Below are 72,089 nucleotides of genomic sequence, written 5' to 3'. Positions count from 1 at the left end.
AGTGGTACCTGGATAATGGTTGCTCCAGACATATGACAGGTGATAAAAGTTTGTTCACCAGTTTTAAAGACATGATTTATGGTTCAGTCACATTCGGTGATGGTAGTAACTGCAAAATTGTTGGCCAAAGTATGGTTCAACTCCCTAACCTCCCTCTATTTGAGAATGTTTTATATGTAGAAGGTTTAAAACATAATTTATTAAGCATTTCTCAAATTTACGATAATAATCGCAGTGTAAAGTTTTCAAACCAAAAGTGTGAAATCTTAAATAAGAATGGTTCTATAATATTAACTGGTCATAGAACTTCTGAGAACTGATATATAGTTAGTGACTCAAGCTCATCTAAGCTATTATGTTACATGGTCCATACCAATGAGACCAAACTATGGCATAAGCGCCTAAGACATGTACACTACCGCAACTTGTATAGATTGAGCAAAAGTGAATTGGTAAGAGGTCTACCCAAAAAAAAAAAGTGGATAAGATATGTGGCGAGTGCCAGATTAGTAAACAAACCAGGAGTGTTCACAAAAAGATAAACTCCAATGCCACATCTAAACCACTCGAACTTCTCCACATGGATCTCATTGGACCAACTAAAACGGAGAGTCAAGGTGGCAAGAAGTATATTTTGGTCATTGTAGATGACTTTACCAAGTATACTTGGGTAATCTTCTTAAGAGATAAATCTAAAACTCTCGATGAAGTAAAAAAGGGTACTTAAACGTATCCAGAATGAAAAAGAGTTACAAGTCACTAAGATCCATAGCGATCATGGGTTTAAATTTGAAAATAACAGTTTTGAGAAATTTTGCAGTGACCAAAGAATATCACATGAATATTCTGCTCCCAAAACACCACAACAAAATGGGGTGGTAGAAATGAAAAATAGGGTGCTTCAAGAAATGACAAATGTAATGTTAAATAGTATGAAGCTTCCTAAAAATCTCTGAGCTAAAGCCGTAAATACTGCTTGTTATATAATTAACCGTGTTTGTATTAGAAAATCAAATAATAAAACAACTTATGAGATGTAGTTTAATAATAAGCCTTCTGTCAAATACTTTCAAGTTTTCGACAGTAAATGCTATATCTTGCGTGACCGAGAACATATGGGTAAATTTGATACCAAAAGTGATGAAGGGATATTTTTAGGGTATGCTCTGAATAGTCGAGCATATCGGGTACTTAACAAGAGGACTGGTGTAATACAAGAATCTATTAATGTGGTCATTGATGATCATTTGAATACACTTGTCTCAAGTTCAAAAGATGATGAGGTTCTTCTAATTGATAAACCAGCCTCTTCATCTAATCAAAATAACACTAAACTGCGAACAAATAAAGATCATCCTACTGATCAAATCCTTGAAAATCCCCTCACTGGTGTACACACTCGTAAATAATTAGAAGATATGTGTAACTACGTGTGCTTTACATCTCAGATGGAACAAGCTAATATAAAAGAAGCCCTTACTGATAAAAATTGGATTGTATCTATGCAAGAAGAGCTCAATCAGTTTGTGAGAAATGACGTTTGGTATTTAGTTCCAAGACCAACTGATAAACATATTATCGGAATAAAATGGATTTTCAAGAATAAGTCTGATGAACTTGGTAACATAATTAGAAATAAGGCTAGGCTGGTTGTACAAGGGTACACTCAAATTGAAGGTATTGATTATGATGAAACCTTTGCCTCAGTAGCTCGTCTTGAATCAATCAGACTGTTTATATCTATTGCGTGCTTTAAAAAATTCAAAATATATCAAATGGATGTTAAGAGTGCATTTTTAAACAGTGATTTGCATGAAGAAGTATACGTTGAACAACCAAAGAGTTTTGAAGATCCTAAGCATGCTAATCATGTTTATCACCTAAAAAGGGCACTTTATGGTTTGAAACAGGCTTCCAGGGTATGGTATGAGAAATTAACTAAATTCTTGTTAAGTCATGAGTTTGTTATTGGGAGTGTAGATAAAACATTATTTGTTAAGAAACATAATGATCATATTTTAATAGTACAAATGTATCTTAATGACGTTATTTATGGATCTACCTGTGCTAACATGACTGTTGAGTTTGCAAATCTTATGAAGTCCAAATTCGAAATGAGCATGGTTGGAAAACTAAATTATTTCCTAGGGTTGCAAGTCAAACAGCTCCTGATAGATTCTTCATCTCCCAAACTAAATATGCTCTGAACTTAGTTTAAAAGTTCGGATTTGAGAGTGAAAAAAATTTTGATACTCCAATGCGTACCACTCTGAAACTCTCTAAGGATTCAACAAGTAAGAGTGTGGATAGTAAGTTGTATCTCAGTATGATAGAAAGTTTACTTTATTTAACTGCGAGTCGACCTGATATTTCTTTTAGCGTTGGAATTTCAGTCAAATATCAATCGGACCCTAAAGAGTCCCACTTGATTGTTGTTAAGCGAATTTTGCGATATGTCGCTACTTCAGCTAATCTTGGTCTCTGGTATCCACATGATACTCGTGTGCATTAAGCTGGTTACATAGATGTTGATTGGGCTGGTAACATTGATGATCGTAAATCGACCAGCGGTGGTTGTTTCTATGTCAGGAACTGTCTAGTTTCCTGGCTAAGTAAGAAACAAAGTTTCGTATCGCTCTCCGCTACTGAGGCTGAATATATTGCTGCAGGTAATGCATGCACTCAGCTAGTATGGATGAAGAGAATGCTAACCGATTACGAAATTGTGCAAGAATCTATGATGTTATATTGTGATAACACAAGCGCAATTAATATTTTCAAAAATCCTATTCAGTATTCACGAACCAAGCACATTGACATTAGGTATTATTATATTTGTGAATTGATGGAAGAAAAGATAATTTCATTAGAATATATTCAGACTGAGAATCAACTAGCTAACATATTCACAAAATCGCTCGACAAAAATTGATTTACAAAATTGAAATTTGATCTTTGTATGTGCAATATGAACTGATGATTTGTGCTCATTTATATCATAATGTATGTATATATTATTTTATATTTTTTTAATTTAAATATATGCAAAATTGCACATTTTCAGTGTTACACGACTAGTCAAGTACACACTCGACCAATTGTGGCACGACCGGTCGAGTATGTACATGACCAGTCACAAAACTCGTGGATTGGGTTTTTATTTGGGGAAAAGTCATTTTTCTTCATTTCTTTCTTCTTCTCCATCAAGCCCAACCACGACTGAATGAACCCATCTCTCGATTACACTCTGGTTAGTGCTTCATTTTTTATTTCCTTGTGTATGTAAGTTCTTTGATCATCTTTAATCTTGATTTTGCTTCTTATTTCAAGATTTATGGTGGTTTGAAAGGGTTTTTTTTCCTTAAAATCCGATTTGCTTAGAATCCTTTCATTTCTTTTTACAATCCTTCGTTTCTTCGTTTTCTTGTTGCAATGGAAGGAAGAAATAAGAAGAGAACCGCTCGTGGTCCCTCTTCATCCCATTCCGTACCCATTACCGTGCGTCACCTTCAGCCTCCCAAAGAGGATCCCAAGAGTATGTGGGATTTCTGTCTTAGAAATGTTATTGTTGAGCGTGTTGTCATTGTTGATCATATTGAACGCTTCAACATTATCTCTCCTTCAAGCTGTAGGTTAGGAAAACATACTATCTTGGGGCAGTCTTGCATACCGATCCATTGCGCAGGGCATGTACGCTTGCATTACTGAGTTCTCTCTATATGCTTTGACATTTATTGTGTGAACTAGAGAAGGTCCAATTGAGGCAGACCGTCATTTAATTTCAGCAATCATGAATATACTTGTTGTTGATGATGGCATACCCATATCCATTTTGCAATCTAAACCTTTTTAAAATGCTAAACAATTGATTACAAGAGTTCTCTGTAACATGAACGTGGAATGGAACGACGGTACTACGCTCAGTTCCAAATATATGTTGCCCAGATACAGGGTCTTGCATCGGATTTTTATTTCGAATGTCTATCCTCGCTTAGGTAACAAGACTGAGCTGACCTCCTTTATGGCCTACATTATGCATTCAATTGTATCTAGCATCCATATCTGTCTTCCTTCTCTTATCTGTCATCATATTATTCAATTTCGTCTCCATCCTGGTCATAGTGATATTTTATTCTCTTATCTTATGACTGCCTTAACTAATCATGCTTTGATGGCTATGCCTGTTGGAGAAGGTTCTATTAATCTCCGTCCATTTAACAATTCTAATATCAACAAGATGAACCTGGACTTGGCACCTAGTCAAGTTGATGGGGATGCTGGAGGAGATGAAGAAGCTGAAGAAGTTAACGCTTTACCTCAAGAAGATGTTAATATGGATGATTTATTTGCTGAACTTGAATCAGATTCTGAGGCTGACCCTGATTATCAGCCTTCTGAATTCGATGAGAGGTTGCGTAATCTTGAGGAATAGGTGGCTCAAATTCTTATAACCCAGGATTCTCAATTTGCTTATATGCACAAATATATGAGGCGCATTAATAAGGGTTTACATCAAATTAATCCATCTATTCCTGCTCCCTCTTCAGGATATAATTAGTTTTACTTTGATTTGATGTATCTGTAAAAACTTTATTCTAACTCTTTTCCCTATGACTGCTTGGATAATTTTATTTAAACTCCTATCTATTCAGTTCAAATACTTTGTTTATTTGATAAGTAGTTATTAATTCTACATGCTCTCTTATTCTCTTCATTTATCCTTATTCGCTTCCTTTGTCATGTTGTGACAAAAAGGGGGAGATATTGTAATGAGGATATGATTTCATAAAATGTGGCTATGGATGAAATGTGGCTCTATGGCTAATATTTTTTTTTTACAGAGAGTAGTGGATTAAGGGGGAGAGTTGATTATTGTGCATGATATCCATAATATCTGTTATGGATCATATCATACATGTGTATGCATGTTAGTGCATCATGTTTATGCAATGTGCTGTTTGAATATCTATTGCATATAATAATTTTGGTTTTGTCACAAATTTGACAAAGGGGGAGATTGAAAGTGCTATGTTGATAAACCCTGAGTATTGTCAAATTTTGGTGTGACAAACCAATTCAAGTTTGTATCTTGATTTGTATCAAGCTTGTGCATCTGTTCACATTGAATCTTCGACGTTCGTGTTGTTCGTGCCGAATCTATCTTACCGATATCTATGATGAACTTACCGAGATCTTCAAACTAGAAGAAAGTGAAGACTTTCATATATTGAGTGAAGACAGAGTTTTCAAGATCAGTGCGGTTCAAGATCTAGAACCAGAAAATTTCAAGAACTCGAGACCTAGTTGAAGATTATGTTTAGTATGTCAAGTTCAAGCTTTGAAAATTGCAATAATTAAAGCTACTGAAGTGATCGATAGATTAAGTGTTCATGTATTCTATCTCACAAGTAAGGTATGATTAACCTAAATTGACCTTAGATCATGATTAGATCATTTCATACTTTCAGTCAGTCATTTTAGTCATTTTATGTGTAAATTTATGTTCTTTCAACTAGCCCTAGCACTGGCTCGACCAGTCCTAGTATTTCCTCAACCAGTCCGGGATTTGTTATGAATTTTCAAAATTTTTCTGTTGGTCTACGACCAGTCCTGGAAACTGCTCGACCAGTCGTGTGAATAATGCTCAACCATTCGTGCAGTGGTCGACTCGTTTTCCAACGAGTAATCTAGACTCACACGACCAGTCGTGTGGTGTCCACGACCAGTCGAGCAGGCCACTCGACCAGTTGTGGGACCCACAAGGCCAGTCGTACAACTGAAAAATCTTGTCGCGCCAGAATTTTTGAAAATTTGTTTGGATAAGGCCAGTTGTAGCTAATCGAAGGCCAGTCGTGCAAACCGATTTTTCACCTATAAATAGTGCTCGAATTTCAGAGTTTTCTATTCAATTCTTATCATTCTTAAGCAATCACTCTGAAATTATTTTAAGTACATTCTAAGCTATTTTGTGCATATTTAAGACTCTTTAAAGTAGCTCTTGTAATTTGATTTTGATTATCTATTCTATTCTTATATTGAAAAGGGATATTTGATTTACCCTTCCTTGAGATCAAAATCAATACAAAGCTCTTGTTGATTTAATTAAAAATCATCTAAACTTAGAACCCTATACACTTGTAAGACTAAACGTTGAACATCTACGTCGTCATCAAATTAGTTCTACCGAGCTGCTTCAGAATCGTCATACAGATAAGTTTTTGCTTTTTCTGTAATTCAATTTATTTCTGTTTTGTGAGATTGTTCCAGAAAATCTCTATTTTGGTTTTGTTTGAGGTAATCCAGAAAATCTCAGAGCGAGAGGTTTTTGAATTGTGTAAGCCCATCTAAAGACACAATTGTAAAGGCTTTAGGTGAACCTTGAAAAACTTATCTTGATTAGTAAATGCTAATATCCTGAGGAGTGGATATTAGGAGTGGAGTAGTTGTGTGGCTGTTGTTTAACAGTTGTGTACACACAAGCGAACCACTATAATTCTGTGTTTGGTGGATGTATGATTTATTTCTTAATCTTTTATGGTTTAAGATTGTGGGATGTATTTGTGGATGTGAATGTTGTAATCTTTATATTTCAGCATTGTGTGGTGAATGTTGTAATAGAGTAGTTTCTATTTCTTTCATATCCTCTTGAGTTTGAGTTTTTGATACTCACTCACGTTCTAATAAGGTTATCTCGACATAAACCATTGGTTTTTGGTGTTAGGTTGTCCTTAGAACCAAGTTTGTATCAACCTCTTAATACTTAATTTTTGAAGTTGTTATTTCCTTTTATTATTTATATTTTATTTGGCTATCTATTGCTTATATTCCACTTATTAATTTTTATTTGGCATAGTCATATTCACCCCTCCCCTGTAAGACATATACCTCAGTCTTTTCAGAATATACGTTAAAGAAGCAATAGTATGAGTGACTAGCTAGTCTTTCTAAGATTTGATCAATGAAGGGCAAAGGGAAGTAGTCCTTCCTCGTGACGGTATTCAACTTCCTGTAGTCAATGCACATTCTCCAACCAATAGTAACTCTAGTTGGCAAGAGTTCATTATTGGCATTGGTTATGATGGTGATTCTGGACTTCTTAGGAACCACTCGAGTTGGACTCACCCATTGGCTATCAGATATAGGGTATATGATACCCACATCCAACAGCTTAAGAACCTCGGCATTAACCACTTCCTTCATGTTTGGATTTAGTCTACATTGTGGTTGCCGAGATGTCTTCACGTTATCCTCAAGATAAATACGATGAGTACAAACCGAAGGGTCAATTCCCTTGAGGTCCACAATCACCCATCCAAGGGCTCCCTTATGCTCAATAAGAGTAGATATGACCATACTCTCAAGGTGGGATGAAATCACCACCGGATATGTCTCATCTTAACCTTAATAGACGTATTTCAAATATGAGGGCAATGGTTTTAGGTTAAGCTTCGACGCCTTGAGGCTAGACGGTAGAGGCACTACTTCGGTTTGGGGCAATTCCTCAAATTATGGCCTCTACCAGTTAACTTCAGGTACCAATGCAGTATCAAGCATGACACCTGTCTCCCTAATTATATCATCATCTAAATCATGGAAGTGGGCCAAGCACGTTTCTAGAGGGTCAGAGGAATAGGTTAAAAGTGTTCTATCTTCCACAAAAGAGTCAGTCATGTTAATGTCGCAGAAATCGTCATCATCTTCTAACCGTTTGCCCATGTTGAAAAAGATATTCAACTCCAATGTCATATCCCGAAAGACATACTCATGACTCCATTCCTGCAATTAATGATTGCGTTTGAAGTAGCAAGGAATGGGCGACCAAGAATGACGAGAATCTGAGTACACATGTTACTGATGGGTTCCGTATCCAGGACGATAAAATCTACCGGGTAGTAGAATCTATCAACCTAGACCAACACATCCTCAATTATCCCTTTCGGTACACGAACTGAGCGATCAGCAAGTTGTAATATGGTTAGGGTGGGTTTCAGTTCATCCAAACCTAACTGTTTGTAGACCGAGTAGGGAATCAGATTTACACTTGCTCCTAAGTCAAGAAGTGCATGCTCAATTCAGTAGTTCCCAATTACACAAGGTATGGTTGGGCTACTGGGATCTTTGAATTTCTGTGGCACATCTTGCTTTAGGATGACACTCACTTTCTTAGTTCATAAGATTTTCTTTTGAATATTTTGCCATCTTTTAGTCGTACACAAATCTTTTAGAGATTTAGCATATGAATGTATTTGTTTAACCACATCCAGTAGAGGAATATTGACCTTCACTTATTTCAACACCTCTAGAATGTCCTGAGAATTAGAGAGAGGTTTTAGTGTAACCAACCGTTGGGGGAATGGGCCAAGCGGCTTGCCTTGAAGTTCCGGTTCCAATTCTTGTACAGCAGTGATAGGTCTATCATCATTATCCTCTTTCGGGTCCTTAGGCTTTTCAGCCCTAACCGGAATAGATTTGTCAATGGTCTTCCCACTCCTGAGAGTGGTGATAGATTTAGCCTGCTCCATCTGATTTGAAGAGCTTGGGTCGCTAATTTCATATCATGGTTTTGGATTAGGAAGAGGTTGAGCTGGAAGGCTCCCATTATTCCCACTTGTATAGCTTTTGTAAGGTCTTGGAAAGCTTGTAGCATCCCCTAATTGAAAAGCTCTTGATTTTGAATATGTTTTAGAATCGGGTCCTCTTGAGGTTTCCCTTAATTTGGAATTTGGTTGAAGAAACCTTGAGGAGTAGCAGTTTGTCCATTCAGTTTGGAGGAATTCTCCAACTGAAGTTTGGATGATTTTTCCGACTAGGGTTGTATGTATTGGAGATAGGTCCATTGAAAGGTCTTTGATAATTGTTTACGGCATTAGATTGCTCATTCAACACCTCTTAAAAGGCAAGTATTGTCGGACAATTTTCAGTTGTGTGAACGTTGCAAGCACAAATACCGCAAACAATTTCATTAACCTTATCCTACTTTAATTCCATTGCCTCAACTTTTCTTATGGGATTAGACACTTTAGCATTAATATCATCCTCCTCTTTCATAAGGTATAATCCGCCCCTTTCCTTTGATTGAGTGGGCCTAGAAGTGGTGCTTGATTTTGGGTAAGTGTCCCATGATTGTGTGTTTTCAGTAAGTCTATCTAAATAATCCCACACATCATCGACGTTTTTATTCATGAATTCCCCATTGCACATTGTCTCGACCAATTGACGCATGGAAGATGTCAGTCCATCATAGAATGAGTGTGTAACGCGCAATGTCTCAAAACCGTGTTGTATGCATGAACTAACAAGATCCTTAAACCGCTCCCAACATTGGAAGGATATGTGGGGGTTGTTATTGTGATGACTAAAGTCTATGAGGTGGGAACCCCTCATATTAGTTGCTACAATTATATGATTGGGATTGGTTGAGGACCATGTATAGTCAAGAAAGTGATGAAATAGGGCGACGAAGGAACAGATTGGGTTCCGGTGTGGAGTGTAGGTGAGGAGAGAGCCATGACAGATGGGTGTGTGGTTGGTGGTGATAATGACGGAATCATCGATGGGGCTTAATTTTATGGAATTACCAATAGCCATGTTGATGTGCCGCTAAGGAAGAAGAGAAGAAGAAGATGATGGTGCTGGTGTGGAAGAAGAGAAGAAGAAGATTATGGTTGTTTTGGAAAATGCAAGTACCAAATCTTGTTCTTCTTCTTCTTCTTTGTTGCCTATCTGCTCGTTTGTTGCATTTTCCCCACCTTTTTATCTCCTTTATTCCTAGTCTTGATTCTTGAATTGGGACAAGTTATTTCATACTTGGCAGATTATTAGTATCCATACACATGCACATAAACAATGTTCGCTTGGCATGTATTTAAGTTGATCCAAGCTGTCCAAATCATTGGTCCTATTGTAGCTGTATCAAATAATAAAATTATTAATTATTGAATGATCATAACCTCTGATTTATGGGATTTTTTTTTTTTTTGAAACTGGGACCATTGATTTTTCCTCCATTTTGAGTCCTTGAGATTATCTAAAATTATTAATGTATATGTTTTATTCATATCATTTATTGGGCCCACCGAGATGTGGGTCACAAATCCAGCCCATCCATTGTGTGTGTTCCACTTGGATGAGGGATTAGACTAAGTTTCAGCCACATCCAGAATTCAGGTGGGCCCCACCAAGTGGTTTTATACGATTTAGGCACCTCTTCACAGGGTATTAGATGGTATAGCCAACCTGATTTCTATATACGGTTGATTTTTGGGATATCCCAAAACCTAAATTGGACCCATAATAACCTCAAGGGGATGACCCATCAAATGCACGGTGTTAATGTTCGACACACATCACGGTGGGGCCCACACAGCTCGACCTCATGGGAAGTTCCCGTGAGGCGACCTTCTAGTACCATTTTCCCACACACACATATCACTGTTGGGAGAGAACTCATTAATTTTAGGCAAGTCTGTGAAGAAGTCCTTGTTTAGGGCCAGTCGAGTTAATTGTCTAGGCCTTGGGTTGACAAGGAGAAACCTGCGACACGAGCATTGTGGCATCTTTATTTTGCAATGCGACTCTAGGTGGTGTTAACAGAAGTGCTTTGGCCACATAATGTTGGACCTTTGTAGCTGGGAATGTTCACCCAAATAACTATCTTATTAAATGTTTTTCATCAACTGTAAATTACATAATTACGGTATTATGTTTGTAAGAAATTACACTAACTGTAAATGTTTTTTAGCCATGATCAGGGTACCTAGCCTCGAGGAATTATAGAGTTTGGAACCTGAGCAAATGTACATCCCATGGCCTACCTCAGTGTTGAAACGAGGCTATCTTCACTCAGTCTACCACCTTTAAAATTTAAAAAAAAAAAAAAAAAAAAAAAAAAAAAAAAAAAAAAAAAAAAAAGAAACTTTCTATTGCAAGAGGAGACATATACAGCAGGGTAATTTCGGGCAGGCCCGCTGACAAAATGAAACAGGTCCACCTATCCTAAAGCTAGGAAGAAAGTTGAAAGCAAAATGAGTTAGGCTTCCCCAAGGTTGCCCAGGACCACTCTGTCCAGGAACAGCGGGCTGCGAATGGAGGAGGGGAGATCTCCCAAGGAATTGAAGATCCGGTCTTGTTGCTGATTGCTCCCTAAACGGGCTAGGCCATCCGCAATGCAGTCTACCACCTTGATCGGTAGCTTATTGTTGGGGTACCAAAATTGATTATAGAGAGGAAGTTGGAGAGAGGCATGAAAAGAGAGAGAGAGAGAGAGAGAGAGAGAGAGAGAGAGTAGTACGAGTTGCACGGGACGCAAGTTGCACGGGACCCAAGTTGCGCGGATCCGCGCAACTCACCCGAGTTGTGCCCGGTCGCACAAGTCTGGCCAGAAAGTGAGGAGTTGTTGGTGCGAAGCGGGGTCCATGGCACAGGAATTGAGGGCTCACGTGTACAGATGCCTATAAATACCCCCTCACCCCCCTCATTTGGAGAGAAAGATGTTCAAGAGGTCAGTCTCTTTGACAGGTATTGAAGACAGAGAGAAAGGAGGGTCGCGCTACTCATAGCAAGTTGCGCGGGCCCGCGCAACTCCTATATGAGTTGCGCAGATAATCTTTAAGAGCAATCATTATGCCAAAATTTCTAATAGACGATCAAGCTATTTCAGATATTTCCAAGGGATCCTAGCATGGGAAACCCGCACAACTCGTCTCCCCTGGAGATTTGATGAAAACGCGCCGAAATGTTGCCAAAATTTACATTTTGATTATATTTGACTTGTGTATTTTTCTCTTTACTAAGAGATTCTACCCTGAAATCAAAGGATCAAGAGGATGTTAATGAACTCAGAATAAATGAAATTGATTAATATTCTCTTTGTTCTATCTTCATCAATGTTAAATAAGAAATCCTACCAAATCAAATGCTTTTTGTTTCTGGTCGAAACAAAATGGCGACTCTATTGGGGATACTTATTTAATATTGATTTAAGAATGACTTAGAGGATTTTATCATATAAGACGCCAAAATGACGACTCTCAGTGGAAACATACTCCCTTTCATCTCCAAGATATAATTTATCTACAGATAAACATTAGCTAATATTGCACATGACATGTGATAGGATTCAAATTCTAGGATATTAGGAGATATGGCGCTCTTAGCAAGAAAGACAACCTTCTACTTCATACCGACAGGATTCGTAGTTGAGTATGTATCTGATCAACATCACACTCAGCAAAAGTAACCTACGCAGAATAAGAAAAATAAACTTGAAGTCACTGTTGGGATCGTAACAGTCTCCCCAATAGCAAAAGAAAATGAGAATGATTAGATAGTAGTGACGCGCCGGAGATCGAAGGCCGCAGTCAGGATAAGCTCGTCGATACCAAGAACTGGAGGACCCATTACACGGAACGCAGTAAACAAAAACCCTAAACTCGCTCCCTCAACAATATATCTAGAAAAGGCTTCATTTTCATCATCACTCCAAGAGTTTCCGACCCTACTCGTAGTGAGAGTTCAATAGACTAAAAAACAAAAGGGTAAATCATGTATGGAGGATTCGCCAATCTACGCATCACCTCGAAGTCTTTCACCGCAATCAGTTGAACTTGACGAAAGCACAAAAGGGTCGAGCAGAACTCCCTCTTCGGTAAGTCCTTTCACACTGTCCTATTCTTGCTCTATCCCAGTAACAGTTTCACCAGGAAACAGAGAAGCCGCAGTATGTATGGCTGGGATAAGTAAAGATCCCCTGCCCACCACTGAGGATAGGTTAGTTGAAATGGCTCAAGCACAGAAGGCATTGATGGACGAATGTAAGAATCTTCGGGAAGCTTTGGCTACTCTTGCACACAATGTAGCCCAAATAACATCACCTCTGAGGATGGCTACTACGAATGAATGGGAACAACAACATACAGGCTCCCAACTGCCTCGAGTAGGGTCTCATGGATCCATTCCCACGACAAGAATTATAACACAAGAAGAAGTGCGACAATTGGTTGCGGAAGCTGTAAGAGAGCATGATAGTACAGAAAGGATCCGGTATCGAACGCCATATCCAAAAGAAGTAGAGGATGTGCTCTTTCCTGCTAATTTTAAACATCCCGAGTTTTAGAAATTTAACGGGGATGGATTGCCTGATGAACACCTGATGCATTTCATCACATCTATGGGAAATTTCGCTGTTGTTCCCCAATAGTGCCTATGCCTATTCAGGTCTTCCTTGACAGGCAAAGCATTCTGCTGGTATTCAAGTATAGCCCCGGAGTCAATACAAACGTGGGAAGAAATATAAGATGTGTTTGTGTCAAATTTCTTTTCGTCAGATCACGATGTTAGCATAGCAGAATTAGCATCTATAAGACAAAGGGAAAATGAATCAGTGGAGAAATTCATCGACGGATGGAAAACTTTAGGAGCAACATGCCCTCAATTGCCTGAAGAGAATGAACAGGTAAAAATGTGTTTAAGCTCCATGGGTACAGGGATTGCATTTGGACTTACCAGTGCCAATATAAAGACTTTTCGAGATTTGGCCACCAAAGCACATGGTTGAAGCTGATGATTAAAAAGATATCAGCATTCCAAGCTAGAACTGAAAGAAGAGGGCCGAATAGGGTAGTGGTAAATACTGTCGATCAGGAGAAAAGGAAAATTACATTCCGCGATAAAAAGGAAATGAAAGGAAGAGAAGGATCGGACCGGTGAAGAGATTATAAGAACAATAAACGACCACAGCCGTACGATTCGCATGAAGAGTATGCATTTGAAAAAGAGGATGTATTGCTAATGATGGAACAATTATTGGCCGCTGGAACTATCAAACTACCCTCACCAAGATACCCAAAGGAAGCTGCGATGACAAAGGAGAGGAATTACTGCCATTATCATCGCTATTTGAGACATCAAACAGAAGACTGCTTCACACTAAAACATATACTGGAAAGAATGATAAGACGAGGAAAGATCGTCCTGAGAAAGGACAACGAAAGGCGACAACAAATCTAACAACTGTAAAAAGATCGTCAGTGATACCGGTTAGAGAGGCTGATTCAGGAAATTTGTTTTCTATCAGCGGCCAAAATAATGAACCAATGATGCAGTTTATTGATCAGAAGAAAATCTAAGGGGTATCTATACTCGGAATGCCTGATAATGGAAAGTCGGAGTGTATATCCCGATCAAAAGGAGCAAGGAGAAAGGTGTGGAGTATTTTCCGCAAAAATACCTATGTCTGATTTGTCAATAACAAGCCAGCCTGTATAGTGACAATGATTTTGGTTACAAAAGGTATTAATGACATACCTTTCAAACCCAAAAGGGGGCAGGATAGGTAGTAACAAATAATAATAAATAGAATGTAGATGAATGGAATGCAGCTCGCCAATGATTATGCCAATGATTACGCCATTGATTACACCAATGATTATCGCCAATGGTTGCGCCGATGATTATTGCCAATGATTATCACGCCAATGATTATTACGCCGATGATTACGCCAGTGATTATTACGCTGATGATTATCACTGTCATCATTAATCACTCGTACAAACTTATCTTATCAAAATTGCTATCGTCGCCAAGCTGTTATATTATCTGAAAAATATAATATTAATATTGGCAAAACATTATTAGCGATGGCAAATATCAATTATTGATTCACCATTTTTGGCAGTGGAATAAGATTATATGACCAACCACATATAAAGTCGATGACAGCAATGGCGGCTTATCATCTAAGGCAACTTAGCCAAGTCTTATACGGCCAACTAAGCATAAGACCTATCATCATTGGCGACATATATATATATATATATATATATATATATTATTCGGGCAGCAGTGGAGTCTGTGGCTCTAAAAAGCCCATAGAGAGCTTCATATGCACCCATGCGGGCAATCAATGAAACAGTTATGTAAGGCCCATGCCGTCTGTATAGTTTCAGGCAGCGTCATGAGGACGGCCAGACAGCGCCCCTCATGAATGGGTCTGACTTTGCAGGTAAAGGAAAAGTGAGTTTCCGAAGCAGGATGACTCCCCAGATCCCTGGTTTAATTTCAATAGTAACTCATGAGGGCAAGTCTCTGAAGCAGGAGACCCTCCATTGATGGATTGGCGGCCTTGAATTTGGTACCCCGACAGTAGCCTTGCACGCCCCGTGAACTCTAAAGAGTTACTGTGGCCAACCCTGTATGTAAATCCTATCGAGTTCACGACCCTGGTCCCCAGCCGCGATAAGCCCCGTGAACTCTAGAGTTACAGCGGCCATTCGCATAAGACTAACTCCAACTACTTATGAATCTAAACTATGGTTGCTCCAACTACTTATGAGCTTGAACTATGTGTGCTACTAACTAAAACCAGAACTTAGCATCGCCCATACGAAATAACACCATATAGACAACACCATATGATTAATAATAAAGATGCAACATAAAAGTAACTTATGAACCAAAAAAAAAAAAAAAAAAAGGGAAAAATTAACTGATCAAGCATGATATTTAGCCATTATGTTCAAGCATGATATTTATTTATGATAAGCATGCATGACTCATCAAAGTTTGTCTATAATGTCAAAAGAAGAGATAGCAAATGCGAAAGCAAGCTATGATAAAAAATAAAAAAAGAAAGAAACAAAAAGAAAGTTCATATGTCATCTGAGATTCCTAGAGCAAGCATGAACGACGTAGGTCATCTCTCAGTTGAACTTCGGTGGTTGCACTTTCAACTTCAGCCTCAATGATAAGCCTGGCCTGATTTGGAGCATCGATCAGCTCCCGCTCTAAGGAATTTATCGCATCCTCCCCTTTTGAAACTTCCAGTCGCTCCAGATCGGCTATCCGCCTATTGACTTCAATATCAGCCACGAGCTGGCTCGCCTTTAAATTTATCTCGCATTGCTGAGCCTCCAAATCTAGGATTTGTTGCTTGAGGTTTGTAATTTTCTCTATTATTGTCAACAAAGAATGCTTGGCAGCCTTTACTTGCTCCTCCAAAGAGTGAAACTCCTTATCGTAAATAGAAACTGTTGCCGCTGCTTTTGAAATTCTCTTTAAGCTACAATAATTCATGTTGTCGAGCAAAAATTTCAGGTGCGATAGTCATATTGCGGACATCCACCGATTTGCGGAAGGTCTCACAATAATGGGATAGAGACTCGCACAGAGGAGAAATATTGAGCCTAGTAATTTGCGCGGCATTTTCCAGAGAAGATAGCACTATCTCTAAATCAGACCATTGAGATGGATCCTTAAAGATGTAAACGGCTGCTGATATGGAGTTTCGTAATAGAGATAACGCTCGACGAGAAATCTTTTTCAAAGATATGATATTTGATACAGTGGCGACAAAATTTGAGCTTGTAGAGCCACTAGAGACAGCACAAACTGTGAAATACAAGTAAAATGCATAAATTAAGGGATATATATATTACAAGAAAGTTAATATGAAGCAGGGAAATAAAGTAAAGCATACCAACGACTGTCGAAGGAGATGGAGCTAGAGTCGCCGCTTCTACAGACTATCTTTCCTCCAAGGGAGGTTCGGGTAAGTCTAAAGCCATTTTGGTAAAAAAAATGGAGCTATGAGTTCAGTACTGAACGTCACAGTAGTTGGGGTCGTAACAGTAGCAGGTTCTGTTTGGAAAGTTATACCACGAATTGCTCTGCTGGTCTTGATGGGAAGTTTGGGAGGTTCTCTCTTCTTTTTAGTAGAATGCTTATTGGAGCCAGAGGTAGGAAGAGTAACTCGAGCTGTATCCACGGGAGTCGGGAGAATCTCTGGAGATGCCACAATATTAGTCGGAGGATTTGAAAGCGCTACATGCGGGAGGGGAGAATAATTGCTGCTAAAAGATATAGTTAAGTCAGCTCCGGCTATATCCTCATAGTCCTCATAATCCAGGAGTTCTTCTCCCTCACTAGCATCTCCGGTGATGACCTGAGGAATGTCTGCTTGGGGAAGCTCTTCATCAATTCCAGTAGTTGCTCCGACTCTGTCGTCCTCGCCAATATCCACTTCCCCTTCTTTCTTTTCTTCTATGACCTCGACTTCTTCTGCGTCGGCATCCAATTCACCTTCTTCTCCTAAACCACTGGAAGAGGATGCCTAACTAGTAGAAGTAGAGCTGCAAGAGACAAACTCTTCGTCTTCTTCCTCAGAAGATGATGAAGACGATGATGATCCCAAAGGAGATTCTTCAGTAATCGCTTGTTTTCCCTTCCTTATAGATTCCCTCCTTTCGGCAAAGGCTGGGTTTTCTGTAACAATAGTTAAGGGGGAGATAGAAGATCTTACTCGCGTTTGTGACCGGGTCACAGGCGATAAGGATTCTCTACGAGGAGCTGGCGATGGGGCAGGCGAAGATACTTTTTGGGGCTCTGAAGGCCCAACAGCTTTTGGGGCGGGAATAGGATCTGTAGAAGCCAAAATATGAGGTGCTTCGGTGACGTCGGCAGGGGCACTTTCTTCGTCGACGTCAGTGGGGGCATTTTCTTTAGTCATAGGCTATTTCTGAGATTTGAAATATGTCAACGGAAACCCATGAGCAATCCAGCATTCAAGAGTGTTAACTGGTTTAGTTTCACGAATGTGTTCTCCTATGAAAATCTTTATGCAAATATTGTCAGGAGCAGGGGCATGATCATGTTCGACAGTATAGCCTATCTCATCTCTTCTGTCACGTTTCCTGAGCCAAGGGGTGGGGATCCATATCAGTGAATTTATTGGTAAGCATCGGCGAATGAGGAATGATCGATGTGCCCACCACCATGTCCACGGATAAGTCGTGCAAACAAAACAACCAAAACCTAGTATAATGAACTTTGAGTTGATGTGGGCTGCGAGAAGTTGTCTCCATATTAAGCCCCAATTGAACGGCCCTGTACCGTAATAGCACATGTTGCGAGTTACTTCTTCTGAATGGTTAAGAATGGTCTGATCATATCCAAATTGTCGCGCGAATTGGTTGGGGTAATACGGTTCTCTCTAAAACTCACTACCTTCTCGTAAGGCAAGTTGTTAGACCATATTGATATGAAAAATGCTCGCTCGGCCAGAGGGAGCATGATATCATCGATGGCTTCGTGATCCACAATATATTGGGCAAATGAGAACTCGTAAAAATCAATAGTATTCATTGACTCAATAGCATCAATGACCCATTCATACATTCGTTTTGACATAATCCTCCTCTGATAATGGCATAAGGGGAGTCGGGAGGGATGAATATAAGTTTTTTCTGAGTCATCATATGTTCATGGGAAATATATACCCAGCTATCCAGAAAAGTAGTGCCACAGGGTGAATGTTGAACTGGCCCCGACAGACGAGTTTTAGCAATGTGTAGCAACATCTCCGAAGGCTCGGTACAATGAGCAAAGTACAGGGGGCGCTAATGAATATTTCCGTCCTTCTGCCAATCCGCCTGCAACGACAAATACAGATGGTCTGATAGCGTCTGCCCATTTAAAACTTGGAAGCATTACCGTACTCAACCAGTATGCTAAGAAAGCCACTAATTCACCCTTGGATGAAAATTCTAACAGGTTTCGTATTTTATGACGCGCGTTTTCCAGTTCATCCGAATTGTTGTTCTTAAACCTGCCAAAGGAAGGGAGATCGTGAGTAAAAATGACGATTAACGAATGTATGAAGATCACAATGAAAAGAAGAAGAATATACTGTAGCTCTTGGGAGAAATGAGCCAGCCAAAGGAAATGAGAAATTTTGCCGGTGTCGGGAAATTTGGACATCTCCCTGAAAAGTTCGACAGCAGCATCTAATACTAGCACTTGTCTTTTGAAGAAGAAGAATGCGAGAATTCTTCATTGGTAGGAACGTATTCATCATAGAAATGACCTATCACAGGTAAACCTGCCATCTTGTGAAGATCCCACAGAGTGATGCTGACTTCACCCAAAGGAAGATGAAAAGAGTTTGTGGTGGGACACCAATAGCTCAGAAAACCCTTATAAATAATGTGATCCTTGTAAAAGTATTCAGAAGTTGCTTCAATAGCACCATAGAGGCCAACATGCATCAGTGTTGCGGAATGTTTGGTAAGGATAGCCTTGGCCTAGTCGGTGTAATATTTACGAGACGTCAGGAAGCCTCACATGCGAAATTCTTCAGATCCCTAAAGCGATCTCTCTCTCTGAAATGCTGGCGTATCATCTCTTAAAAAACTATACAAAAGCGTGCATGGGGGTTGTAATATGGAACCAGGAATCACATCGAGTGCACTTTGCCAATTTGTTGTTTTGATCCTCTCTCTAAAAGAATACCCTCTAGCATTCGAGGCTCTCGAATCGACCAGTTTGGAGTATACATCATACAGCTTTGCAAGGTTCGATCCGTTGGCTCACTTTTAAAAATGGACTGATGTCGTTAAATGTTCAAGGGAATTGTCACCAGTTCGTTCCTGAGGGGGCTGTTGAATTTTATGAAGCCATCATGAACCTTTACCGTGTCCCAGGAATTCGGAAGTTTCCTCTTTTTGTGTTCCTGGATCTTTTCTTGGAGTATCTGTTGCTTTGACTTCTTCCGCTTCTTATGAGAAAGAGTGGGTGGTGGTGTGTCTTCTCTTATTAGCGATTGAACAATGTCTGTGCGTAGATTGGTTGTTGATTCTGGCCAAGTCTCCCACTCGACTTCTCGACCTTGTTTTGGAGGTGATGCTATGGCTCCAGAGATGATTGCCTGACATATTGGCCAAGATGGTAACTTGACTCTATCGGAGAAGTCAAGGACAGGTAGGATCGGCTCCTTTATATATGTTGGTCGTTTCTTGGTCACCTTAACTCGCTTACGTGGTGGACTTTCGTGAGCTGGGGAAGGAGTAGCTGCTTGAGCTAGGGAAGAAGGGACCACTTGAGTTGCAGGAGTTGGTGAAGGATCAGAAGTTGGAGGAGAGTTTAGGAGGCTAGCATGAGAGGGACGATCTGTGGGTGGTTCAATTACACGAAAATTTCTCTTAGTGCGAGCCATAGTTGGGAAATTCGAAAAATGGTTAAGTCTGGAAAAGTTAGAAATTTCGACAAAGTTTCGGGGCAAGAATTTACCGCACTAAGTGCGGATGAGTTGCGCGGGAGTGTAGAGCGAAAAAAGGAATCGCTGGAAGATAAAGAGACTGGAAGAACGAAATCAATAGAAGTTGATATTTACAGGCTCGAGACGCTGCCAGAGAGTTGCACAGGTTAGCGATTCTCCATGGCAAGTTTGATCCTTCAAATTGATTCAGGAAAATCAAATTTTGGATCAAGGGAGCATCTGTTGGGGTACCAAAATTGATTATAAAGAGGAAGTTGGAGAGAGGCATGAAAAGAGAGGGAAAGTAGTACAAGTTGCGCGAGACGCAAGTTGCGTGGATCCGCGCAACTCACTCGAGTTGCGCCCAGTCGCGCAAGTCTGGCTAGAAAGGGAGGAGTTGTTGGTGCGAAGTGGGGTCCATGGCATAGGAATCGAGGGCTCACGCGTGCGGATGCCTATAAATACCCCCTCACCCCCTCATTTGGAGAGAGAGATGTTCAGGAGGTTAGTCTCTTTGACAGGTATTGTGAGACCCGACTCGAGTTCGCATGTGTGCATGTGTGTGTGTGAATATGTATTTCGTTCATCTTGGTCCCACGGTCCTACTGGTCGAATCCCGGCGACCCGCGACCATCGGATAGTATTTGCAGTCATCCTTAAGTCCGGTCACGTAGACCCGACTCGAATTGAGCCGAAACCTATGCCATCTTGTTCGTATCATCGTTGCGGTTCCGATGCTGCGTCTTGTGTATCCATCCGGTGTTTAGATCATAAGATGTAGGCAATTCAATTCTAGCCTTTGATCATGATCATGTGGCCCACCTAGTGAGGAGAGCACATTTTTCAAGGTGGCCCACTCCCTTTTTGGTGCAATTTCCAACAAACACTACACACACTACCTAGAGTTCCATCTCACACACCACCTACCCTTAAACACCACCCACAAGCCTAATAACCTACTAAACCTACAACTTTGGTTGTACCTCCCGACTTGCAATCATCTCCCCTCTCTAATCAAGGTAAAAAAGCAATCATTACCTAGCTTAAAAGATATTTCTCTCTCATTCTCTCTACTCCTCTCTCTTCTCCCGTTCATTTACTTCTTCCAAGCAATAGAGGGGTGGAACGTCCACCCCATTCCAACCCCAATCCCCCTCTTTTCCACCAAATCTAACCTTCCAAATCCCACCTCATCCCTTGATCCATCACCCTTGGTGCACTAGGAGCAAGGAGGTCCAAGATTGGAGCAATCTAAGGTGGGTGTGTTCCTAGGATTTAGAACTCTCATCTTTACATTCTTAGATCTCTTTTCTTTCATATGGGAAGTGTAGGACCCACCAATCAATGGTGGAGATCCTACACCATCCCTTAGTTATGGCCAAATGGCCTCTTTGGTGCATGCATGCCCATGCATGGGGTTTTCCCCTCTATGGGCCCCATCATGGAGGATTATTTATATTTCATCACATGATAGGTCATGTAGACCTTAGAATCATGGTTGGGATGGCATCCCAACCATTGATCTTGAATCTAGGACATGCATGTGGTGAATCTTTGTTGTAACATATGAACAAATGGAATGTATGGTGTGATTGATGAAGGGGAGGGCCTCAATGTGGCAGAGCCCCTCCTCTTGTGGCCGATTCTTCATTTTTCCTTTATGATAGAATTCTGATCTTGCATGTGTGGCCCACCTTGTGGGTCAACAAAAATCCAAAACATTCATGAAGCTTGGACGCCCATAGCGGTCCATCCTTCTTAAACATGTGGCCTTAAAATTCTTCTTAATGGAGCACATGCAAAGGGTATTTGATGATGGGAAAGGTCTGGACATTTGTGGGGCCCACTAGGGTGGTCCACAACATAAATTCCTGGGGTTAAATCTCATAGCAAATGATGTTTATATTTTATTTCCTTCAATTACTTATTGCTGTCCCAATATGTCTGGACAGATTTTTGGGCCAACTTAAGGCTAGGATTTGGGGCTTTTGGTGGGGAATTTTATACCAAGTGAAATATGATTTTTGAAGGTACCTATCCCACCTAAAAGCATGCCAAATTCCAGCCTCAACTGACCCCATTTGGGTCCCCAAAAGGGTGGGCCAATATGGGTACCTTGCTGATTTTCTACAGTAATTCCAGCTACGTTGAAATTTGGAAACTCAAAATTTTAAAATAGTTTCTGATCAGGTGAGCCACCTTGGTGGACCCTATCTTTTACTACATATATATGGGAAGGTTGAAATCCAATTTTCCCAATTTTTGGACACCCTGTGCCTACCCATTGGGTGCTCAATCATGGTCTATCCAAAATTCTGCACTTAGCACAATTTCTGGACAGATTGTATTTCTAAATTAAATTAAAATACTTCTGATCATCCTAAAATCGTGAAATTTTGTAGAGCCGTGTCCTACCCATGGAAGGACCATCTTGCAAATTTTCAGGGCCATCGGGCCCCTGTACCATCCGTGGTGCGGCCTGGAGTGGCCCGCCAAGCTAGGACGCCTAGGCTGGGGTGTCCAGCCTTGGCTGACCGTCCAGGCCACCTTGTGGCCCACCTTGATGTATTTTGTGTCCTACCGTTCATCCAAGTGGGGTCCATAGGGAGCATGATCATTTTCCCCTTCAATAGTATCCATTTGGATGAGTTTTAGGCCAATTACCCAGGCCCATAGGACTGCTTACCCTTGGGACGTCCAGGCCCATTAGACCACTGCTGGACTTTCAGTCCAGCAACATGGTCCACCTATTTAATGTGTTTAAATCAGTCCCTTCATCTGGTGGGACGCATAGAGACATGTGTGGGCCACCAGGGGACTTATACTTATCCCTTTATGATTTTTGTTGGGCCCCAACAGGCCCAGAATATGGGTGGGCTAAAAGTTCGGCAAAAGGCACAAACTGGCCACCCCTAATGGTTTGTTTTGAGGCAGCATGGCCCACCAGATTAAGGGTGGATTATGCACTTGAGATTACCTTCTTCTAAGATGTCCTTGGGCCTCATTTATGTATGCTTGGAGGCCCACCTCCATTGAACTTTATTTGGACCTATATGCAATGTGTTGATTAGCCTTGGTAGGCCCACTCATCTTGGACCTTCTAAGTTAGGCCCCATTGGACCTCTGGGCCTATACTTACCATGGTATTGTGATGGGCTTAGGGGCCAAAATACACAAGTGGTTGGGCCCTTGGTTACCCACTAAATTAGCCACATGCTTGGGCCAAGATGTAAGGCACAATTCACTTGTTTTAAACATAAGAAATTGCCCATAAGGTTGGGTTACCGGGCTGCCCATTAGGCCCACCACAATATCTGGGACTGTGACTTTTATGGTTGGGCCCAAACCTCGCTTGAGGGCCCACCATATTGCCTATGTATCGGGCCATATTATTGCCCACTGGGCCCTTGAATTGTTTAAGGCCTTGGGCCTTGATTCGCTCGAGTAATAGCGAGCTACCTTTTAGGACCCAGTTGAGGTTGGATGTCCTCCTTGGTGGCCCTAAGGTAGGCCCATAGGGTGGATGTAGGTGATTGAAGGCCCACCTGGACCCTTATTATGTCTGCTTCTTCCTTTGGACTTTTATATGGCCCTTCCCAGCTCGTGGGCTACCCCAAAGTATTGGGCCCCCACTAGAGATGATCTCATAGTAAATTGTCTAAGTACCTAGGCTTGTTTCACTCCTTGGGAACGAGTATGTTCCAAGTCTTCATCGCTATACAGCACACCCTCATGACCCATATGCATCATTTACGTGATTGGATTGCATTTGTGTGTGGTCATTGGGTTGATATGATAGAGGGATGGAGTTTCTCCCCTTGTGCACATCGAGTGCTTGGAGCTAGTGCATGATCTGTATGCGTGACTCATGCATTGGCATCGCATTTCATGATAGCATCGCCCTTGCTTCGACAGGGCCTTACCTCCATAGGGACATTCGTGGATGGTCGTATGTATGGCCACCAAAAATGTATTACTTGAGCATATAGGGTGCATACGATACCCATAGGTGAAATTTTCAAAACTTCTATGGTACTAAGGATCTGTTTCAGCGCCATGACCGGGTGGAAAATATGAGCGCATGAGGGCCTTACACCTTTAGGTGTGACTCTCACTGTCGTGTAGTCAGTTGGAATGGGGTGTGGCCTTACCCACCTGTGAAAGAGGGCATTACTAGGCTGAGTCCAACCAGCTCGTGAATGGGTCCACTACCGTCAGGCCTTACTGGTGATTGGTTTTCAACAGGCAGGTAGTGAGACCTCTTATGCTCGTTTGATTGCGCGGGTCTAAAGAGCAGTAGTTATCCAGCAGTGTACTTAACCCCGGTGATTTCCTTATGATGGAAATGTACTTGATATGTGGATTGGATATGAGCACTGGCATTACTTTGCATTGCATTGGTATTGGCTCTATAAGCCTTATATTGCATCGCCTCAGCATGGCGCCCAGTACTCGTTGCATTGTATAACCTTGGTACGGCTTCCTGCATTTATAGTTTAGCCTCGGTATGGCCTCTTGCGTTCATGGCAGCCTTGGTAAGGCTAGTGCTATTGGCATTGATCATATTTCCCTTTTGTATCTCCTATCATTCTTCTGTGTACCATTGTCACACACTTTCACCACCCTCTAAGCTTTCTATAAACTTATGCACGATTGATGTGTGCAGGAGATCCTAAGTCAGCGCCGCAGCAACGGAGCTTGGATAGGAGTTGAGCCATGGACCTCGGTGTTGCAGATTTTCTTCCTTCTTTTTTTATCATCAGATGTATTTCCTGTTAGAATTGTATTAAAGCTCAAATTTATAGTAGATTTTGTGATGTGTGCCTTTGTTATTTTTCAGATATACTTCTTGTGATCTTGGGTATGCTCTTATTGGAATGGATATATGACTTATGAAAATCTTCCTTGTAGGATCACAGGATCGGAACCTGCTTCAGGAGCCGAGAATGGGATACTACGGAGGCTGTTGTAGCCAAAATCGGCCATTAGGTTCCTTATGAGTCTGGGGCGTGATAGGTATTGAAGATAGAGAGAAGGAAGGAGGGCCGTGCAACTCGTCGGCCACGCAACTCCTATATGAGTTGCGCGGATAATCTTTAAGAGCAGTCATTATGCTGAAATTTCTGACAGATGATCAGGCTATTTCATATATTTCTAAGGGATCCTAGCATGGGAAACCCGCACAACCTATCTCCCCTAGAGATTTGATGAAAACACACCGGAATGCTGCCAAAATTTACATTTTGATTATATTTGACTTGTGTATTTTTCTTTTTATTAAGAGATTATATCCTGGAATCAAAGGATCAAGAGGATGTTAATGAACTCAAAATAAATGAAATTGATGAATATTCTCTTTGTTCTATCTTCATCAATGTTAAATAAGAAATCCTCTCAAATCAAATGCTTTTCGTTTCTGGTCGAAACACCTATTAATGTAGAGTTGGGATGTAAAAATATAGCAAAGGTTCACATTGGCAATAGGTCAGAATTGTCAGGATGTTCATGCCTACTCATTGGTTGAAGCATGCATATAAATCTCAAATATGCTGGACCAAGACTCAACCTCGATTGTGACCCTCTAAGTAACTATGTGGGTAATGGTTGGTGCTCTGTGGACCCCACCATGATGTATGTATTTTATTCACTCCATCCATCCATTTTTCCATATCATTTTAGGACTTGAATGGAAAAATGACACAAATCTAAATCTCATGTGAAGCACACATTTGGAAAAAGTGGTGATCAAATGTCAACCACTAAAATCTTACTAAGGCCCACTGCAATGTTTATTTTCCATCCAACCTATTCATTAGGTCATATGTCGTGCATGAAGGGAAAACAAAAATATCAGCTTAATCCAAAAGTTTTGTGGCTCCCAAAAAGTTTTTAACAATGAGTAATCAACACCATTTCTTAGATTTACATCTGCCTCATTTTTGTTCTCATTCCTTAAAATAAGCTGGAAAATTAGTTGTTCTCATTCCTTAAAATGAGCTGGAAAAATAGATGGACTGCCTAATAAAATGCATACATCATGGTGGAGCACATATAGCTTTTCAGCCACTGACCAGTACTCACCTGGGCACTGGAGTGTTAACAACCCATCCAAATCTTAATCTGCCAGCCTTATTAGGTAATTCCTCGTTTATGAAGCCATCATGGTTGACCTCGCATTGGACCCCTAGTTGCCCCGAAATCACATTTCTCTAGGTTGAGGCGGAGCTTGAATTTTTTAAAATGGTCAAAGAGATTTTCGGGATCTCTAAAATGTCCCTCAATGCTCTGTGACTTAATGATCATGTCATCCACATAGACTTTGAGTCCTTTGTTCATCATATGATGGAATAGTATCATGAGGGCTCGCTAGTATGTAGCTCCAGCATTTTTCAACCTGAATGACATAACTTGGTAGAAGGTCCCACACAGCATGATGGATGATGTTTTTTCATAGTCGTCAATAACAATTTGGATTTGACTTTATCTAGAGAAGTCATCCACGAAAGAGAAGATTTTATGCACTATCATATTGTCGACCAGCATATTGATGTGGCGTAGCGTGAAGTCATCTTTGGGACTGGCTTTGTCGAGATCGCAGAAGTTGATACACATTCGAACCTTGCCATCTTTCTCAGAAATCGGACGATGTTGGCAAGCCATTCTGAATAGTTGGACACTACCAAGAAGCTCGCATTGTATTGCTTAATCACTTCTTCCCATATCTTTAGGATCCATTCTGATCTCATTCTTCTCAACTTCTACTTCACTGATTTAATTTCAGGCATCTTGGGCAGATGATGTATAAGCAGGCCTTCATCGAGCCCAAGCGTATTCTTGTATGAGAAGGCAAAATTTGTTAACTATGGTTGTAAGAACTCGATCATCCTCTACCTATCATCATGAGAGATGTTTTTTTTCCAATACGTACTTCCTAAGGAATCTCAGGAGTTTTGAGATTGATGTATGCTACTTATTATGTAGTGATTATATAGGTTTGTTTCAACTATTGATCAAGTGTTTGTGTATTAATTCCAATTAACTCATCATGATGTTGTGTTAGACTAATATGTACCAATGATTATGTATATGGTTTCACCATACTAAATCTTAATATCATGATTCCACTCGAAAATTGTTACTTTGGGCATATGATATCATAGGAGCTTTGCACATCTTATAGACTTACTTATCATGTTCTGATTTACGTTGTAAGGCGAAGGGATAATCAACAAGGTTTACCTATAGGGTTAAGAAGATCTAGAGGTTCAATGGTTATTTTGGGTCAAGGTTAAGGTAACCAAGGCACCTGTTGGGGCACAAAAATAAAGCAATCGCGAAAAGATGGTACTGTAGCAAGGTTGCGCAACAGAGGTGAGTTGCATGGCCGCATAATGAAGAATGATGCTGGGAATGGATGACATTGGGCAAATTTCCCACACTTAATAGAAGCCATGTTGCACGCCCGCGCAATAAGGGTATATTACGCGACCACGCAATGAAGACTTGTCACGCTGATTTGGCGGTTCACACATACGGAGGCCTATAAACACCCCCACTCCCATGTCACTTGGATCATCAAAAATGTCCGATAAGCATTTGGGAGATCTTAGAATTGAGAGTTACAACATTCAGGTATTCTGTGGGAGGTAGCACAAGAGAAAGAAATGAAGGAAGTTCAAGCATTATAGGATGCTGGCTTGTTGCGCGACCACACAACAAGGCCCCCAATGGCCCATATGTTATGCAATTTTGCATATTCATCCGTGATTCATCCTTCTATGCACATATTCTTCATATATCATAGTGAAGCAAGGGTTTCGAACCGGCACAACTCTTCTGTCATTGCGACGGATGCCATATAAGCCGAAATGTTGTCGAAATTATTATTAAACTATTCTTAATTACAAAAAATAAATGTACTTTGTTTTAGAATCAAGGGCAGTGCAAGGGATGTAATACGAATTCAGATTAATAAAATAAAATGATGATGTTTGTTAATTGATTTTACTTTGTTATTATTTAATGTGGATATTCCAATCTCTGATATTTGTTTCTCGTTGAAATAAAATGGCGACTCTGCTAGGGATCAAACAAAGAATCTCTGGTTGCAATATCTATGTTTAATACTAGTAAAAGAACACTTGTCATCAAACGACACCAAAATAGCGACTCTCAACAGGAGCATCACCCCCTTCATCTCTAAAACAAAGTATAATTCAACTTAATTGGAATAACTAATAGTTTGTTTTGGACTTCAGGTACATCGTTCGTACATTATCTCGATGGCCTCCCTTCTGATCAACGTGATTATCTATTTCACACCCAATGGATTCGCTGTAGATTATATTGGCAATGTGCGATCACCGTCTAAAAAGGTAGCAGGGAAAGTTGAGTCAGTTGCGACTAGAAATAGACGACAACAGGTGATGTCTAGGATGATCTTCGTCTTACTGACAATGCAAAAGGGCAACGAAGAATGGAAAATGGTAACATCCAGAAGACGGAAGACCAAATCCCCTTCCATGAAAAGCATGGTCCCTTCAAGCATGAGAAGATGACCAATCGCGCGAAATACCGCAAAGAACAATCCCACCTTAGCTTCATATTCGTTCTACTCAAGAAGGATTGAAATGCCTTTCACCTCATAAGGTTTACTTACACTTCCAATTATGACGGTAAAGACGCCCACAGTAGATTCATTAAGAGTCCAGACAGATAAGGGGAAAGCCATCATGACAAGCGAACCTTTGCCCATATTACTCCTTGTGATGGATTTAGTGCAAGCTTCTACATCGAGAACAACGTGTTCTGAGTCAGCTATTTCCTTGAGATAGCGATGCTCTAGTTTTAGGTCGAGCAGTAGTTCGTTTTCCTCAATGTCATCAATGATGGTGTATTCATCTACTCCTCCAGTATCAGACCAACCGAGAAGTAAAGAAGCAAAGGTCTTTATGGTGGGCACTAGTCAAATTGATCCGCTTTTGCCAGATAAGCACTAAGCTAAGATGGCACGCAAGCAAACCCTCTTGATAGAAGAACGTAGGAACGTTCAAGAAGCATTAACGGCATTAACCCGTAATGCGACTCAAGTCTATGCTCCATCAATGACAGTTGTCATGAACAATGAGTAGAAGGGTCATAACCACGAAGGGTTGGATCTCACAGGTTAGCATCTACTATTACTCAAACTGTAACATAGCAAAAAAAAATCCAACAAGTGGTCACTAAAGCCATTCGCCTGAAAAGGGAACGAGATTAGAGGAGAAAGTTCCGATATTAGATTGTATCCCGTGAAATAGAGGAGATGTCGTCTCCTGCTAATTCCAAATACCTGAATTTTCAAAAGTTTAATGGAAATGGCTCACCAAAGGAGCATCTGATGCACTTTATGACAATTATGGAAAATTTCTCCACGGTTCCTCAATGTTTCTTACGACTATTTGGGTCATCCTTGACGAGAAATGCCTTTATGTGATATTCGGCTTTGGCTTCGGAATCTATTTTTATTTGGGAACAAATGCTAGATGCCTTTATGGTAAACTTTTTCTCTTCTGACAGGGAAGTTAGCTTGAGTGAATTGGCTTCCATCCACCAAAGAGGGGATGAACCTGTTGAAAAATTCATTGACTAGTGAAAAACCCTAGGGGCATCGTGTCGATAACTTCCAGGAGAGTCAGAGCAGGTTAAACTATGTTTGAGTTGTATGGAACCAGAGGTGGTGTTTGGTCTAATTAGTGTTGATACACGAACTTTTCATGATCTCTCTACAAAGGCTCATACACTTAAAATGATTGCTAAGAAAGTATTCACTTCTCGTACGAAGCCACTATGTTAGATTTTTAATGGAACATCAGCCAACATCGCTGACAAATGAGAGAAAAGGGAAGACTTCCGAAGTAAACAAAGAAACAACAATGGAGAAAGTATGAATAGTTATACGATTGGAGCAACGGATAAAAGATCCAGACGGTATAAAGACCATAAGAGGTATGCATTTGCAAATGAGGACATACTTTGCATGATGAACCAATTATTGGCTATGGGAAGGATCAAGTTACCTCAACCAAAACGCCCTGGAGAAATGGAGAAGACAAAAGAAAAGAATTGTTGCCATTATCATTGAATGCTAAGACATTAGACTGAAAGTTGTTATGCTATTAAAAATATACTCCAAAAGATTATCGATAAAGGCGAAGTTTTATGAAAAACTATGACGAAGGGAAGAAAGCAGCAACAAACGCAATTTTCATTAAAAAAAAACGTGGTATGAAAATGGTATCACTTGGCCCCATACTAGAACCACTACCTCTCATATTCTCTTCAGGAATTCTTAATTTGGAGGTTGAGAGCAGTTGAGGGAGCAAAGAGCCAAAGGAAAAAACCATGAATGGCTCGTGAAGAAAGTTATGCTAAGTATAACTACTGTTTAACGCCAAACGCCGATCCTTCAAGAAAATAGACATGGTTCTAATGCTTGCACGGCCCATCATGCTTATACAGAAGATTGAGAGTAGATTTGACCCAAAATGAGATGGTTCTTTTCGTCCCTTGAAGAAAACAATGACAGAAATTTTGATGGCAAAGATTATTTAGGAAAACTCTATCCAATCAAAAGGGGGGGCAGTTCGGCCATGTAAAAGCACAATGAGATGAGCAATCTTGTAATAGCGTGATCTCCAATCATGTATCTTCATGAACGTTCCTTCTATGATGAAGCAAGGATGAAGAATTATTAATATAAAAAAATTCAAAGAGAGATTTGATCTCTAAATATTCTGTTAAACATAGTCCTTCAAGCAGTAGGATAGGATTGTTGATCCATTGATCCCAAAAGAGGATAATTGTCAATCTTCTGAAACAATGATTGTCAATAATAATCTTGCAGAATGACACCTGGGCCAAAATTATCACCGTGGCTGAATTAACACAGTACTCACAATACTCAATTGAATACCCTGAAAGAATATGAAAATGGGAAGAAAATAAATGAAATAAAGATTTCACAAAGTCTAACAAGCTACTAGTCTTTAAGATACCTGTTTCCAAATAGCAAAGTTCCAATTCATCATATTCACGTAGAGCATCCTCATGCAGATGAGCCATCTCAAACATGAAAGCTAAGCTCTCCTGAAAACAAAGGAAGAAAATGTCAAATCTGAGCAAAATTTTCCAAAATGAAAATGCTCCATTTGAATTCATCATCGCAAATAACAGTAATAACAATGTAAATTTGATAAACAGGCAATCTCATTTTCTTGGCAAATTCAAAGGTACTAACATGTTAGTTATGAGGATGGACCTTCAACAGTGGCAATCTCATTCCACATTGGCATGAAGTGTTGTTCACTTAGCTTGCGAATCTCGTCCTCATAGAATTGAACACGTCTATCCAAGGTATTCCCAATGGATTCCACCATGGTTATCTGCTAGTGGTGAATTTGGAATTTTGAATTCTTGAATATATTTTGGGGGATTCAGTTTACAAGAAAGCTTCTATTAGGAGTCAACCAAAGCAGCAAATTTACAAAAGTGCCAGATAAATGCTGATTATCCAATAGATCAGTGGCAAAGTACGTCTCCATTTGTAGGAACCTCAAAAAACTTACTAATTGGGAGGATTGAAAACAATAAAAGATGTAGTTCTCAGGAGAAGAATCAAGCAACTCTCAGTTGCAAAGTTTGTTGAACTATAGGGAGAAAATCAAGTTGAAGTTTTAGCTCTTACAAGAGAACCATGTTCAATGGTGGCAACATTGAAGGAAGAACGCTCAAGGATGTGTTGGACATCATAAGAATAAATATCAAGACCCAATTGCAGCTTTCATGGCCATCCATATTAAGCACACAGTGACCTTTTCTTTGATTTTACAGTCCTACACATGAATGGTGATCATTGCATATATAGATCCATTTTTTCTACAACCATTATCACCATACAGGAAGAAAAAGGAATAATATCACCACTATATCTGTGCAATGTTTCCATTTTCAGTGTGCTTCTATCTGTCTTCAAAGATGGTTTCTGTTGTGTGCAACTTGATTAGATACAATCTATGTTTTTCACTCTACTGGCTTGTCAGGAGAGAAGATATCTTGCCTTAGGTGTGAGTAGAGTAAAAGAGAGAGGTAACTTGATTAACTTGTTTCTTGCAACTCAACCGGCCTCTATGTTTCTTTTCACCTCTGCAACTCTCATATTTGTTGCAGTTGCTAGTTCACCATCAGTATCTCCTTACCCAAATCTTTCTGCAGTGCCGGAAGTTACAAGAAGGACTGATTAGTCTTTTCCATGTTTTGAAAAAAAAAAATCTTTATTTTTGGAGGCAAAACACGAACTCTGCGCAATATGTTTGGAATGCATCCAAAGTCACACAAGAAAAAGATGTTGAAAACAATACAAATTTGTGACATGTTATCATCATCGTCATCATCTAAGCCTTACCCCAACTACTTGGGGTCAGCGACACAAATCCTGTTCTGCCATTCCACTTTGTCGGGGACCATAACCTCAGTTAAGTTTGTGACATCTTACGACGTTAAAATTTTAGAATCACACATTGGCTATTATGTTAAGATGGGTTGCACGAATCTCTCCAAGAAAACAATGGAAGAAAAGAAAATTAAAAGTAGCAAGCCTTCAGAAGCATTGAGACCTTAAATATTCCGTTTGATTCCACTTGGCTATCAGTTTTGAGTATCTAACTCTTATCAGATCCAGTGAAACAGATCACAACCTGTTAATGTTTCCTCATCTAAGTGACAAGGAAAGACAGAAAGGCTCACCTTCATTGGTTGCATCAGCTTGAATAGCCATGCATGTTCAGAAGAAGGAAGAACTGGTGGTATCTTCATCTTCTTCCAATCCAAGCTAAGTCAGTCGCAACAGAATACTCCCTAACAAGCTTATTGACATCATAACCCTTTTCACCATCTCCTCTCCTGAGATTCAAACTGGCAGCCCTACCCTACATGATGCAGGTATGCTAATTGCAGGGTCCAGATCACCACTCATATGGACAGCTAGGCTGTGCAGAAGACCAGTCAGAAAATCATGGTTGTACACTCATCAGGTGGATGCCACACATGGAATGAGCTGTGATTGGACATTGAAATGAGCTGCAATTGGCCATGGGAATGAGCTGCAATAAGCTATTCAAACTAGCCACATGCACAAATCACAATAAAACATAAAAACAACACTACCCATTTACAGTTGATCAGCTCAAGTTCAACAGTAACGACAACAATACCAAAACCATAATCTCAAAAACAAACCTCAGAACTTGCTTATTGGACAGGAGAATCAATTCCACGTGTGTTTCAGTTCAAGTTTCAACTACCCATATTCCCAAATCATAATAAAACATAAAAAGCACACTATCCACATTTCTTAATGGTGTTGACTCATCCACCATAAAAAGCACTTAATGCCTGAAAAGGAAAAGGCACTCATTGTTTTATGAAGAAAAGTGTAAGGAAGCATCAAACACATGCTAGTGTAAGGCTCAGACACCCATATTTCAAGGGTAATGAAGCGGAAAAACCATGCTTGATTCACAGATTGTACTTTTCCAGCTTAGACTGCAAGGCTCAAACACCCATATTTCAAGTCCATACAAGCCTGAGGAACAGCTTTATCAGATCATTTTTGCATCTTACTTCAGGTAGGTAGCAATAATCTCTCTACTGACTTTTGGAGTTTAAAATTCGGATCTCGGAGCACAGCCCAAACAACATCCTAACCCAACCCAATCTAAAATTCTGAATAAATAGATTGTAAGATTTCAGGTTTCCCAAAATTTGTGATATCGTTCACTCTAGTTTGAATGATAACTAGTACTTCACCATAGAAATAAATAGTCAAGTGAAAGGTAACAATGGAGGCATTTCACAAGTCAATCAGATCAACCAATATCTTACTTTAAAAGGGAGTCACGCCAGGATTTTTCCAAATGAAATACATATGACAAATCAAGATATTTCAATGTGGTACACTCGTCAATTTTACACTTGTTTGTAGATCTTCCTTGAGATGATCCTTTTAAATGCCACACCAACAAAATCTGGTTGAGGTTCATTTTCAGTTTACATATTCCAACTCAACAAATGCAACTGCAGCTACAAGATGTTAATTTCATAAATGAAAATAGAAAGACCCGGTTGACAACCGATTCCATACCCTTGTACAAGGCCAACTACAAACATTTTTTTGGAAAGATGATGATAGGTAGCATGCAGGTTTTTGACGTCATTAACTGTATCTTGCCCAATAGAAGAATATTGATGACTTGGAAAGAAGAAACACTGTGGAGCTCCACAATGAGTTCCCCAGTTATTAAACTTTCAAATCCAAAAGCAGCATATGCATGAAGTTGGCAATTATCATTAGTATAGTTTCCAGGAAGCTTTGTCAAAGAAATGTACTTACCAAAGATCTTTTTTCTTTTCTTTTTTTTCTTTTTTTTTTCTTTTTTTTTTTTTTGAGAGTACTTCAACTATTCTACCAGGCAGAGATTGTTTAATTGAGAAAGAAGCAATATTTGTGCTGATCATTCTATAATTAAAAAACAGACATCCCACATCAGCCATCTATTATGGATGACAAACAAACATCCCACATCGCCATTATAAAAAAATAAAAATAAAAATAAAAAAATGCTCTCAGTTGATTGGAGACACTGAACCTTGGTGTTATATGAAAAGTCCATGGAATAATCCAACACATCATGCTTTTGATCCCAATCTCCAAATTAGGGAACTGATAGCCACTCATTTTTCTGAAAAGCACAAAGAAATATGTGACAATCAAGAGCCTTTTTTGTAATTAAAACAAAAGAACTTTACTGATGTATCAAGTAATACTAACTTATAAGATCCAAGAACGCCAAAGCAAAAGGCAGGAAAATTAAGTGAAAAGACCAATGTAGACAACAAGCACTCTCCAAAGGGATGCCCATACATATAAGAACCATCAATCGAATAAACACAAATTCAATCATAGAAAACTGTGAAACAGTTTATACATCAATTATGCCACTGAGATCTACAAAAGCACATGCTTATGAACTAATAATTATAGGACAGGCAGTAAACCACAACATTCTCTAAAGAGAACTATTTATAAAATTAACATAAAATAACTCCTAGACCAGGAGAACAAGGGAAAGTAATGTTACGTAAGAGCCAAACCTTTTGCATCAAAGAGAAAAGCTTCAAGTTGCTTCTTGGAACACCATACGCCAGTATGCCTGAAATAAATCCAGATATCAGAATGTTGAATTTGATGATCACTCATTACCTTTTCTTTTTCCATTTTGCTTCTCTGATGAGGTGTATCTTTATACTTCATAGTCAGTTTCTTTGGCAATCCACATAAATAGGAACAAAATTGAGAAACATATATGCATGATCAGAGCATTTTATAAGAATGTAGTCTTGAACATCATCAAAAACAAGCTAGCTGCACTTGATAAAGACAGATGCAGAACAAACATGTAATCATCTTATTTCATTCTATAAATATTTTCTACTTATTTCCTTACTTGGACTGATGTAAAATCTCATTTACCTAATCTCTCAAAATAATTAGAAAGAAAGAACGAAAAAAAGAAAAATCTCATTTTCCTAATCCAAATTAAAATCAGAGATAGTGCCACTCCACTTTTGTTGGTAGTTGATGTCAAAGGAAATTAACTATGGCAGTTCCCCAAAACTACTCCATATCAGCAAAAAAGCTACAAAAAGACATGTATCCAAAAGCTAAATTCTCACAATACTAAATTAAGCCGGTAAATAGCAAAACTATGGCAATTCCACAAAACTAATCTATGCAGTAGTATTGTGGAATGCATATAACAAATAATTGAAAAACAAAATCAGAGATGATGCAGAAGCAGACCTCTTAAAATAAAAAGCACTAAAACCAGTCCCAATACTTTACAGATTGAGGTTTTGACAGGGATGGTTTTGAGGTTTCTGAAGGAGATGGGAGGGGGGTTGGGTGGGAGGCTGCCGGACAGGGGCTGCAATGGGTTTCGATCTATAGGGGTTTTGTGTTTTGAAAGGGGCTAGGTGCGGACATTGACGGGGGTTTTGACAGGGATAAGTTTGAGGTTTCGGAAGGAGATGGGGATTTTGACAGGGGTTGGGTGGGAGAAGTGCTTGGCGAGTTCTCTCGGGATGACGGGACGAATGGACGGCCGGATCTCCCTCGACGTAATGGTGGGTTTCTGTTCACAACCCCGAGTCGCGATGTAGTAATAACCTCGGTGAGACCGAGGTCGAATTCACGGTGACTAATCTGATATGTTTCTAAAAGTAATTAGAATTAAAGCCAGAAGAAGATCAAAATTATAAATCTGAAATAAAGGGAGTAATTGTAAATATTGTATATTGAAACTTGTGAATTTAAAGGTGGGACCTAAGGTGCCAAGGATCCACTTGCTACCTTACTTAATTCAAGATATTCAACTGGAATCAGAGTCTTATCTTATCCAATTGAAAATGAAGATGATCAAATTTCTGAATTTCTCATTGATCTAACATCAATAGAAGAAAATTATAAAGATTAGAAGGGATTCAATCACCCAACCATGCCCAAAATACTATATCAAACAATAGGATTTACCAATCCAATAATCTCAAATAAGAAAAGAAGATATTTAAAGCTATCGCAACGTCTATTATAATTTGAGTCACAACAAACCATAGAAAACTGAAAATCTTTCTTAAAATCAACTAGAAATCAATGAAGTTTAATACAAACATTAATCAAAGCAAAGTAAACATCTCAATCACGCTACAAGCTTCACCTCTTAGCCCTAACTAAGAAATTTAGCCAGCCGTAGACATGATTGAACTAAGAACTCTTAAATAAAACATAAAAACAACTAAGGAAAAATAAGAAAGACCTTTGGTGGCGGCTTTCCACCCTTTGGCTCCACTCCTCAAACCTTAGATGACACCTAGAAACGCCCTAAGGAATCCTATGTATAGTTGTGAAGCTCACACACCAACTCGGAATTTCCGCAATCCGATTGCGAAAGCATCTTAATTTACGCAGCCGCGTTATGCATCGGTCGGATCAAAGTTGAATCCGAAGTCAAGTCCGAATTTGGAAAGGATTCCTTTTCAGCAGTTGCCCGATTTCGGTCGGACTTAGCTGAGTTCGATCGGACCGAATTAATCTTCAGTCAAATTGAATTAACTCTTCTCAGTGCTAGAGCTTTTTGTGTACTTTTAGTCACACCGAATCCTCCCTTCGATCGGACAGAGCTGGGGTTCGGTCGAACCGAATTGTCCATTGGTCAAACCGAATTAGCTTCTGAAATCCATCGTTTATCGCTGGACTGTTTTGTGCAGGTTTGGTCAGACCAAACATGGGTTCGGTCGAACCGAACCTGTCTGTTTTCTGATGTGGATTCTGAAGTCTTTCAAGTCCTTTTTTTCAGCTTTTGTACTTAGTTTCCTTGAATCTTTAGTATGTGAATTCTTCATTATAGGTCTCTTAAGATCCATCATTTGCCTAGGTGACTCTTGAGCATTAAATCCATGCTTTTAGCATTCTAGCCTCTCAAATTCACCTTGCAACACAAACATGTATAAAATATACCTTTAAGTATTATCATGTTCATAAAACCAAAATATAAATAGGGGAGAATATGCAATATTTGACACTCAACGGTTTCTTGTTGTAGCGGGCCAGCCTCGACGATTCCTAGGCTAGCTTCTTGAAGATGTCATTGATGAAGCTGTTCATGATCCCCATGAGCTTGCTGGAGATCCCAATGTCAGGATGGACCTGCTTCAATACCTTGAAGATGTAGATCTTGTAAGTTTCAGTGTTCTTCTTCGATCTCTTCTTCTTCTTCTTCTTGTCTCTGGTCGATCATCCTTCCTTTGGAAGCCTCCTCTCTTCTTTTGGCTTCTTTTCTGCAGGAGCTTTCTTCGCCTTCTTCTCTTCCGCCGGCTTCTCTGCGGCGGGCTTCTTCTTTGTTGGCTTCTTGGCAAGATCGTGAATTTGAAGAAGGGTTTGGGAGAGTAGAGGAGAGCGATTGTTAATTAGTAGAAAAACGAGAGAAAATATGGTGCGCAGATAATTTTAGGACCGCTTGGGAGTGGTTTCAAACCATTTTTAATTAGGAACGGCCCTAATTTGTTTCTAAACCAAATATGTAGCTGTTCCTGGACCAAGGTTTTGGTGGTGTCACCACCAACTACACACCCATCCATCGTAGCTTTCTCATCACCTACACTCCACAGCTGAACCAAATATGTTCCTTCATCGCCCCATTCCATCACTTCTTGATTGCAAATGGTCCTCAACCAATCCCAATCATATCATTGTAGAAACTAATGAGGGAGGCTCCTGCCTCATAGACCTTAATCAAGACGATAACAACCCTCGCAAATCCTTCTTGACAAACAACGACAGTCATACATTATCCGTCGACTGGCATACAAACGGCGAATCCTTCCTTTCAGCCTATTCTGATGGGATCGTCAACCAATGGTTCATTGATCAACCAAACCCCAAATACACCTTCAGACACCCTACGCTTGTGACATGTGTCACTTGGAATCCCCAAGATCCGAACTGTTATGCCTCCACATGTCATGATGGCAACCTCTGCATCAGGGACATTCGTAATGGGAATGATGGGATTACCATCAAAGCTGATGACTCACGTCTCCTCTCTTGTGACTGGAACTGGCATGGGAAAAGCTGCATTGCTATTGCAACGTCAGACAGGAACCACATCAAGGTGTGAGACATCACACAGACCAACATACCCATTAAAATCTTGGAAATGATCCATACAGCTGGGTCTGCAGGGTGAAGTTCTTGTCTCACAGGGAGTACCAGTTCGCATCATCCTCAAATGATCATACAGTGGTACTGTGGGATTATGGGCTAGAGGATGAAGACATACGATTCACAAGGTACGAACCTCATAGGGCAGAAGTGATAGGTTTGGCTATGAGCAAGCTAGTCGAGGGTCAGTTGGCTAGCTATGGTGAAGATGGTTTAGTTTATGTGTGTCAATATGCACTGCCTGAGGTATGAAGGACTAAAATTCAAGATCTAGTTCTCGTTTCAGCAACAGCTGCTACATTTTCTCCTACTTGCACTACAAGAAAAAGATGCAGAGCCGTCGGTTAGGGTTACCCTTTACCGGCTGCCGGTAAAGGGACCGATAAAAAGAAAAAAAGGGGCGCCCTAATTCATTTGGCTCACCCGATCGACTCTCTCTCTTTTCTCCGGAGATGCAATCCTCGTCCCTTCTCGCTCTTACCATCTCTTTCTCTCTCGCAACCCCATGACCAGCGGCTCTCTCTCTCTCTCTCTCTCTCTCTCTCTCTCTCTCTGTAGCAACAGTGGTATTCTCCTCTTTCTCTTTTGTCCTCTTCTTCTTCTTTTTCTAATAGGCGTTCCAAATTAAAAATCTCTAATTGGGGGTTTTTTGAAATTTCAATTTCCTAATGGGGCTTTTTGAAATTTTAATCCCTAATTGGTATTTCTGATTTTGTAATCCCTTATTTTTGGACGAGCTCAATCCCAGCTTGGGATTTTGTATGGTTGATTATCATTTACTATGTCTGGAGGTGAGGAACTCGAAATTAAAAATCTGTAATTAGGGTTTTTTGGTTCTTATCATGGATAATGGATTGCTTATGATTCTAACAAATCACTTTCAACGGATGATCCTAACTATCCATCCATGGCATACAACTTAGATAAAAGATGGTCATAAAAAAACAGACGGCTAGCTTTCAAGTGGATAGGATCATCTAACCAGTATGATTCTTTCATGGTGTCCCCTAGGTTGTAAGTTTGAAACTATGGACAGTCTAGATTCATTCCTTGAAGACGGTTGCCTAAGCAGAAATTGTTGATGGCATTGTATGATGGCTGATGGATGGATTTTTATGATAGTGGTTGGTTTAGTTAGTTGATTTTGTCATAAGAAGTCAGATTTTCTATAGTTTAATTTTAGTTGTGAGAATTCGAATGCAATTTGTATATGTGTAGCTTTGACCCCACCTCAAAATGACCCAATCCAGAACCTGACTTGACCTGAATTCGAACATGAGGAAGGGGTGAGCCCTAGTATGATTAGTTGTGTAAAAGGGGTGAACCTGACTCGTAGGGCTGAACATTTCATTTTCCCTGGTGGATCTTGACGCTAACTATTCAGTGGCCTCTTTAGCTTTTGTGGGGATCTCACACCCTTTCTCTTTGTTTTGGAAACTCTATTTCCCTCTTTTAATTTAATAAATTAAGTTAGAAAACAAAAGATTATACATAATATAGTTATAAATGAAATTTGAAGTTGAATTTTATATATGAAATGATGAATCTTGTTACAAATCCTTGCGTGCATTGTATGCATTATGAATGATTTATGGAATGGTTTGAATGCCTTTTCTTTTGGAAACCTATTTGTTAATTTTTATATGTTTTGAATGAAGAAGTAAAGGTTTACCTTTTATAGTGTTGGATGGTTGGTGTAAGACTCGTAACCTAGCCTGTACCATTCCATAAACTTCTACGGTTCCCTCTAGTCGAGTTTCGGCGACTCGGGACGAGTAGATAGCATTGACGCATGCTCTTAAGTCACATCCTGTAAACCCGAGCCGACTCAAAATGAGACCTATGTCATTTTGACCGTGCCGTCGCCGCGGTTCCGACGATGCGTCTTGTGCGTCAATACGATGCTCAGATTATAAGATCCGGCCCGTGCATTATCTAGGCCGTTGATCGCTTGATTGTGGGACCCACCTATTCCTATTGTTGTACTTCCCTAGAAACATTAATTACTATGATGTCACCCTAGGGGTGACATCACCCTACCATACCACCTTACCTTCTCTTTTCCCCATAAGTCAAACTCATTAATTCCCATTACCTCACCATCCCTCTCTCCCATCACTCCCTTACATCATTTCTCTCTTTCACTTCTCTCCATTCCAAGCAATCCCTCCATGGAGCAACCCACGTCCATGGCTCCCATGAGAGAGCTAGTGTGGCCCACCTCCTTATCTCCCATCTCCACCATCCAATGATCATCTCCACCATTGAAATTGTTTCTTTGGGGCTCTATCATGCATTGGCGGAAGAAGGAAGAAGAGATCTCGAGGTGGGTGCTTCTTTCTCTCTCTTTTTCTCTCATTAATTTGGTATGATAATGTGGCCGTGTGGCCCATCTGGATGTACCCCACCTTGATGTATGTGATGTCCAAGCCATCCACCAAATGGACCCTACGGCCGTCCAAGCCATGTGGGCCCCACTTAACGGCAATTGGAAAACATAAATATAAGATTGACCCAAATCAAGTGGGCCATGTCCATGTGGACCCCACACGTGGGACCCACCTTCAACAATTAGTGCACACGGTCCGTCCAGCGTCGGACGTTTTTCACAAGTAGGAGCAATGCACTGTCTGCCAAAAAAAAAAAAAAGGAGAGGGGGGAGAACTTTTGGGGCAGGCTACTTATGTAGGCCCCACCTTGATGTAAAAATCGAATCCACACCATCCATTTCATTTCCAAGCCAATTTTACGCGTTGAGCCAAAGAATGAATCCAATCCGATTTTCTGGCGGGCCCTGGCGGGGGAAACAACTTTTTTTACCTTTAAGATCCATTAGGACCCACCTTGATGTCCCTACCCGCCAAAAACATACTGCATAGCGGACTCGTTTGATCCGTCTTAGGCCATGGAATCTAATGGACGGAGTGGATTCTCAAGACACGGGCCCCACATATGAAAAACCTCGAGAACAATAAAAAATAAAAATAAAAAAATAAAAAAACCACAAGGACACGCTGCTGTCAGCAGCAGCGTGCGTGGGTGCTGCTGGCGGACAAACGGGCTGGCCTCACGGCCTTAGTTGTGGGCCCCACTGTGATGCTTTTCGAACATCAACGCCATGCATTTGATGGGTCCCCTCGGACCAGGTGGTCTCCCCAAAAATCAGCCGTATACGGAACTCAGATGGGCCACACCATATAAAATCATGTGAAGATATGCCTAAAACATATAAAATCACTTGGTGGGGCCTACCTGAAATTTGGATGCAGATGAAACTTGTTTTGGACCCCTAATTTTGTGTGACACATACAATGGACGGAGTAGATCTGATTAATGTGGGTCCCACCTAGGATAAATAAATAAATATATGTATGTGGCATGCATTTGCTACTTGACGTCCAGAGGAGTCTGGACGTCTAACGTTAAACAGGGAGGCCCCCCTTGGCCCCAGTTGTGGACACTACCATGATGTATGTTCTACATCCATGCCGTTCATTTAATAGGTCCCCTTTTATGATGCGTTGGTTCCAAAAATCAGTCATAAAAAGTTCTCGAATGGCCCACACCATCACCTTTCATGCGGTGGTATGCCAAGCCACATGGAATCAACTGCTGGGGTCCACATGCAGCTTGGATCCACCTGAAACTCGGTTTGGACCCTTAAATTGGTGGGACACACATAATGAATGGGTTGGATTTGTGAACTACATCATGGTGGACCCCCAGGACCACATAACCATACCCAAAAAAAAGAATAAATTTGGTGGACAAATAAATATTACAGTGGGCCAAAGGCCCACGTGACCTTATGAACTGGTTGTATGGTAAGTAAACATTGCAGTGGGCCCCTGGCCCATGCGACTTTATCAACAGATTGGATGCAAGTAAACATTTCAGTGGGTCCCATGATCATGTGACCCTATCACAAGGTTGAAAAAATAATAATAATAATAATAATAATAAATAAATAAATACTGTAGTGGGCCCCAGGTCTGTATGACCTTATCAACAGGTTTGAATGGAAATAAACATTTTGGTGGGCCCCAGGTCTATAAGACCTTATCAACAGGTTGGATGCAAATAGATGTTATAGTGGCCCAAGTTGGATGATAAATAAATATTACAGTGGGCCCTAGGCCCATGTGACCCTATGACTAGTTTGGATGGAAGATAAACATCATGTTGGCCTCATTTTGGATGGACAGTATGTTGGGCCCTAGGTTGGGTGGAAAATAAACATTTTGGTGGGTCTTACTTAAGACTTATTTATGTATGTGTTGTGTCCACAACTGTGGACCTCCATCATGGAACATGTGACTTATCTATTCCTTCCATCCCTATGGGACCCACTATGATGCATGTGTTTCATCCAACCGTCCAACCATTTTTGGAAAATGATCCTTTTTTTTTTGGTTTGGGACGAAAATAAGTCAGATTTACTTATCAAGTGGACCATAGTGCACGGTGAGGATTGAACGGCTATCTTTGAAATCTTGAGACCCTATGATTAGATTAGATGGGAAATAAATGTTATGGCGGACCTTGAAAATTTTAGTAGTGGAAATCATTATCACCACTTATATTGAGTGTGACCCATTTAACATACATGGGGCCCATTGATGTGGCCAATTTGATGTATGTATGACCATGTTATGAGGCCTACTTTGATGTATGTTGTGGCCCATTTGTCAGGCCCACTTTGATGTATCTTTATCCATGCCATCCAGGGCAGGCACCCCATTATGATATATATATATCAGGGCCCATGGGTCGAGGCCCATTAGTGCTGCCTATTTGATACAACCCACTTGATGTGTACGAGGCCCATTAGGGCGGCCCATTGATGCAAGGCCTATTGTGACATGTATTAGGCCCATGACACGTGACCCATTTGATGTGTATAAGACCCATGGGTAGGGTCCACATATTATGTATTTGAAGCCCATGAGCAGAGCCCACCTGAGGTTTATATATGGGCCCCATTAATGTGGCCCACTTGTATTTGAGGCCCACGGGTTGCGGCCCATGGGTCGTGGCCCATTGTGATATATACTCGGCCCATACGTCGTGGCCCATTGAGATGTGTTTCCGACCCATTTAGTGAGGCCATTGTGAAATATTCCTACTCTTGTGATGAGGCCCATTGAGATGTATTTTTGGCTCATTGATGCGGCCCACTTGTTGAATTGAGGCCCATTGGTGTGGCGTGCGGCCCAATGTATCGACCCACCGTGATGTGTAGGTCCACGTGCTGTATGTGTAAGGCCCACCTGTGATGACTATTTGAGGCCCACTTGTTGGATATTTGGGCCCATCTTATGTTTGACTCTATGTGGACCACTCCTTGGGAGTAATGTTGGTTAAATGTCCACATTGCTGGGCAGTGATGGTTGGATGTCCACATTGTGACCCTTCCTTAGGCCTTATCAGGCCCATTCTCATCATTCTCTTAGTGGGTTAACCTAAATAAGTGGGCCCCATTTACCATGGACGGATGGCTCCATGCTACCAGATTTGATATAACCATGGTCGAGGGCTGATCTTTATATTATGATTGATCAGATGTTCATCTATGGACCCAGTCTTGTCTATGTGACCGGTCGTCGGTGTTGATTATCAAAGCTGATTGTCGGTGCTAATTATCGATGTAGATTATCGGTGTCGATTTGTCGAGGTCGATTGTATTGGCCGGTTCCGATTGTCGAGGCCGATTCTGAGTATCAAATTCGATTGCCATGGCCGATTGTCGAGACCTGCATGATGTATATGTGACCCGTAGTTGAGGGCCATTGTGATATGTATTAAGCCTATGATGCATGGTCCATTTAATGAATTCAAGACCCATGTGTAGGGCCCACATGTCCTGTGTTTGAGGCCTATGGGCAAGGCCCATTGTGATGTATTCATGGCCTATGGGCAAGGCCCATTGTGATATGTATTAGACCCATGAGCAGGGTCCACCTGTTGTGTATATGTGGCCTTTGAGTAAGACCCATTGTGTTGTATATTAGGCCCTTGTGTGAGGCCGTGGGCCCATTATATGTTTGACTCTATGTAGGCCATTCCTTGGGGGCAATGTTGGTTAAGTGTCCACATGGTCGAGGTCGATTATCGATGCTGGTTGTGGATACCGATTATGAGTATGTGACAGGATAGCATCATGATACATGCCCATACGCATCATCTGCATGTTTGTTATGAGAGGTGGTTGATCATTGCATATGTCATTGCGCATGTTGTTATGAGACTCACGATAGGTGGAGGTTATCTCACATGAGCACACGGTATGTGCAGGATCGATGCATGACGGATTGTATGACTCATGCATCTCGCATTATGATTATTATACGCCCTAGCGACATCAGTGTCGTAGCCTCCACGGACATATCGTGGATGGCCAAATAGGACACCGAAATGTTTGGTTCTAGCATACGGCGCCATAGATGTCCCCGGGTGAAAATTCCTAAACCTCCGTGGCCGGAGACGCCCAACGTCGAGACCGAGTGGATACATGAGCGCCCGAGTGCCAAATACCGGAGGCCGCGTCTCCCACCGTGTCGTGGTCGGTTGGGAGGGGGTGTGGCCTTACTCGCCCGAGGGTAGGGGGCAATACTAGGCCGAGTTTGACCAGCTCGTGAATGGGTCCGCTATCGACGTGCTTGGTAGTATTGGCGGACTATTGGCAAGGCGGATAGTGAGGTTTCTTATGCTCACTTGGGCTGCGGCCGGGAGAGCGGCAGTGCCATTTGGAGTGTACTAAACCCGGTGATGATCCCGAGATGTACGTACTGATATGTGGATTTAGTGAGCAGGAGTTGCATACTCATTCATACATTCATTCATTCACTATCTACTCGGGTTGGTGGTAAGCAACTAGTTGATACGTGTGCCTTCGTAATGGCCAGGATTTCGGTTGGGGCGCGCGACTAACCTGAGATCAGGAGTCTACCACATTGAGTCTGACTATCCAAATTTAGGTATGGGACTGGTTTGGATAGAAGTCTCTTGTGATGGACCCCATAGCCTGCGATACTACGTACTACCATCCCGACTTCACACTCCAGTATGGTCATTCCATCCGCACCGCATATTGCATTACATCCGCGGCATACGACATCTTGGGTTACTGTGTTTCTACATTTATATGGTTTAGATATGGCTGACGTGTTTGTGAACACATAAGGAATTATATACCCAATTGCATTTATATGGTTATATGGTCTAAGTACGACTGATGCTATTTGTGTTACTCATCAGAAATGTATATTGTATTGCATCCTCTACATTTGATATTTGGCTCTTTATGACTCCTCGTTTGCGTAGCTGTTATATATTGCGTATATATCGATTGGCTCATGGACTTGTTCATATTTCCACTTACTCTGTTATCGTATGATCTATGATCTTGTGAGTATTTCTGTTTACTCAGATAATTCATGATCTTGCTAGTATCTTTGCTTATTCCGATATTGTACGGTTTATGGATTACCAGTACTTCCAGTTTGTATGATAATGGCATTGTATCGAATACTTGGCACTTACCTTGTGCACACACTTACACCACCCTCTAAGCTTTCTATAAGCTTATGCACGATAGATGCGTGCAGGTGTTTTTAGGTTGCAGCAGCGTTGAGCTTGGAGCGTGCAGTTGTATTCTGGAGCTTTGATTTCGATTTATGTATTTCCCTTTCAGCATTGTATTCAAATGATTATATTAGTGGATATGTGATGATGATGTTGCCTTTATGATTTGGGTATACTTGTGGTTATGCTTATTACGAGATAAATGTACATTGGCAAAAAAAAAAAAAATCCTCCTTGTAGGATCCCAGGATCGGAATCTGGCTTGTGAACGCTAGGATCCGAGAATGGGGTACTACGGAGGCTGTCAGCACCAGATTCGGCAATCGGGATTTCTATGAATCCGATTTCCGGGTTTGGGGTGTGACAGTTGGCTTAATGTATTTTTATCACCATTAAATTTGGTTTTTCTTATTTGCATACTAACACAATTTAAATTGTCAAAATTGAGGTCAATTCATGACATAGATGATAATACATTGGAGCATCAAGCAGTTTCTCAATTAGGTCGAAGGTTAGACTTTGATATTGAAATGAATGATCAAGAAGAAAGAAGTAGACGATGAAGAAGCAAAACAAGATGTACTGGTTAATATGGATGAGATGTTAGGTGAAGAACCAAAACTTAGAATGGAGTTTACTTCTGACGATAGTGCATATGAGTTTTGCAATAGGTATTTTGCAAAAATAGGGTTTAGTGTTCGAAAGTCATGGGTGAAAAAAATCAGATAAGGGTGTCCTATTGTAATACCCCATACTTTTTCGTACTTGGGTGCTACCGAGTAACACAACTTAGTATAAGTACAAACCTAGCTTAAACGAATATTCATGTGCATATATTCCAATTTAAATCCGACCATTGAAAATAGTCCCCATCCATATATCAAGCTATCCATCTGTTATTCTTTAAGATGGACCATCAAGTCATTAGAAAAACCCATTCTTAGGATTTTAATTTAATTGATAAACAAATCTAACCGACCGTCGTAGTTTTAAAGTTATGGATTACGAGATCCACCATTCATCATGTCCATAACACCCTATTGATCAATTCATTATTTGATCATGTAGTTTGACCACCTAATTATGAAGACTACCCTTAAGAATCCATCTAAACTAGATTGGAAACCTTGATAACCTTTGAGGGTTAGATTTGGGTGCAATGTGGCCATCAGATCGACGATAATCCATAACTAAACACCCATATCTAAAAGAATGGCCCACAACCCTCAATCTACCAGTTCACCACTTAACCATCACCATTGAATCATCTAGCCATTGAGATTATTGTCCATTCCCACCCAAGCAAGTCCAAAGGACCCGTTGGATTGGAATAGATTAAAATTAGAGGAAACACCGCTGTTAGTTCGTTAGACAACGGTCGTTTCATCATAGAAATTGAGTCATGGGGCCCACCTAAACCTTGGATCTGCCTCATCTTCAATCCCATATCCTAAAGAGGTCTTGAAAAAATGAACCAATGGACTGGATTCATCAAAGACATCACAATGGGCCTCACATCTAGGGTGCGTGTACAAAGTCTGTGCACAGCCGCGGAGCACCAAACCAAAAGGCATGTTCAAACCATGTTTGACCCGTGCCTAATGAGGAAGTTCCTCTCCCTCCTTTCTCGCCCAACAACAGCTCGAACAGACGACGTCCGTTGGGATGCTCGGACCACCATCATCCCACATCAGGATGATCCGAACTGTCCATCTGATAGAGCATCCCCGGAAGAGCAAAGCCACGTCGTTCGTGCGGGTTCATGCACACGGGTGTTGTGGAATTGCGTGCGGTCGAGAGTTTCCGAAAACGGAAACTTCCGTGCGACAGGCTGGCGATCCATGAGGGGTGTCTGTCGTGATCTGAATCGTCCAAACAGGTCCATCTTAACCATCAGTAGCTTCACGCGGATTAGGGCTCCCATGGAAAACCAACACCAAAAATATCTCGGCTGCTTGTTTCTAGAAGCCAGACAACTGTCGAAATCCAGTCCGTTCCTTCTCATCCAACGGTGCTGAGAAAGTCTAAGACGCAATAAAAGGGCAACGAAGATCAAACACCAGTGCCGCTTCTCCTCTTATTGCAACAACCCTAGAGACCCGCCGTTTTCTTCTCCTTCCGAATCCACTGACTAAAGCTTCATCGAGCTTTGATCTGACATGTCCCGAAGCTCCCTATAGCTGAACCAGACCGCACACAAGCAGTGGAATGAAGATCAATCTATCGAGTCTCGATTCGCCATTGGAGCCGCACCATCTTCCCCGCTGCACTAAACCGATTCAGACTCAGTACGAGTGCGTATTGTTCGGACTCTCTTTGTCTGAAGGTGCCCCTGGTGTTGGAGGAAGGGAGAAGAAAGAGGAGGAGGAGGAGGAGGAGGAGGAGAGAGAGAGAGAGAGAGAGAGAGCAGGTCGTTGCTGCACTCCCATCAACTGCGAGAGCATTGTTGCTGCCACACTGAGCTGGGCCGACTCAGTAGCTGAGATCTGGCCCGACAGAGTTACTAGAACGAGTCCAGCCACAGTTTGGTCCAGCTAGAGAGTGAGAGTAAGAAAGAAAAGGAAGAGAGGAAGAAGAGAGAGAGTGGGTGCCTTACTGCACCAGCTCGAACCGAGCCGAGTCGCTGGGTCGAGTTGTGTGAGTCAGGGCTGCTGTCCGTCTGAGTTGGGCGTGGGTTTGGTCCAGTCCATACTTTTGGGAAGTCTAGGGAGAGAAGAGAAGCAGGAAGAAAAGAGGAAGAAGATGAAGAGAAGTACGTGGAGGGAGAGTCACTGAGTCGACTAGGTTTGAGACTGTTTTAAACTGTCAACTCGTTGCTGACTCACTGCGCATGAATCGGGGCAAGTTGTTGGGTGAGTTTTGGGCCTGGTAACCTCGTTGGACATGCCGGAGGTGAAGAGAGAGAGAGAGAGAGAGAGAGAGAGAGAGAGAGAGAGAGAGAACATAAGGAGGTGAAGAAAAAGAGAGAAAATAGAGAGAAAGAGAGAAAGGGAGCTTGGGTCATGGGCAGTTGTCGGGTCAGAAAGACTGGACACATCCAATCTGAGTTGTGTTTGGGTTGCCAGTTGGGTGGTTGGACGAGTAAAGAAGAAGTAGGGGGGGGGGGGGGGGGTGTGAGCAAGGAAAAGAAGGAGAGAAGAGGAGCGGAGTTGATACTTGTTGCCAAGTCGACTTGGCTGAAACTCGCTGAGTTGAGCTGCTCAAGTTGGGAAAAAATCAAGCTCGTGGGTCGAACAAAGTCGATGTAGGTGAGTCAACATTTTCTTCCCAAGGTAGACTTGTTTTGATATATTCATAATTATTACCACACTTATTATTGGGATTGCTAATACTATATATGATTAGACATTAGTAGATTATTTATGCTATAACTAGCTATTATAAACAAAATTGTAATTATCAAATAGTAGTATTTTATTTAACTCTCTTAAATAGTATCCTTAGCAGTAGATCATAGTATTTATTATCATCATAATGATTATTATTACTATGTTAGCTAATACTATTTATAACACTAAAGTTAGTACTTATTTTTTAATTATTAAATTAACATTGTAATTTATTGTACACCAACTACAATTAAAATCCTAGAATCTAAGTCTAGGACTAAACTTTAGGATGAAAACCTAGTTCTACATCAAAATCCTAAAAATAAGTAATCCAAGCCCTCGGTCATATTAATCTTGACCATAGATACTTTGTAGAACATTGATCTCACGTACAGCTTCACAATTCATGGTAGGATTCGATTCTAAGGGTGCACGTGCTTCCTAACAACATTAGTTGGTGATTTGACTCATGAGGTGATGATTTCTTCCCCTTAAGCTTTCCACTTTCCTATTAGTTTAAGTGATAGTTTCTGTTTTAATTACAGTTGATAATTAATATCTCTATTACTTGCGCTAGTTGTCGAATTTGATCTCTAACTTATATGCTCAACGTTTATCCTATATAAACATATATATGTTGCACTTGTATACCTTCTCATGCTTATGGATTACTTGTGGATTGCTTATGGAACTTAAAATGGTAGCTTTATTAGTGGGAAACCCTACTTGTATATGTACATCCATACTTGGGATATAACTTGACTGATTGTGATTATAATGGGCCCCCGACCTAGTGGCCATTTTACTTAAGTTGTTGTAGACTTACCATCTTGCGAATCCCTGTGCCCTTTGTGGCTTGATATGATATCTGTTCTTTGTGCATTTGATATGATATCTGCCCTTTGCGTCTTTGATGTGATAATTACCCTTTGTGGCTTTGATGTGATATCCGCCCTTAGCGCATTTGATATGATATTTGTCCTTTGCGCCTTTGATGTGATAATTACTCTTTGCGGCTTTGATATAATATTTGTCATTTACGACTTCGATATGATATTTGTCCTATGTGGCTTTCATTTGATATTTGCCCTAAGTGGCTTGATGAATTATTCCTGTATATGTATGCGATGGTAAGATCCACTTGTGGCACTATATTGGCTACTAGTTGATGAAGTTACCATTACACATCCTAATGTTGGAGTCTCATGAGTCGGGGATGGTGGGAATAGGACACTATGCCCAAGCTGTCGGCCTATGCTAGGTGACAAACCCCCCGTAATGACCTATGAGCTTTCTTAAATTAGCTGGTTATAATCGGAATAATAATGGATTGGCTAATCATGCATTCATAGCATACGAGCAATGACGGGTGGCTAATTCTGGATGCTATAGCACATGCCCGTAGATCTAAGAGTAGTATTGTTTCGTTAGCTCTCAAACCATCGACTATCGACCCATGTACGTGATGTACGATGACTTGGTCATTATGCTTGTACGTGAAGTGCTACGCTGGTGACCAGCCATATGCATGGGTGACGAGCCCAAGTCCAACTGCATGAGCATCCCCAGGTCGATGTGCATTCACGCATTAATACATTTAAACAAGATTACATCATGTATTGTTTTTGATGCCTTATTTCTTTAAACTATGCTTGACTAATGCGGCAGTGTGTAATCTTGAGAAAAATTCACACTGAGATAGTCATTCATTCATCGAATATATAACCGTACAGGTAGTACATGTGGTTTAAATGATATTCATGTTTGAATTGATGAGGAGCATGGTACAATTGTCAATGATGGATGGTTATAATTGTCAAGAGAAGTTGCGCCATGTTGCGGCTTGAGTTTATATGCATTTTATTATTTCTCATGTGTTAAATCTTGTAATTCATGTAGTTGTTAACATAGATATATTGGTTCGTATAAATCATTTTGGGTAGCCGCTCTTACATTTTGAATGTATATACAATTTCTTTTATGCTCGATTTGTTTCTATTCCGCCTAAATGCTCACTCTGAAAAAGAAAAAGAAAATATATATGGAATTTGGTTATCTTTAAAAGTTAACACTCGGATTTTTGAAAAACGAGTCATATACTCAGGTTCTGAAAACCCAGGGCGTTACACCTACTTAAGAGGAATTTTTTTTGCTCTAAAGAAGGTTTAAGAAAAAACGATTATTATTAATAGTTATTAAAAGCTTGGATTTGAGATGGAAACCAACCAACTCAAAACTAGCAACCATGATAAGTCAATTAGGTTGTCCAATGACTCAGTCAAGCCAAAACTAAATTTCCCTGACCCAGTCAATGATTAAGCTAATGAGTTTAGAAATACTGAATTTAGAAGTACAGATTGTTGTCATTTTTCCTCACTGACTGTTTTCTTTTACTACATTCACAGTGGAATTGGCAGACAATCCCCATAGGATCAGTCTTCTTGGTTTTCCTACTAGTTGCCAAATACAATGTAAGTTTTTTCTATTTGCTTCATATTCCTTGGACTCCATGCTTGTGGAAGGTTTCCTTCTTACATGACTCAAAAGTGTTACAGGGGAAGAAGAAGAAGAGCCTTTTCTGGGTGCCCGCGATCGCCCCTTTGATCTTTGTTATTCTCTTGACCTTTTTCGTGTATATTACACATGCAGAAAAGCATGGTGTTAAAATTGTAAGTTTCCGAACTTTGTAGAGTTAACATCTCTACTTTATCTAATATTAGTCAAGTACTAATAGTGCTGCAAATGTCTAAAAGGTGAAAGACATACAAAAGGGTATAAATCCGTCATCCTTGGACCAAATTCATTTCAGTGGTGAATTTGCTGCGAAGGGTTTCAGAATTGGTGTAGTGGCTGGTATGATAGCATTAACGGTATGCCTACTCCACTCACTTAAAGAATCCTAATTTTTAAGACATGCTGCCCGCAAACATCCATCTGCAAATGCAAGACAAGCACTCACACGCATGTGAGATTCGGGCCCTTCATAAGGTAGGCCCCAAGGTGAATGTCCCCTATTCCAAAAATCAGGGCGCCAGTCCATCCACAGGGTGGCTGCGCATGTATATTGAATGAGGAACATTTGATTTTCTAACCATCCATTGTTTCATACATGTGTGGGCCACCAAGTGAGTGGACTGGACTGACTTTGGGCTTGGGAATATTCACCATTGAGCCCACTGGATGAATGGTCTGGATCTCACACTGGAGTTCTCAGATTGGTTCATATAAATGCACAGCCACACCCACTTGTTACTATTTATAGGGAGATTGAAATTGCTTGTATTTGATATAAATTTCCATTTTCAATATTGTTATCCATATGGTTGTTAATGAGTTGGGCTTGGGTTGCCTTTGGCGTGGATTTTGAACTGATTGGATGTCCCTATCTGGCTGGCCCTATTCAAAATTTCGATTTTGCTAAGCCCAAGCTTTGCCCATTGACAGTTGTAGTTATCCAACTGTGTACGTTTCATTTATCTGTTTTTTTCTTTTTGCTGATTATGGACCAGAACAAGCTGAAGGTCCTATTGTCCTTGTCTTAGCACCTACCAGGAAATTTTTGAGTTTCGAATCCCTAATTAGGGATTTGAGTGTCGATTCCCTAATTGAAATCATTGAAAACATTAATTGATCTTTTATTGAAAAGTAACTTTTAGTGTAAGCAGTTTTCTCACTATGATTTTCGGCCTATAGTCTATCCACATGTGGATGGGCAAGCTTCCATATATGAGTGGGAGCAGCAAACTGCTATTTTAGATCTATTTCTTATGACATTAATTTGTTTTGTTTCATCTATATATTGATAGTTAGCTTATCATGTGAGTAGGAGTAGCAAACCTTTATATTAAAAAACATTCGAATTTGTTTGAAGTTGGCCTATCCTTTGAAGCTGATATTGGATTAAAATAGTAACTTCGTATCTCAAGCTTAAAAGTTGGTTTATGCTAGTAATATTTCAACCAAATCTAAATGGGAGTTCCTCACCATCCAATATTTACACCATTATTTTCATAGAAAATTTATGTATTTTTTCCTAACGGTCATTTGTAGGACATTGATTAGTGGATTAGGATCTGTAGTAGACTTGATCAAATATTATTCTGCATCTCCAAACTACACCCCCACTTGCATGGAATGCTCACAGAAGGATGCTTCAATCAAATGGACAGGAACTTATAAATCCTCCTATTTTATCCTCATCTAATTTTAAAGTAAGTAGATGCTTCAATTGATTTTATAGTTTTTAAGCAAACAAATTCTAGCATGTAAATTACAGTTTTTTTTCCTCACAGGAGAGGCTGTGATGACCCACACTTGCGAAGTGACATTAAGGATGTGGAGAATAGTAGCATGGGAGTCCATTTTTAACAGTTTCTTTTATCACGATCCTTTTTTCCTCAATGATGGTAAGATGTTTTGATGACGTAATTTTCAAATTGCAGCACGAGGACATATATAGCTTTTGCTACCTATCTTTTGACATGCTATAATGTGCTATTATTCATTATTATACCAACTTAAACAATTTAAGTAATATCTGATTTATTTTCCTGTGTGTATGTCGGCATGTAATATGCTTGTTTAAAGCTAAAACAAGAAACAATTTCTTTACAGTGTAGGCCTAGCAAGGCTCCTTCCAGTCTTTTCCTTTTTTAGGTGTCAGACATTGTATGACTGAGAGTTTTTGACATTGAGCTCGGATTTTCATCTACACATTCGGTGCCCATGGTACAAAAATGTGGTTGGTACGACATTCCTAGTGTTGATGGAAAATACTCCAACAGTCACATTGTGACCATTCTTCTTGTGGGCCTTTCAAATGCTCTAGTAGTCACATTGTGACCATTCTTCTTATGGCCTTTTCTCCACTGAAAGTGTAGACTGTCGGCATTGGGGAGTTCACTTGGGTGCATGATCAAAGCTGTCAATTAGATGCAAGCCACAATCTAGCTTCTACTGCACAAAATTCAGCTAAGTCTAACTTTGATCATTTGATAGGCTATAAAAGTAGATTAAATGCCTAAGGTGCAAGAACAAAGCTTTCCATTAGAGGTGGGCATCGAGCCGAGTCGAGTCGATGTGGGCCAAGCTCGGCTCAACTTGTCCATGCTATATTCGAGTTCAAGCTCGAGCTCGAGCTCGGCCTCGAGCTCAACATTGAAGCTTGGCTTGTTTGCCAAAGCTGTCGAGTCGAGCTAGTGGTTCGAGTCGAGTCGAGTCAAGTTTATCTCGAGTCGAGCTCAAGCTTGTTGGGTGAGAGAGTAATGGATTCTTTTCTTGATCCTCCTCCATTGATGAAAAATTCAAAAATCTTAGGAGAAACAAAGCAAAACCCAATGAAAAAACCAAATAAAGCTTCGAATCGGATGAGGAAACCTATAAGTACCGATCTGTTCTTGATCTTCTTGCACCAGCAAAAATCCAGGTACTAAAAAAGAAACAGAGCAGAACATAGATCAGAAATCCAAGTAAAGAGCTCTAGCCAATCAAATCATTGGATTTCCTTAAAGCTCTAACAAATCTAAGAAGAACCCGTCTCAGATTTCTTAGGTTTCTCGCCCAAGAAGTAGCTTTCAAGAGATTAAAATCATACTATTGTGGAGTTGAAATCAAAAGAAGAAATTAAAAAATTCCACCAGATGGGTTATAAGAAAAGTAAGGTAGAGACTCTCTCTCTTGAAAATAATATACTTATTAATTGAGTCGAGTTGAGCTCGAGTTCGAGCTTCGAGTTGAGTCGAGTTGAAATGCCCCATGGTTGAACTTGGCCCGAACTCAACTCGAGCTACAAAAAATTAGCTTGACTCAGCCTGAGTCGGCCATTCAAGCCGAGTCAATCCGAGCTGACTTGAGCCGAGTCAAGCGAGTTATTCGAGCTAGCTCAACTCGTGAACAGCCCTACTTTCCATAAAGTAACCTACGTTGCCTAAAACTTCTGGCGAAAAAGTGAAGTTGTTTCACACCTTAAGCGGACCTGTTTCAAAACAAATGTATATCTATAAATTTGTATTATCCTATTGTGCCCCATTGAGGAATGAAACTTGTGTTTTGCTTAAGAAGATATAATCACTATTGCCCTCCTCTGTTCGTAGTGGGAAGGTTAATGCTCTGCCTACATCTATGGGCCATCAAATTGCATTTAAATCACATTACCAAAACCAATACACTTCCTTAAATTGCTCTACTTGGCACTTTTTTTTTAGTTCTGTTCATCCCTGAAGACGAAGGAAGGCTTGAAAATGAGTAATAGAAGTTTGCTTAGGATTTAATATCTAAACGATTTTCCTGAAGAAAAGTTACCAAGTGAGACAGGTGAACTAAATCACCTGAGAAGGATATCCACAACTCAACCAGATAAGTAACCTCAAGACTATAAGATGTGTAAGGGCTGGCAATTAGACTTACGGTTGCCTAGCAAATCTAACATATCTAAGAAAATTAGGAATAAATTTAAGAGTCAGAAGCATATTTTGAGGTGTTGTATGAATCAGTTACCAAATTGGACTGCGTCTAGTCTTTGTCTGTGTTGTTGTATCGGCTGATAAAGAATTCCTCTGTCAGTGACTTTTTCACATCTTCTGAAGTTATGTAAGTTGTATTTGCATGGAAAGTTAGAGAAGCTAACTGAGTGTTGTGAATTTCCAACAAACCTCTCCAAGCCTACCCTGGAATGATCCCATTTGGAATTCGGCCCATCACTTTTCAGGTTGTAGTGTGAACGGTAGCACATCACTTTTCAGGTTTCAATAGAGAAGCTATGTTGGCACCTATGAGGTAACTTGATATATATAATAGTTGATTTGTATTAATGTATCGATGTTTGGATGTAATATACCTTTTCAAAGTAGAATCAATTTTCCCAAGTCCAAACTCAGGATCGACCAGTGCTTGACGAGAGAGTTTCTATACATGGCAATGATCAAAGTTTCTCTCAGGTACAGCTTGGAGTACCCTGGCTCAAAGAACAGGCTACTCTGATAATGTGATGGACCATCCATGAACATTGAATGTGGGCCATCAATTTCGATTGTTTATGTCTAAGACATCTGATATGCACTCAGCCTGATTCCTGAACCAAGGTATAATAAGTTTTAGGTGAGCTTACCAGCTTCCCTAGACAATTGATGTATATTTTTAACCCTCTATTTGTAGGATATTGATTGAGGGATTAGGAGCTTCAAGCTGTAAGAATTTTGGAGCATCTTCCATCCGAGGGAGGGCCTATAAGACCAATAGTTTGGATCTTCCAACTGTGGCCCCAGCTGCACGGACTGCAACACTTGGACACTTATAACCAACCGTTTTATTCTTATATTGTTAAATAAGTATATGCTTCAAATTTATTTCATCTGTGGAGGTCTATTTAATTCACTTATAGATAGGTGCAGATGTTGCATGATTAAAATCATGTTCCTTTTTCTCTCTTAGGGAGGAGGATGGTGCAACAATGTTACAACTTGCCTCTCATGAAAAGAAAACCATTTGGGTTCATCCAAGAAGACTGGGTTTGATGTCTACTTCTCCATGGCTAGGGGGAATGCCACTTTGCCTGCTATGGAAATGACCAAGTGCTTTGACATCAACTAGTAAGCCATTGTTATTAAGGTGTCTCTTGCTTGATTTTATACATTAAGGATAAGTCATCATATTCAATTTGTAATATGCTCCAAGTGTACGAGTGTACATGGATCCTGGCCATTTAAGTCCACAAGAATAGGATACCATTAGTGCCATTGTTAAGGCTAGGTATTTATTGGAAGCCATGCTATGGGATTTTTGCAGTTTGGATCTTCTGAACATTTTTAATTTTAAGTATTTTTGCAGTAACTACCCCTTATCAATCGTTCTGGTTGGCGTTGGTGATGGACCTTGGTGATAACCTCTCCAACCAGCAAAGAGACAAAACCCTGCTCCAAGACTGAAGGAAAGCACACAATCCCATAGCTAGAGGTTGCCACCAAGCCTACATTAAACATAAGAGCAACACAAGAAGCTCCCAGCAGGCATTGACTTGGATGCAGACCAAATTAAAAGAAAAGATCCCCCTGCAGCTTGAATTCCGAAAGCGCTGAGCCAACACTATAGATACCTACCCGTGCACCATCACTCCTGCAAAACATGGCCACAAACAAGCCACAGCGGGAAATCCTAGGATTTTCTGAATCTGACCACTCCAGCCCAGAAGATAAGATTATCTGCTGCATTGAGGGCCTGAACCTACAGAAAGACTCCGAAATACTAGTTTTGATGCCTTCTACTGCTACACAGCTCACCAAAGATCGACAGAAGAAACCAGTCCCTTGGAAACAATGGCAATCATTGGCAACATAGAGATCATTGACATTAACCAAGGTACGTTAGCTACATAGACTGGTGTAAATAATTTTTTTTAAAAAAATAAGAAATAAACTAGGATACATGAGGGTCACCTTCTTTTTTTTTTTTACTTGTTGATAAGAAAGATTTGCTCTATGGCTACGAAATATCGGTAGCCATGACTTCTATGGCTACGAATTTAATCCGTAGAATGGCATTAAAAACTATGACACCAATAGCTATGGTCGCGTTGTGGACTATAACCGTAGTCCTATCTTTAGCTATGGATTTTATCCATAGCCTCTAACCATTTTTTTGGTATTGCAGCAAAAACTTATGATTTAGAGGCATCTAGCAAAACCGTCGGTAAAGGTCCTTGACCGCCAATAACACCTTTACCGACACTTACCTGACTGTCGGTAAAGCCTTTACCGGTGGTTTTCTGGGCCTTTACCGGCTTTGTTTTCTTGTAGTGTCGTCCTCCTCATTCTTATTCTTGTTCTTGTTTTTCTTCTCCTTCTTGATGTTCTTGTTCTTGGATCTTCTCCTTCTTGATGTTCTTGAATTAATTCTTATTCATTCCTTTTCCATCAAACACGCTAGTGTAATGAATTAGACATTTGGTTTCGAACTGGACAATGAATGTGTAGGTTCGGCAGAACTTCAAGTTATCCAGACCATTAATCCGGTTTGACCCATGTTGGTGATGAATCTTCAAGATCCCACCCACCATTCATATGATGGTTCATGCACTTTTTTTTTTCACAAAAGAAGGGCCATGCCCCTATATCTTTGTTAAGAGGAACAAACAATGTACAAGCAAGATTTCGGGTGGGCTCCACACCAAAAATAATTGGGCCTCACCTATCATTTTGGAAAAACAGAAAAACAGAAAAACAGAAAAACAGAAAAAAAAAAAAAAAACAGAGGAGAAAAATCATTAAACATCAAAACTAGCCCTATCCTCATGGAAGGAAAATCTCCAAAACCGAAAGCTTCCCTACTAGTAGGACTTGGACTTCCCCATTTCTATGAAGAATGCACCTCACCAAAGCTGCTTGAAGTCCCTAGACTGAGCTGAGCACACTGCCTGAACAAAAGTGGGGAATGAAAGTCCTATGTTGATAAACCCCAAGTATTATCAAATTTTGGTGTGACAAACTAATTTAAGTTTGTATCTTGATTTGTATAAAGCTTGTGCATCTGTTCACATTGAATCTTCGACGTTTGTTCTGTTTGTGTTGAATCTATCTTGCCGATATCTACGAAGAACTTACTGAAATCTTCAAACTTGAATAAAGTGAAGACTTTCATATATTGAGTGAAGATTTAGTTTTCAGGAACATTGCGGTTCAAGATCTGGAACTAGAAAAGTCCAAGAACTCAAGACCTAGTTGAAGATTATGTTTGGTATGTCGAGTTCAAGATTTGAAGATCACAAGAATTAAAACTATTGAAGTGATCAATAGATTAAGTGTTCACATGTTCTATCTCACAAGTAAGGTATGATTGACCTAGATTGACCTTAGATCATGATTAAATCATTTCATACTTTCGGTCAGTCATTTTGGTCATTTTATAAGTATAAAATTCTATTCTTTCGACTAGCCCTAGCATTGGCCTGACCAGTCCTGGAATTTCCTCGACCAATCCTGGAAACTGCTCGACCAGTCATGTGAATAGTGCTCGACCAGTCGTGCAGTGTTCGACTCATTTTTCAGGGTGTAATCTGGACTCACACGACCAGTCGTGTGGTGTCCACGACTAGTCAAGCAGGCCACTCGACCAGTCGTGGGACCCACAAGGCCAGTCGTGCAACTAAAAAATCTTATCGTGCCAGAATTTTTGAAAATCTGTTTGGATAAGACCAATCGTAGCTAACCAAAGGCCAGTCGTGCGAACCAATTTTTCACCTATAAATAGTGCTCGCATTTCAGAGTTTTTTATTCAATTCTTATAATTCTTAAGCAATCACTCTAAGATTATTTTGAGTACATTCTAAGCTATTTTGTGCATATTCAAGATTCTTTAAAGTAGCTCTTGTAATTTGATCTTGATTCTTTATTCCATTCTTATATTGAAAAGGGATATTCGATTTACCCTTTTGTGAGATAAAAATTAATACAACGCCCTTGCCGATTTAATTAAAAATCATCTAGACTTAGAACCTTATACACATGTGAGACTGAACGTTGAACATCTATGTCGTCATCAAGTTAGTTCTATCGGGCTGCTTCAAAATCTTCATACTGATAAGTTTTTACTTTTTCTTTAATTCAATTCCTTTTTTGGTTTGTGAGATTGTTCCAGAAAATCTTCATTTTTGGTTTGTTTGAGGTGATCTAGAAAACTCAAAGTGTGGGGTTTTTGAATTGTGTAAGCCCACTTGAAAGACACAATTATGAAGTTTTAGGTGAACCTTTAAAAACCTATTTTGGATTAATGAACGCTAATATCCCAAGGGAGTCGATATTAAGAGTCGAGTAGTGGTGTGGCTGTTGTTTAACAGTTGGTGTATACACAAGCAAACCATTATAATTCTTTGTATTTGGTGGATGTGTGGTTTATTTCTTTATCTTTTATGGTTTAAGATTGTGGGATGTATTTGTGGATGTGAATGTTGTAATCTTTACATTGCAGCATTGTGTGGTGAATGTTATAATAGATTAGATTCTGTTTCTTGCATATCCTCTTGAGTTTGAGTTTTTAATACTCACCCACATTCTAGTAAGGTTGTCTTGCCATAAACCATTGGTTTTTGGTGTTAGGTTGTCCTTAGAACTAAGTTTGTATCAACCTCTCAATACTTGATTTTTGAGGTTGTTATTTCCTTGGGTTATTTGCATTTTATTTGGCTATCTTGTTGTTTATATTCCGCTTATTAATTTTTATTTAGCATAGTCTTATTCACCCCCCCCCCCTCCCCCCCCTCCCCCCCCCTCTAGGACATATAACTCGGCCTTTTCAAGTGGTATTAAAGCCTAATAGATTGTTTATTTGGATTTAATTCCTGAGCTAACCGATCTGAGCTTTTATGATGTTAAATTTTGTTAGCCTTTCTATCACTAGGCCTCCACCTTTTGATGGCTCTAATTATGCTTATTGGAAAGCCAGAATGAGAATATTCTTGAGGTCTATTGATGAGAATGTGTGGCAAGCCATAGTAACTAAATGGACTCCATCTACTATTGAAGTTCTAGGCCTTAATGGAACTAAATCTCTATGGGTTGCTCCCTATAGCACTTGGACCACTCTTCAGAGAACTGAGAGTAGTGCCAATGCCAAGGCTTTAAATGCAATCACTTGCAGACTATCACCAGACGAATTTAAAAGAATTATATCTTATGATACTGCGAAACAAGTCTGGGATATCTTAGAAATGACACACGAGGGTACGACTACTATCAAGAAATCTAAACTACAAATCCTCACCACTAGGTTTGAGGAAATACGTATGGAAGAAGTGAAACATTCATAGACTTCTATACTAAGTTGAATGACATAGTCAACTCTATGTGGGGTCTTGGAGATAGCATCCCAGAAAGCAAAGTCTGTGTAAAGATACTACACTCACTACCTGAAAGGTTCAATTCAAAAGTCATAGCCATTCAGGAACTTCGTGATACAGATCATATACAGTTGAAGAACTGGTTGGTTCTTTACAAACCTACGAGTTAAACTTTAAAGCTACAAAAGGTAAACCTATCGTCCTTAAGTCTTATAAGAGCATGTCTTATGAAAATAACAATTTTAATTTAGAAAATTCTGAAGATGATATGGCCCTTTTAGCTAAAAAGTTTTACAAGATTTTCAAAAGTAAAAAAATGGTTGATGTTCAAAAACTTATTGAAAAGAAAAGATCAAGATCTAAAAATTGAAAATCTTTAAAAGACAGCCAATGCTACAACTTCTATGAACATGGGCATCTAGGAAACAAATGTCCTAAAAAAGACAAACCTAAAAAGAAAGGTATGTTGGCTAGATGGGATGATCTTCCTACTCTGAAACCTCTTCTGAGTCAGAAGATTCTGAAACTGAGTCGGGTAATGATGTTAAAGCCCTAAGGACTCTAGCTAAGTTCACTTTCTCAGATAATGATACAACCAGTGAAGAAAATTTGGGAAATGATCATGAGAATGAAGAAGATCTCCAAGATGCTTATGATGCCATATACAGGGAAGGTTGTAAAATAGCTGTTAAATTAAAACTATAGAAAGAAAAGTTTTTAAAATTGAAAGAGAATTTTGATAATCTGGTTTTGAAAAAATCACACCTTTCAGATTGCTTTGAAAAAACTAAGTGTGACTAAGATTTCAAAACGTTCCAAGTTGAAAACTTAAAATCTGAAAATGAAAACCTAAAACTAGAAGTCTCTTCACTTTTGAGTTTGAAGGATACATGGAGGTATGCCCAAGCTAACCCTAAATTTAAAAAAACTCCTATCCGGATCTAGAAAATGTGGTGATCGATCTAGATTGGGCTACAATAAAAATATTCCTCCCAAATATAAGAATACTCCTCCTAAATTTGTTAAAGGAGAGTCTTCTGACTCAAAAGGGAAAAGTCTAAATCAAAATATTTCTAAAACGACTCAAACTTTTTAGTCCTTAAATCCTAAAAAGAACCATATCAACTATAAAAATTAGAACCGTAATCCTTTAGCTGAGAAAATTGTAGACTTGCTTAAGGAGCTCTTAAAATCTAACTCAGTGGGTAGGAAATATAACAATTATAAACAGAAGAAGATCAACTATGTTCTTAAACCTAAAACTGTAATGAAATGGGTCCCTAAGGTTACTTGTTTGGTTGCCCACACAACATTCAAAGCCACGAGCCATTCAAAGTGGTACCTGGATAGTGGTTGCTCCAGACATATGACAGGTGACAAAAGTCTATTTACCAGTCTTAAAGACATTACTGATGGTTCAGTCATATTCGGTGATGGTAGCAACTGCAAAATTGTTGGCTAAGGTATGGTTCAACTCCCTAACCTCCCTCTATTTGAGAATGTTTTATATGTAGAGAGTTTTACTAAGCATTTCTCAAATTTGCGATAATAATCACAGTGTAAAATTTTCAAATCAAAAGTGTGAAATCTTAAATAAGAATGGTTCTGTAATATTAACTGGTCACAGAACTTCTGAGAACTGCTATATAGTTAATGACTTAAGCTCATCTAAGCCATCGTGTTACATGGTCTATACTGATGAGATTGAGCTATGGCATAAGCGCCTAGGATATGTACACTATTGTAACTTGTATAGATTGAGCAAAAGTGAATTGGTAAGAGGTCCGCCCAAAATAAAGAAAGTGGATAAGATATGTGGCGAGTGCCAGATTGGTAAACAAACCAGGAGTGTTCACAAAAAGATAAACTCCCATGCAATATCTAAACCACTCGAACTTCTCCACATGGATCTCATTGGACCAACTAGAACGAAGAGTCAAGGTAACAAGAAGTGTATTCTAGTCATGGTAGATGACTTTACCAGGTATACTTGGGTAGTTTTCTTAAGAGAGTAATCTGAAACTCTCGATCAAGTAAAAATGGTACTTAAACGTATCCAAAATGAAAAAGAGTTATACGTCACTAAGATCCATAGTGATCATGGTTCTGAGTTTGAAAATAACAGTTTTGAGAAATTTTGTAGTGACCAAGGAATATCATATGCATATTCTACTCCCAAAACATCACAACAAAATGGGATAGTGGAAAGGAAAAATAGGATGCTTCAAGAAATGGCTAATGTAATGTTAAATAGTATGAAGCTTCCTAAAAATCTTTGGGCTGAAGCCATAAGTACTACTTGTTATATAATTAACTGTGTTTATATTAGAAAATTTAATAATAAAACAGCTTATGAGATATAGTTTGATAAGAAGCCTTCTGTCAAATACCTTCGAGTTTTCAGCAGTAAATGCTATATCTTGCGTGACTGAGAACATTTGGGTAAATTTGACACCAAAAGTGATGAAGGGATATTTTTAGGGTATGCTTTGAATAGTCGAGCATATCGGGTACTTAACAAGAGGACCGGTGTAATACAAGAATCTATTAATGTGGTCATTGATGATCATTTGAATACACCTGTCTCAAGTTTAGAAGATGATGAGGTTCTTGTAATTGATAAACCAGACTCTTCATCTGTAATGACCCTGAAAATTTTGTGCCAAGACCCGAGTACTACCTCTATTTTTTTCTTAGTAGTTGTTTTTGGGGTAATTAGCGCTATGCTCGATTGCTTGTGAAATTTGCATCAATCACTTTAAATTGTATCTGCATGACTTAAAACCTGTAGAATAGTTAGCGCTATGTTACTCTGAAATTTGGGATCCATCGCTAAATTCAGTTGTTCTTGGAAATTTTTGGAAGATTTGGATCGGACCTGGACCGCGCGTTGAAAGTCCGATAGCGATGATCTTAGGCTGTTGCGGTCACCATGTTGGACTTGACCATCACCTCAAAAATCAAGTCCAGATGATGTTCTGGGTCGATTTGATTGAGTCCGGAGTGAAGAGTATGAGAACGGTTGGAAATTTAATAAGATTTTATGAAATCTGAGTCGTGTCGCTTGCGCGATGATTTTAAGCTATTTGACTGTTGGATTCTGACCCAATTTCACCCTCCGATGATTTTAATACAGACAACATACATCCATCATTAAATATGTTGCATAAGTCATGTTTTGGAACTCGGGAGCTGAGTTATGCTCGACTCCCGAATTTCAGGGCGTTACAAGTTGGTATCAGAGCATGTTTTGGATTAAACCGGACCTAGGTTATGGTCACACACCGCACGCTGTCGCCACTTTAGTGTATTTAGGTGCGAGTTTATCGTAGATTGTGTGTTTGTGTTCCGTAACTTCTATCGGTGAACGTTTACTGAAATCGATCGTCGAGATCAAGTCTGTGCTCTCTCCTGATCACACACAGTGACCCGAAACCTTTCCTAGACCATCTATTAATGATTCTAGATGGTAGACCATCTATTAATGAGTCTAGATGGTCTATCTTCCCATTTTAACCCTTCATTTGTCAAGAAATCTCTGTTTGTATCAGATTTCTGCCTGAATGGCCTGATAGGCGTCGAACCAAGCAAAGGGGCCAATCGGGGCATTTCCAGTGGGGCCCAGGGGGGACCCACATTATTTTGAGCATGGGGGATTAGGAGGACCTCGCCCAAATGATGAGGCATCGCTGGATGGTCCAGACACCGGCGATGCCATCGCCGGCTCGGCGAGGCCTCGCCGATCAGCGGGCTAGGCCGGGCGGGCCGGCTCGGGCCGACATTTGTATGGCCTAGTGTGGCCCACCCTTCCATGGTTCATTGGTTTAAACACCTTCTAAGCCCTACTTCCTTCACAAACTTCCCTCCCAAGCTCTCTTTTCCTTCAAGTTCTTCTCCAAACTCTTTCAAATCTTCTCCAAATCTTCTTCTTCTTCCATTTTCGTGCAAACCCTATCCACCCATCTCAAAACCCTCACCCCCATTGCTATTTATCCTTTCTTTCCTTCTCATTTAGGCTCTCACATTCTCTTTTGGGATCTCAAGTGTGTGGAAGCTTCTCATTCTTCCTATTTCTCTCTTTCTCTCATTTCTCATGGCCCTCTTTGAGTTTATCACGGCCATCTTTTCCATTTTCTCGCTTCTTTCTTTGATGAGGAAGAAGAGAGCGCCCGTGGATGAAGACGGGCCTAGCCGCCCAACCCGTGCATGGAGGCCGAGAGGTGCCGCCGCGAGCACGTCTGCCACTCGTGAATTCTAGACCAAGCGGGACCTCGATCCTCGAGCTCCCATTGATAGAACCTTGTTGGCGGAGTTGTCGCATAGAGTATATGAAGGCCGTAGAGTCCTTTTTGCGGCCGTTTGGCGAGTTTCTGTTGTTGGAGCGCCTGGAAGGGGCTGGTTGGAGTCCCTTGTTTGAGGGAGAGTATCGCACGAATGCAAGTACTGTTCGAGCTTTTTATGCCAATATTTGTGATCCTTCGCTGGAGCCTCTGCAGTTCAAGATTCCTTGTGGTAGTAGTTAGGAAGCTATGGTCAACGTCGCTTTGATATCCCAACTCCTGAATGTGCCACTTGGTGAGGTGCATGCCAGTGAGAAGAATTTGAACAGTATGCGCGAGAGGGACTATCGCACCCGGTTCTTGTGTGGTCGTTTGGTCGAGTGGCAGCCTAATAGGAGTCTTCTGGCTACCAACATGACGGACGACTTCCGTTTGCTTCACCACATGTGTACGTTCAATGTATATCTAAGGTGGAGCAATCGCAGCGAGTGTACACGCCTGATGGTAGATTTTCTATATCAGGTGGGGCAAGAAGTGAAGTTGTGTGTGCCGACGTACATCTTGCGTCAGATTATTCTCATCGCTCGTTCGACTAGGAGGACCGAATCGCTTCCTTTTGGCCGACTCATCTGTAAGCTTGCACATGAGTTTGGCTATAGGCTTGGAGCAGAGAAGCCGGTTCTTGTTCGTTATCTTAACCTGACGACCCTTAAGCAGATGGAGATTGGTTCTGGTCGACAAGCCTCAGAGAGTGAGGATGAGTTAGAAAGTGATGAGGATAAGAGTTATGCTGAAGGTGGTGCTGAGATTGAGGAAGAAACAGAGCAAGACGAGGAGGAGGTAGAGGCACAGGATACGAGTGAGAGCTCTCCTCCTGTGGCACCAGAGTGGAGCGCAGATCAGGCTGCCAGGAATGCCCGTATTGTTCGGCTTGAAGAAGGGCAGGTTGTTCTACGCCAGGATATCATGGATCTTCGAGGCCTTGTGAAGCATAAGTTTAAGAAGGTGACTCGAACTCTGAAGTCTATCCTGTGTTACTTGCAGGATAAGGGTGCCCCACCTCCATCTCCTGATTTCGACGAGTAGTTATCATTGTGGTCGTCCTTTGCTTTGTTTGAAGTTTCTTTCTGTGTGTAGCCGTTATTGGCTTTGTAGTTGGAGTTGTTTGTAGTTGTTATGGTTATTTGAAGTGTTAGATGTTGTAGTTCACATGCTTTCCTAGTCGTGATTCATGTAATGCTGCACTACTGTATTGCAACAATTTTATTTAATGGAATGTATGTTGTTTATCTTTGGAGTTGTGCTGTGAATGCTGTGTGGATGGATTATGTAGACGTAGAATCTTACAGGTTGCATCCTCTGTTGAATGTAGGGTATGCCTCCTAAGGGTTCGAAGACTTCGGCCCGTCTCTCCTTGGTTGAGTCGCTTGCTGGGGTTCCTCCCTTGAGCGATAGCCAGACGGATCCACAGGCGGGCCCATCTCATGCCGGTGTTGGGCCGACACCTATGGCTCTTCCAGTCACGCCCTCGGTTCCTGAGCCGAGCCGTGCATTTTCCTCTGCTTCGCCTACTGATAGGTTTGAGCAGATGGTGTTGTTGATGCAGCAGCAGCAGCAGCAGTTCCTATCTTCCATGGCTGACATCTTTGCTTAGTTAGTGGGGGCGACTCCACCTGCTTCACCTATGCCTCCATCTGGGAGTGCCAGTGCGAGCGGCACTTTTGAGGGATTCCAGCGCTTATGACCTCCTACTTTTGCAGGTTCTCATAGACCCGAGGAGGCCGAGTATTGGATCGACCGCATCTCTAAGATGCTGAGACCACTGCACTACTCTGAGGTTGAGCAGGTTGAGCTTGCCTCCTTCATGTTTGAGAAGGAGGCCAGTCTATGGTGGGATAGTGTTCTTCGCACTGTCAAGGAAGGATTTGAGTGGTCGTGGCAGGTGTTTGAGGCACGCTTCCACGAGAAGTATTTTTTGGTTATGTACCGACATGAGAAGGAGAGTGAGTTCCTTCGCCTCCGCCAGGGAGGGCTGTCGGTGACGGAGTATGAGAACCGGTTCACTGAGCTAGGTCGGTATGTGCCTTTGATTCTGGGTGATCAGCCGATAAGGATGCGATGCTTTTCCGAGGGATTGAGGCCTGAGATCCGATCGAAGATTTGCTGTGCTAGCATTTCTTCTTATGCGGAGCTGGTGAGCATGTCCATGCGAGCATAGCAGGATGGGGACAGGTCGTCCCGTATGCGAGCACCGATGGTTCCTAGGCCGCGACCTAATTTTTAGGGTGCACCTTTTCTCGGCAAGAGGCCACGAGTAGATTCTCCTCATAGGTGTTCAGCGCCGCCCGCTCAGCAAATGCGAGCTGATCTTCGCTGTTCATATTGTGGGAAGATGGGGCATTTGGACCGTTTTTACTTTTCGCGTATGCAGGCCAGTGGTTTTACTCCACCGCAGAGGATTAGCCGTCCGATGCCTCAAGTTATTTCTCCTCCACCTCTTCATTCAGCGCCAGCTCATCCATCTTTCAGACCTGCAGTACCTAGCTTCAGGCTACCTCAGCGGCCCATGGTTCCTCCGCCGAATCGTCAGCAGTAGGCTTGAGTTCATGCGCTCTCAGCTGAAGCGCCTATGTCTGACTTGGTGCCGAGATCCTTTGAGGTCACAGCGCACATTGAAGGTATTCCCGTTTCTATGTTGGTGGATACAGGGTCCACTACTTCTCTTATATCATATGCGGTAGTTAGGCGTTTGGGCTTGAGAACTGTTTCTATTCAAGGAGTGACGCTTACTACCGCTATGGGGACTTCCTCTACTTTGGGCAAGCGTTGTATGGGTTGTTTGGTCGATCTAGGAAGTGGATCGATCCGTGTTGATTTCTTTGTCGCACCTCTTTATCATTACGATGTTATTATGGGTATAGATTGGCTCACGAAGATGCGAGCAGAGATTGATTGTGAAGCAAGATCAGTGACGATCCATGGACCTAAGGGCGAGACAGTTACTTTCCCAGTTCAGGTCAGTTACCCTCTTCGTTTTTATTATTATACTTCTTTGTTGGAAAGTATGGCTGAATCGGCATTAGTTAGCACGCCGGTAGTTCGAGAGTTTGAAGATGTGTTTGAGGCGATTCCTGGATTACCTCCTCAGCGCGAGATTGATTTTGCTATCGATCTCATACCTGGTGCGATCCCCATTTCTTTACCCACCTATCGTATGCCTCCGAGTGAAATGGAGGAGTTGAGGAAGCAGATAGATGGTTTGTTGAATTTGGGTTTTATTCGGCCTAGTGTGTCTCATTGGGGATCACCTGTCTTGTTTGTGAAGAAGAAGAATGGTTCCTTGCGATTATGTATTGATTATCGCAGGTTGAATTTGGTAACTGTGAAGAATAAGTACCCTTTGCCTAGGATTGATGATTTTTTTGATCAATTGAAGGGGGCACGATACTTTTCAAAGCTTGATCTGCAGTATGGGTATCATCAGTTGCGCGTCAAGGATGGAGACGTGCAGAAGACTGCTTTCAGGACTAGCTTCGATCACTATGAGTTCCTTGTGATGTCGTTCGGTCTTACGAACGCACTGGCCGTGTTCATGGATCTGATGAACAGGGTGTTTCGGCCATTCTTGTTCCGATTCGTCATTGTTTTTATCGATGACATCTTGATATATTCGGCGAGCCGGGAAGAACACGAGGAGCACTTAAGAGCAGTTTTGGATACTCTTAGGAAGAATTAGCTTTTTGCACAGTTCAAGAAGTGTGATTTTTGGAAAGAGGAAGTCAAGTTCCTGGGACATGTGGTGTCCAAGGAAGGGATAGCCGTCGATCTTGCCAAGGTAGCTGCAGTGTAGGACTAGAAGCAGGTTGGTTTAGTGACTGAGGTAAGGAGTTTTCTGGGTCTTGCAGGCTATTATCGACGCTTCATTCAAGACTTCTTGAAGATTGCCAGACCGTTGTCACAGCTGACACGGAAGGATTTGAAGTTTGCTTGGAATGAGAAGGCGGAGTTAACTTTTCAGGAGCTGAAGGACAAGTTGACGTCCGCCCCTGTGCTAGTATTGCCAGAGCAAGGGGTTAAGTATATTATATATACTGACGCCTCTCGCGTTGGTCTGAGTTGTGTCCTTATGCAGAAGGACAGGGTGATTACCTATGCTTCGCGGCAGTTGAGGAAGCACGAAGAGAATTTCCCTACGCACGACCTGGAGTTAGCAGCTGTCATTTTCGAATTAAAGCTCTAGAGACATTACCTCTGTGGAGAGGAGTTCGAGCTTTTTTGCGACCACAAGAGCCTTAAGTATATTTTCATGTAGCGTGATTTGAATATGAGGCAGCGCCGATGGATAGAAACATTGAAGGACTTTAAGTTCGATGTTTCATATCATCCGGGTAAGGTGAACCTTGTGGCAGATGCGTTGAGTCGCAAGAAGGCTTTTGAGTTTGCGGCTCCGCTGATGATAGCAGAATGGGATATGTTGGAGTTTGTGCGAGACTTGAGCAGAACCTTACAGTGGAAGAACCGTATGAGGTTATCGCACACATTCGTGTACAACCCCTTATCGACGAGAAGATCGTTGCAGCTCAGGCAGATGATGAGCTTTTGGTGAAGATGAAAAAGCGAGTTGGTACAGATGAGAACTCTGACTGGAGTGTTAGTTCTGATGGGGGCCTACGATTTCGTGGCCAGTTATGTGTTCCTGACATCCTTGACTTGAGACGGGAGGTTCTCGAGTTAGCCCATAGTTCTAAGCTTGCGATGTATCCAGGTAACACGAAGATGTATCAGGATATGAGAAGATCTTATTAGTAGGACAATATGAAGGTCCATATTGCTGAGTTTGTTTATCGTTATCTCACGTGCCAGCAGGTCAAGGCAGAGCATCGCCGACCTCCTGGGTTGCTGCAGCCTATGCCCATAGCAGAATGGAAGTGGGACTTCATCTTTATGGATTCTATTTCTGAGTTGCCGAGAACGAGGAAGGGATATGACTCTATTTGGGTGATAGTCGACTGCTTAACGAAGTCGGCTCACTTCTTACCGATCAGAGTCACAAACTCTGCAGACGAGTTGGCTAGGCTGTATATTAAGGAGATAGTACGTCTGCATGAAGTTCCCCTGAAGATTGTGTCTGATAGAGACACGCGTTTCACATCTATCTTCTGGACTCGTATTCAGGAAGCGATGGGTGTGAAACTGAAGTTCAGCACCGCGTTTCATCTGCAAACAGATGGGCAGACGGAACGCGTGAATCAGGTCCTGGAAGACATGCTGTGAGATTGTGTTTTGGATTTCAATGACAGTTGGGATGATTGTCTTCAGTATGCAGAGTTCACGTATAATAACAGTTTCTGGGCGAGTATCGGCATGGCTCCCTATGAGGCGTTGTATGGTCACCCATGCAGAGCACCGCATTGCTGGGTAGAAGTTGGTGAGCGTAGTTTGGTTGGCCCAGAGTTGGTGCAGGCGACTTCAGAGAAAGTTGACATCATTCGACGTCGACTTCTGACAGCCCAGAGTTGGCAGAAGAGTTATGCTGATACAGAGGCGTCGACCGCTTGAGTTTGAGGTTAGAGACCATGTATTTCTAAAGGTTTCTCCTATGAAGGGAGTTCTGCGGTTCGGTAAGAAGGGGAAGCTGACGCCGAGATTCATTGGTCCATTTTAAGTTCTGGATCGAGTGAGAGCGGTAGCATACCGCCTTGCTTTGCCCACACCTCTTGCGGGCGTGCATAACGTATTTCATGTTTCTATACTGAAGAAGTACGTTCCTGATCCTTCGCATATTATCAGTTGGGAGCAGGTACAGTTGAGTGAGGATGCCACTTATGTACTACGACCGACGCGTATTCTAGACAGGAAGGAGCAGGTATTGCGTAGCAAAGTTATCCCTCTTATGAAGGTGCTATGGACGCATCATAATGAAGAAGAGGCTACTTGGGAATCTGAAGCTGAGGTCAGAAAGAGCTACCCTCAGATCCTTGAGGAATATTAGAAGGTATGAATTTCGAGGATGAAATTTTCTTTAAGGGGGGTAGATTGTAATGACCCTAAAAATTTTGTGCCAAGACCCGAGTACTACCTCTATTTTTTCCTTAGTAGTTGTTTTTGGGATAATTAGCGCTATGCTCGATTGCTTGTGAAATTTGCATCAATCACTTTAAATTTATCTACATGACTCAAAACCTGTAGAATAGTTAGCACTATGTTACTCTGAAATTTGGGATCCAT

At 40.8% G+C, this 72,089-nt stretch overlaps 2 protein-coding genes and 1 long non-coding RNA gene across 5 annotated transcripts; 2 read left to right on the top strand and 1 right to left on the bottom strand.

Annotated features, from left to right (window-relative positions):
• Nucleotides 1-33,439: 33,439 nt before the first annotated feature.
• On the bottom strand, nt 33,440-35,659 carry LOC131219234 (uncharacterized). The gene is made up of 4 exons (XM_058214284.1): nt 35,220-35,659; nt 34,897-34,969; nt 34,715-34,807; nt 33,440-33,461 (listed from the first exon to the last, which is right to left on the bottom strand). The coding sequence occupies exons 1-4, from the start codon at nt 35,377-35,379 to the stop codon at nt 33,455-33,457; spliced, it is 333 nt and encodes a 110-aa protein (XP_058070267.1). The 5' UTR covers nt 35,380-35,659; the 3' UTR covers nt 33,440-33,454.
• Nucleotides 35,660-38,302: 2,643 nt separating this feature from the next.
• On the top strand, nt 38,303-38,800 carry LOC131218130 (peroxisome biogenesis protein 7-like). The gene has a single exon (XM_058212812.1). It carries the CDS (start codon nt 38,303-38,305, stop codon nt 38,798-38,800), a length of 498 nt encoding a protein of 165 aa, XP_058068795.1.
• A 13,136-nt stretch (nt 38,801-51,936) lies between these two features.
• On the top strand, nt 51,937-58,140 carry LOC131219233 (uncharacterized). Of its 3 annotated transcripts, XR_009158066.1 has the most exons (6): nt 51,937-52,426; nt 52,511-52,627; nt 54,050-54,163; nt 56,693-56,836; nt 56,910-57,343; nt 57,582-58,140. It is a non-coding gene; the product is annotated as an uncharacterized LOC131219233 (long non-coding RNA). The 3 variants fall into 3 exon arrangements; XR_009158067.1 differs by lacking the exons at nt 56,693-56,836; nt 56,910-57,343; nt 57,582-58,140 and having other exon boundaries at nt 52,143-52,426; nt 54,050-54,308; XR_009158068.1 differs by lacking the exons at nt 54,050-54,163; nt 56,693-56,836; nt 56,910-57,343; nt 57,582-58,140 and adding an exon at nt 53,267-53,283 and having other exon boundaries at nt 52,144-52,426.
• The last annotated feature ends 13,949 nt before the right edge of the window (nt 58,141-72,089 follow it).

This window comes from Magnolia sinica, chromosome 11, assembly GCF_029962835.1.
Source record: "Magnolia sinica isolate HGM2019 chromosome 11, MsV1, whole genome shotgun sequence".
Lineage (NCBI taxonomy): Eukaryota > Viridiplantae > Streptophyta > Magnoliopsida > Magnoliales > Magnoliaceae > Magnolia > Magnolia sinica.
Note: the sequence above shows the minus strand (reverse complement) of the source record. Positions and strands in the feature narration are given on the sequence as shown.

What these genes read in the sequence shown, in the direction of transcription:
- LOC131219234 (XM_058214284.1), bottom strand. Translation starts at nt 35,379, where the DNA reads ATGAAGTATAAAGATACACCTCATCAGAGAAGCAAAATGGAAAAAGAA. An exon ending in TTTTCTCTTTGATGCAAAAG is followed by an intron (nt 34,970 to 35,219) that starts GTTTGGCTCTTA and finishes ATCCCTTTGGAG; the next exon opens with AGTGCTTGTTGTCTACATTG. An exon ending in GGCGTTCTTGGATCTTATAA is followed by an intron (nt 34,808 to 34,896) that starts GTTAGTATTACT and finishes TGTGCTTTTCAG; the next exon opens with AAAAATGAGTGGCTATCAGT.
- LOC131218130 (XM_058212812.1), top strand. Translation starts at nt 38,303, where the DNA reads ATGTTCCTTCATCGCCCCATTCCATCACTTCTTGATTGCAAATGGTCC.